A 72,089-nucleotide genomic window follows, 5' to 3' on the forward strand; every position below is an offset into this window, starting at 1 on the left:
AAAATTTTGAAATCCAACACATATGAATTCCTTGAAAAGTCCCAACACATATGATTATTATCCATCATAATAACACTTTAATGCATTAAGAGCAAGTTTAAAAAAAATTTCTTGAAAAGTCCAACACATATGATTATTATCCCTCATAATAACACTTTAATGTATTAAGAGCAAGTATAAAAAAAATTTATCAAAATATTAAACTTTAATATAATATAATAAAAAAAAAGACATTTAATTCCTTAAAAAGTCCAACACATATGATTATTGTCAAAATATTAAACTTTAATATAATTTAAAAAAGGAAAAAAAGAAGACATTTAAAAAAAATATTTAAAAATCATAATTCACATATATAGATAATTGTAAATACAATCCGTGCATAGCACGGGTGATATGCTGGTATCTATACTATATATTAAGCAAAAGAGGGTTTTTAATCCTAAGCCTTGTGGGAGCTTCAATCTCTCAATCTAAATTTTCTGATTTTTTGATTTTAAAAAAAAAAATCTTAGCATTTATTAACTTCTCCCAACTCCCAAGTCTTACCATCATAATAACACTTTAATGCATTAAGAACAAATATAAAAAAAATTCTTTGAAACCCAACACATATAAATTCCTTGAAAAGTCTCAAAACATATGATTATTATCCCTCATAATAACACTTTAATATATTAAGAACAAGTATAAAAAAAATTTCTTGAAAAGTCCAATACATATGATTATTATCCCTCATAATAACACTTTAATGTATTAAGAGCAAGTATAAAAAAAAAATTTATCAAAATATTAAACTTTAATATAATATAATAAAAAAAAGACATTTAATTCCTTGGAAAGTCCAACACATATGATTATTGTCAAAATATTAAACTTTAATATAATTTAAAAAAGGAAAAAAGAAGACATTTAAAAAAATATATTTAAAAATCACAATTCACATATATAAATAATTGTAAATACAATCCGTGCATAGCACGGGTGATATGCTAGTATCTATACTATATATTAAGCAAAAGGGGGTTTTGAACCCCAAGCCTTGTGGGAGCTCCAATCTCTCAATCTAAATTTCCTGATTTTTTGATTTAAAAAAAAAAATCTTAGCATTTATTAACTTCTCTATAGCGATCCCGGGTTTACCCTTGTTGTACAGTGATCCGGACATGTGTCCGTGGATGTTGGTAGTTGGTTATTATCGTGTTTACATTCCTTTTTCTTCATATTTGAGTTATAAGATGTGTTAGGCAAGTTTGTTACAGGTTGGTTGTGTTCGGGAGCCTAGTGTTGCTGCCCAGAATTTTGGACCTTCGCTCGAGCGAGGAGTTGGTCGCTCGAGCGAGAGTGGGGTTCGTGTTTGGTGGGTCGAGCCAGAGTGGCTCGCTCGAGCGAGCGGTTGCACCTGGTTCTGGACCTGAGAGTTGCCTTTCTTGGCTCGAGCGAGCTTCCTTCGCTCGAGCGGTCTGGGTTTTTCTTCGCTCGATCGAGAACTTCTTGGCTCGAGCGAGAGTTTTTTGTGTCTGGTCGCTCGAGCGACCAAGTCTTCGCTCGAGCGAGCGTGTTTTATATCAGCGGACAGTAGCGATTTTAAACATCACTTTTTCACTTTCTTTTTGATCCAAAACCTAAATCCGAGACTCTCTCTCTCTACACTTATATTCTCTCTAAGATTTGATCTCCCTAGAGTGTGAATCTAGCCTAGGGCCTTTGTTAAAAAGATAGAGGGCGTTGAGAGCTTTGATTTAATCTGAAAAAGTTTGGATTTGGAGCACGTTGATCTTCGAGTCTTCATCTCCTTTTTGGCTAAAACTTCGAGGTAGGGATATCCTACTCCTCTCTATGGATTTTGTCTTTAAATTTTAGTATTTTGAGATGTTGGGGTTGATTTGGTAATTTGGTAAAAGTTTGGGGCTTTTGTGTAATTTTACAAAAGTTGGGGTTTTATTCATAATAAACCTAGATGCATGTTTGGCGTAGAGAAATGGAATAAATGTTGAATCATTGATGAAAATGGGACCTAAGGGTTGAAATGTTAATTATGGGAATTGACCTAATTACATTGTTTAATTAATTGGGATAATTTAATTGAGAAGAATGAAGAAATGAAATGTTGATTGAATATCCATTGTGCATTTATTTTCTGTTTAGAAATAACTGCTTTGGGCTATCGGTGGAGGATAGTCGTGATTGTTGTAGACAATGCATGATGATTAGGCAAACTGAAACTAATCAATGAAGTGTGTCATGGAACTTGACGGTTGATAGAATACGTTAATTGTACGTATTGGGTGATTGTATATAGAACCAATGTGTTTGTATACGTTATGTGTAGAGGAGGAGATGAGGGATGTACTCCGCGGTTTAGGGGAAGATAGGGGATGTACCTCTAAACCGGATAGTGTTGGGAGAAGATAGGGGATGAACTCCGTAGATACAGCTCATATGCTTGTCTAAAGAAGTGAAGATAGAGCTTATATGTTTATCTTTGTGATGTGTGGATATAGCTTATATGCTTATCTGTAGATATTGTAGTATACATATCTGTTGTAGAATGTGGATATAGCTTATTTGCTTATCTGAGAATGTGGATATTGTTGTTATACATATCTGTTGAGAATGTGGTTAGTGCTTATATGCCTATCCGTTGAAAAAGGGAAAATGAAAGGAAACTTGGACTCGTAAGTCGTATAACATAAATATGTGATTTATGTGAATATATCAGTGTTGGCCATCTATCAATTGCTAATATTTTAGTCATTGTTCATGGTTGGTTTAGTGTATTTCTACTGGGCTGTGGCTCACCCTATATGGGAATATCATTTTCAGGTACAGGTAGCATGCTACCTCCAAGGACATAGCTGGGAGGCTAGAGGCGGACATACTTTTGTCGCTTAACTTTTGATGTATTACATGTAACTTCTAGCCAAGGGCTTAATGTGTAAACGAGTTAGTACTCTTTTGTTGTAACCAAGTGTTAACTTGGAAAGCTGTAAGCCCGTAGGGCATTTTGTTTTGATGTTAACATGTATACTTATGTAATGGAACTCTAATGAATAAAAGAATGTGGTTAGTTTATATATAAATGCATGTCTTATCCGATGGGTTTAATGTTGTTATTTTGAGGGCGTTACATTCTCCTAACTCCCAAGTCTTATCATCATAATCATAATAACACTTTAATGCATTAAGAACAAGTATAAAAAAAATTCTTTGAAACCCAACACATATGAATTCCTTGAAAAGTCTCAAAACATATGATTATTATCCCTCATAATAACACTTTAATGTATTAAGAACAAGTATAAAAAAAATTTCTTGAAAAGTCCAACACATATGATTATTATCAAAATATTAAATTTTAATATAACATATAATAAAAAAAATATTTAATTCCTTGAAAATTTCAACACATATGATTATTATCAAAATATTAAACTTTAATATAATATAAAAAAGGAAAAAAAGAAGTCATTTAAAAAAAAAAAACATTTAAAAATCACAATTTACAAGCCGGGTGAAGGCTCCAATATGATAATATATCTATACTATATATTAAACAAAATGGGGTTTTTAACCCCCAAGACCTATGGGAACTTCAATATCCTAATCTGAATTTTCTAAATTTTTTATTTTTTATTTTTTAAAAAAATTCAGTATTTATTGATTTGGTCAAAATCTCCTGATCAGCATTTGTTAACTTTTTTCAATTCACATGTTTTTCCACATGCCTACATTTATTGATTTGGTCAAAATTTCCTGATCAGCATTTAAAATCCCATCATACAAATAATTATAGATACAATCCGTGTGTAGTTACTGCAGTACCCTTTTCAACTTCTCTCATACACTATAGTTAGTGATAAGATTGTTAAATTATTTTTATAAAAAATCTTAAAAAACATAATTTATATATTAAAAAAAATCTAAAATAAATATAAATATCTATAATTATCTCGTGCATAACACGGGTGATAGGCTAGTCTATACTATATATTAAGCAAAAGGGGGTTTTTAACCCCAAGTCTTGTGGGAGCTCCAATCTCCCAATCTAAATTTTCTGATTTTTTAATTTAAAAAAAAAATCTTAACATTTATTGACATCTCCGAACTTTCAAGTCTTACCCTCATAATGACACTTTAATGCATTAAGAACAAGCATAAAAAAAATTCTTTAAAATCCAACACATATGAATTCCTTGAAAAGTCCCAACACATATGATTAATATCCCTCATAATAACACTTTAATGCTTTTATAACAAACATAAAAAAAAAAATTGAAAAGTCTTACACAGATGATTATTATCAAAATATTAAACTTTAATATAATATAATAAAAAAAACACGTTTAATTTCTTGAAAAGTCCAGCACATATGATTATTATCAAAATATTAAACTTTAATATAATATAAAAAAAGAAAAAAAAGAAGACATTTAAAAAAAAATTAAAAATCACAATTCACATATATAGATAATTGTAAACACAATAAAATAGGAGAGCATTCATGTCTATACGTTTTTTTTATAAGATCTCCTCCATTATAATAAGATGACACTTTATTTCTCTCATCTTATAATTTATATATATATTATATATTATCTATACTATATATTAAGCAAAAAGGGATTTTTAACCCCAAGTCTTGTTGGAGTTCCAATCTCCCAATCTAAATTTCTTGATTTTTTTGATTTAAAAAAAAAAATTCTTAGCATTTGTTAACTTCTCCTAACTATCTTACCCTCATAATAATACTTTAATGTATTAAGAACAAGCATAAAAAAAATTCTTTGGCATCCAACACATATGAATTCCTTGACAAGTCCCAACACATATGATTATTATCCCTCATAATAACACTTTAATGCATTAAGAACAAGTATAGAAAAAATGTCTTGAAAATTCCAACACATATGATTATTATCAAAATATTAAACTTTAATATAATATAAAAAAAAGAAGACATTTAAAAAAAAATTAAAAATCACAATTCACTGCTCCAATCTCCCAATCTAAATTTATTTATTTAAAAAAAAATATCATTTATTAACTTCTCCCAACTCCCATGTCTTACCCTCATAATAACATTTCAATGCATTAAGAACAAGTATAAAAAAAAAAATTTGAAATCCAACACGTGAATTCCTTAAAAAGTCCCAACACATATGATTATTATCTCTCATAATAACACTTTAATGTATTAAGAATAAGCATAAAAAAATTTCTTGAAAAGTCCAACACGTATGATTGTTATCAAAATATTAAACTTTAATATAATATAATAAAAAAAAGACATTTAATTCATTGAAAAGTTCAACACATACGATTATTATCAAAATATTAAACTTTAATATAATATAAAAAATGAAAAAAAGAAGACATTTAAAAAAAAAAAAAGAAAACATTTAAAAATCACAATTCACATATATAGATAATTGTAAACACAATCCGTGCATGGCACATGTGATATGCTAGTATTATCTAAGGAAAAGAAGGTTTCTAATATACAAATTTTGTCGGAGCTCCAATATCCTAATTCTAATTTTTTAATTTTTTGATTTAAAAAAAAAAAAACCTTAGCATTTATTAACTTCTCCCAATCCACCAACCTTTTTGACTTCTTTCATAATTACTGCAGCACCCTTTTCAATTTCTCCCATACAGCATGGTTACACACAAAAATAAAGAAGATAAGAATTTACTTATGGATCTCAAAAAGATATAACAACATCAAAATTTGAATTATGATTTAGTAATATAATTATCTATTTTTTGATGTATATCTATCAAAATTTTAAATCACTTAATGGGACAAATTAATCAATTTTTTAAAATTATTGATTTTTTAATTTATAAAATAGATTAAAAAAAACTATTGACTGAATTTTTTGTTTAATAACAAAAATATTTCATAATCTCTCCATCCTAATCTCTCTTACCGATTTTCAAAAAAAAAATATTAAAACTTGTCTTCCTTCTCTCTTCCCCAAAAAATCAAATAATATTTTTCATGAAAGTTTTAGATATAACACACAAAAAAAAAAAAAAAATTAAAAATCAGATATACAAACAGATAAAATTAATAAATTTAATTTTTATTTATTCAGTTAAAATCTTTCTTTAGCATCTCAATATCCATTTTTAAATTTTAAAACTCTTTAAAGTTTATCTAAACAAATCTAATTTGAAAATATTTCCCATCATTATACTTTAAGTCAATAAAACTCACATGTCTATCATATATCTAACTCACATCATAGCTTACCTAAATAATAATAATAATTAAAAATAAATAAAAACCACAGATAAATTAAATTTTTTAAAAAATAGATACCCACAAGTCCATCGTAAATAAATTGAAAAAAAAAAAACTTGAATTAAAACCCCACAAAAATAGAAATAAAAACAGATAAGAATTTAGATATGGATCTACAAAAAAATGACAATATCTAAATTTAAATTATGATTTAGTAATATAATTATTTTTCTGATATACATATATCAAAAATTTAAATCAGCTAATGAGACAAATTAATAAATTTTCAAGTTTTATTTAAAGAATAATCTGATTAGTCATCTCAACTCCTAAACTTCAGGAGCATTGAGAGAGGAGCTAACGGATTGGATTAGGTGAGGTTTAAATTGTTGGAGGTAACATTCTTCCACTCTATAAATTTATTTACTTTTTCCCTATGTGATTCTCTTTCTCTACTGTTGGTTTGATTTTAGTTTCGATTTTAGTGAGGTTTATATGTTTGTTTACATGTTTGCATGGTAGAGAAGAATTATTGGTGATTATGGTTGCAATCGAAGTATTTATGTGAGTTCCATGTCAAGGATTTTTGATCGGATTTTATTTTCTTCAGTGAAGACCATAAAATTGAAGTAAAAAAATGGGTATCCAATTTTTTATTTTTTATTGTCATTTTATTTTATAAAAAATGTGAAAATTTATTGAAAATTCAAAATTTTACTATAACATTAGATTTTTGTATAACTAGGTAAATTTAAAACTTTAAAATATCATTGTGTTTTTTATTTTTATTCTCTTTCTATCCCATTATACTATTACTGCTATTTGTTAGTTTGTTGATTATAATTTAATTAATTGAAAATGAAAGGTTAATGTAACTTTTCATATATATTATAGTTAATTTGTTACAACTATAGTTGTACATAATAGCATAATAAATAGGGACAATCTCTAAATATAATTTCTATTTTTTTATGTGATTAAAATAGTCCATCTTTATAGTATATAAAATAGTTAGATGGTTTCTTTTATCTCTAAAAAATCCAATCTATTTTTTTTTTACTTTTTAATTTTTTAAATTGAAACATCAATTGTTTATGTTCATAAAACAAAACTGATAAACACATATCAAAAAGCTACACAATTTTTTTTCTTTTTCATTTTTTTCATTTTTTAATATATTGGATATTTACAAATGAAAAATGTTTGACACCCCAAAATATTTTTCATAATCCAACTTATAATGATATAGTCATATGTGTTAATTTATATACAAATATGAAAAGAGAATTGATTAAATTATGCATTTCAACCAACCACATAATCAAACTTTGACTATTTCAAGATGCATTTCAGTATAATTCCAATTAAGAGAATCTTCAACCCTTAATATATTTTTTTTATCAAATTATAATTTGATAAAAATTTAAAAAGATAAAACGTTGAAAATTATTCACTGTGTTTGGTTTGAGTTTTCTGTATTAAGTTTTTTGAAAATTGAGTTTTTTGATTTTCGTGTTTTTTTATTTTTAGTGAATATTTTTAAAATTTTTAAAATTTTGTTTACTTTTTTAGATGCACCTTACTTAGATGTGTCTAAAAAGTAAAAAAATTGTGAAAAAATATTTTAAAAAATTAAGAAATACATAAAAATATAAAAAAATGTACTAAATTCTTGTATTTTTTTATATTTTTGATATTTAGTGAATTTTTAAAAGATTTTTTTTTATAATTTTTTTACTTTTTAGGTGTATTTATGTTAAGTGTGTCTAAAAAGTAAAAAATTTGCATAAAATATTTTAAAAATTCAGTAAAAACAAAAAAACACGGAAAATAAGAGTGTAGAATTTTCTGAAAACTATTTTTTCTTCAAAATTGGTGAAAAGAAAAAAAAATTGGAATAAGAATGAAAGTTCTTTTAAAAATTGATAAAAATTTAATGAAAAAGTTAAAGTAATTCGTATTAAATCAAAATTTTTATTCAAATTTAAAATCAAATTAGATAAAAAAAAATTAAAAGAAAATGATGAAAGTTTGAAAATATTTTGAAACCTTCTTATTCAGAAAGACTAGAAATCCGTGTGTTATATTCATATTGTATTTTTAGTTATAAAATTAAAATCAAAAGAAATGTAACTTAAATTATTGGATTAATAATACAAGCATCATATTAATTATTGTTAAATATCACTTCACTTCTATTTAATATTAAAATTATATATTTTCTTTAAATTTGTATATTTTCATAACAAGAAGAGGTATGTCATAACTCAGTTAATCTCATTTAATCAGGTTTAATTTTTTTTTAATACAAATTATCAAAATTGCACTAAATATATTTATATATATATTTTTTAATTTTTTTAAACTAATAATTTAAAAAGTTATAAACATAAAAGTTAAGTTATAAATTTCATGTATACCGCAAGATAAAATATTAAATTATTTCAAGATAATTATAATGATTTTTTTTTTTAAATTTATAAAGTCCCATGCATAGCATGGGTTACCACTAGTATATTTTAATCCAAATAAGGCTTAAATTTTCGGCTGCAGATAGGGCTATAAACGAACCGAGTCGAGCCGAGTTTTGCTGAGCTCGAATTCGGCTCATTTACTTATCGAGCTTGTTTATTGAGCTCGAGCTCGGCTCAATAAGAAATTGGACTCGGGCTTGGCTCGGCTCGGCTCGATAAATTTTGTTAATATTATTTATACCATTTAATATATAAATAATATATTTATTATATAATTTAAATAAAGATAAATGAGTCGAGCTTGACGAGCCGAGCTTATGCGAGCTCGAGCTCGACTCATTTACTAAACGAACTGAGCTGAGTCAAACCGAGCTTAGCTTATTTATCAGTAGCTCGGTTCATTTACACCCCTATCTGTAGAGTAAGATAAATGTTTTGGAACACGAAAAGAAGAGTTCTAAAAAAAATTTAATTTGTCTTTTTCTTTATTATTATTATTATTATTATTATTATTATTATTATAATATTTTTTGCACTGTCAACTGTATAGAGTCTCATTTAGAACTATTTATTTAGAGCTATTTACCACTGCCGACAAGATAATTAGAGGGTGTAAATTTGGCCTAGTCCCTGACTCGGTTTATCCAAGTTCTGGATCCAGTCGGCTCATGTCGAGTTATGTGGATTCCTATCAAATTCAGGTTGGCTGAGGTTACGAGCCAGAAAATTAAACTAGGCCCTAGTCTAGAGGGTATTCAGGTTTTGGATGGATCGAAGGAATGGGCTCAAACCGGACCGATGGGCTTGGACCTGGGTTCAGGCTTGGGCAAGGCCTAGGTGAGCCTGAATATTTTATTTTATTTTATTTTATTTTATTTTTTTCTACAAAAAATGACACTGAGTCTCAGACGGGTCAGGCTTGCCCGGGCCGCACTTTGAGTGGGCCTCGAGCCAGACCAGGGGAGTCAGGCTTACAGAGTGGGCTGGGCCTCAAAATCCTTTCATGTTTTTCAATCACTCAATGTAAAATTACGCGTTTCACCTATTTCACCAATCACAATGTATGTAGAGCATCACATAACGTTGTCTCTAAACCAACAAATAACTTTCTAATTATTATTGATTGTGCGACACGTACTCATTAGGATAAATTCATTGAGACACATTAATCTCATGTATAAGAAGGATAAAAAGTAAGATTGTTAAAGAGAACTGCTATTTACCTTTATCTTTTTACTTTCGTCCCTTTACTTCTTTGAACTCCTATCTAGTTAAATGAGTTCCTTTTATTTTCTTTTTAAAATCCCACCTTAATTTTAACTATACCCTCTCTTTTACCCATTCTTCCAACCCAATCACTCCGAGCTCCGACCACACCCTCCTCCACCATTCCCATTTCAAGTGACCAATAACATTATCATCATCATCATCATCATTCTTTCACTGCTATCATGTGAAAACCAACACCAATTTAGACTCTATCCAATTCGAACCAGTGGCTGCCTCGATCGATCCACGGCAACAATGACGACCTGTTGGAGATTGCGACAATGATGAATCAGGAAAAGGCAAGTTAAAGGAGCAAGAGTGATGGCAACAACCCTCATGACCGGTGGGTTGTGTCGTCGTCTTCATCTTCAAACCCTATATCATCTTCATCTTCAAACCCCATGGTGACACCTGTTTTCACTCCTCCATCATCATCTTTATCTTCAATCCTCACAACTCCTCATTTCAATACTGTAAAGGCAAGTAGATGGTGGACTGTGTCGTTGTGAACTCGATTTGCACAAGCCCTAGTTGGATCAGAGGGTCACAAACCCAAATCGCAACCCGAAAGTCATGAACCAAAATCACAACCCAGAAGCTTTGTCGCGATCTGAAACGACGACAAACTACCTCTCTCTCTTCTTCTTCTTCGTGACCCTCTTTCTCTCTCTTACTTTCAGCTGGTGATAGTGGGCTAAAGGATTATGGTTTGAGGGGAAGAGGTGGAGAGGCGACATCATAAAAGAAACGGGACTGGCCGAAGGTGGTAGTGAAAGGGGATGGTGACGGCCAGAAGTGGCGGTGACTGCTGGAGGTGATGGGGATAAGATTAGGGTTAGGGTTTGAAGATTAGGGATAAGGGTAAAAATAGAATTTTATGTTTGGACAAAATTGGAATAAAAATAAAATGAAAGATGGGAGGTTCTATTTGCACACACCACATCCACTTTTCACACACACTTAATGAAGAAATATGTTGGAGGGTTGTGTGTGGAAGATGTGCATAGAGAGAGGTGTGTGTGTGAATAGATGCTCCCATGTAGGGGTTCTAAGAAAAAAAGTAGGAATAAATAGCAACCTCTTGTTAAAATCGAAATCCTAAATAGAATGGTTGGAAGAAATTTACGGATTGGATTGTATAATCCAATCTCATAAGATTTTATTCTTTATGTAAAATTAAATAAGAAATTATCGAAATCCTAAATAGAATGGTTGGAAGAAATTTACGGATTGGATTGTATAATCCAATCTCATAAGATTTTATTCTTTATGTAAAATTAAATAAGAAATTATCAATAATGATAATGTATCTTAAATATTTTAAAATTATCTAAAAAAATAATAAATTTGATATAATATATCTTTTATGTTAATATAAATTAGAAGAGATGTTTGGAGAAATAGTTTGTAGTCAAATTATATATATATATATATATATATATATATATATATAAATATACGCATTCATAAGAAATAAATAATAATAAAATTTTTAGTAGAATCATGATCATAATGTGATTTTTCATGATTTTATAATTAGAATCCCAATCACTTTAAAATCTTGCTAAATTTAAGGTTATAATGTGATTCAAGTCGTTAAACCCAACTAGAGCTTTAAGATCTTAAAGATTTTACAACCCCAATCAGAATTTTGCTGCCCATGGATACGAACCTTGCAATAAATATGAAAAACAACACTTCTACTACCAAAAAAAAAATCTACTACGCCAAAAAAAAAAAAAAAACTAGAATTTTGCTTAAAATTTGTAACTAGAATTTAATAAATATATACTATTAGTCAACAATTATAGATAATTTTTTAAACACTTTTATGGTTGCTACTAATATTTAGTGTTGGTGGAACAAATTTAGCTGGTAATTCAATTTGATAATTATTAATTGGATAAATTAAACCCACATCCTTGATATTTGACTTTATAAAGATATTTCTATTACATTTTGGAAGTCAGCAAGATCTTAATGCCCTTGCTTTTCATTTTATTGAGATGGACTAGTCAATGTCATAGACTTTCTTCTTCACCCTAACCTCCCTTCACGATCTATCTCTTCGCTTAATCACTGACGATTTTAATCGATATTTTTTGAAAGCATTTCATCAAACATGAGAAAGATAAAAGAAAATTCCAACCCCACCAATACTTCTACCAAAAAATAAGCAAAATAAATTAAAAAAAGGAGGAAAAAAAAAAATGCCGCTCATGACAAGCTAATTAGAGAAAGAAATAGATGCAAGCCCAGGTTATTGATGCCATCATCGCAATCCATCAAACAAATTAATTGATAATATCAACAACAAATGGTATTAGCTAATTTGATAGTTAATAATGGAGGGACGAATTAAATGAGATTATAAATTTTAGGAAAATAAATGTAATTTAAAAAACGTTATAAAAGTATATATGTCAAATTTAAATCTCAAGAGGTGTAGCGTAACTCACCATTAACCTCATTCATCCCTTCAACCACCCCTCCATGTAGATCCACATTCACATCAATAGTCCACTGGTTGCCACCCCTTACATGGCCGCTTACTAGCCCATGGTAAGACAATTATCATCATGGACGAAAATCAATTACAAAAGCTAGCCCCAAGAGTTTGTGACCAATTAAGGACAACCGATCAAAGAATGAAGATCGACAAAGGTCGTTGACATGCGGTGGCAACAACACTACAACCAATAATAACCTTTATCCCCATTGTTATAGATTCTTCACCAATTCGAAAAGCTTTATTTGTCGGGAAGAATGGAGGTCCTGGTCGATGATGGACACTTGAGGTGTTTGATTTGGAGATGATAAAGGTACGCTGGTGGTTGTTAATTCAGGCGTTTGCTTGCGATTTTGGGTGTTTGATTTGGTTTGATTATTTAATAGTCCGGAAGGACGGTTATCTAATATTTTATGATAGTATGATTGGTAAAAGATGTGGAGTATTAATTATAATTAAATGATTGACAAAACATGAAAAATATAATAAATGATAATTAATAAAAGAATATGATAATGTGATACTCCGAAACTATTGTATAATATTTTGTTTGATGGGGGAGACTTTGGAAGTGGGGAAACGAAATGGATTTTGTAGGAAACGAGGTCGTCTAGCGACTGAGATAGGGGAGGGGTGAGGAAAAATTATTTCGTGATTTACCGTCATTATGTGGTTGTCTATAATTATAAATTATTACATCTCCTTTTATTTTTTAATTATTCTATACAAAGTTATGGATCTTATTTTTTCTATCAAACACAACACACATGAAGTATCATGTATCGTATGCCATGTTTCAAAATCACCAAATAATTTGTCGGATGAAGGTGACTAGTTGGAGTTCGGATCCTCTCCTTGCAATCCTCCTTGCAATGGCTGACATCCAACAGCCATAAAAAAAAAAAAAAAAAAAAAAAAAAAAAAAAAAAAATTCACTTTCCCACCCAAAACAAAACACAGCCTATACACAGATTTTCGTTTGGAATCAAAAGCACAAAAACACACACTCATTCCTTCTTCTCTGTCGAACCCACCCTAGCCGGCGACCCAGTCTCGATGCCGTTGCAAGGACCGACGATGGTGAAACCAGAGGTTAGTTCCCCTCTGTCTCTGTAAATCAAAGGTTTGCCAAAATCGTGAAACCAGAGCTGTATATATCATCTATTTGAATCAGTTTGTCATTCATTTTTGACGCGTAGTGGAGATTGAATTATGCCAGTGATTTCTTATCTTAGATTTTTCTACAAAAAATGAAACCACGCTCTGTCTCTGTAAGTCAAAGGTTTGCCAAAAACGTGAAACTAGAGCAATGGATGCACAATGATTTTTAATCCAAATGATTTCAGAAATTGAAAAGATAATTTTTATTATGGATGCACAATGAGTATACATACTATTAAAGATATTCTGCATACTATGGGTGCACAATGAGTATACATACTATGCATACTATTAAAGATAATTTTTATTATGGATGCACAATGAGTATACATAGCTAAGATATTCGGCATATTAAAGATATTCTGCATTAATGTATTATGTGCACTAAAGATATTATGCAAAATGAGTATACATTAATGTGTATTATTACATTAACACACATAATACATTAATGCAAAATGAGTATACATTCAATTATGCAGAATAATGCAGAATGAGTATACATTAATTATGCTAACACACACTGTCATGTGCATCCATAATTGAATTATGCCAATGCATTATTCTGCATATTAAAGATATTTAATGCAAATGATTTCAAAAATTAAAAAGATAGTTTTTAGACTTGCCAAACCCTGTGTATTTATTATTAAAGATATTTAGTTCTCATTTCTTGTTTCTTTATCCAAGTCTGACAGTGATTTCTTTGATGATAGAGCAGATATTGTGTTTTTTTATGTAGCTAAGACTTTATTTATGTAACTAAGATTTTATTTATATGGGTTTTCAGTTGCATTTTCATATGGATATGGAACCTGAGAATGATTGTGCTTGGAAGCCAAAACAGGGAATGACATTCGATTCGGAACAGTGTGTGTATGATTTTTATAATATATATGGAGGAAGAATGGGTTTAGCATAAGAAAGGATTTTTGTAGGAAGAACAAGTTCATTAACCAACTTATTTATAGACTTTTGGTTTGCAACAAGGAGGGATTTCAGAAGGTTGACAAACGAGACCCATTGGCAAAAAAACCCTAGAGCTGAAACTAGGACTGGTTGTGAGGCTCGACTTTATGTTAAATTAGATGAGAGCACTGGAAAATTTGTTGTGACTGATTTCAAAGAAAAATATAACCATGATCTTGTATCACCCGAGTGTGCCCACATGTTGCCGTCACAAAGAAAGATATCGACTACCCAAGCAATTGAGTTAGATTTGGCAGCACAATCTGATCTTCGTTTAGGCCAGTCTTTTGAACTCATGGGTAGAGAAGCTGGTGGGAGGCAATGTCTTGGGTTTACAAAATTAGATCAAAAAAATTATTTGAGAACCAAAAGACAACAAAGTTTAGCATATAGGGAAGTAGGCAATGTGTTGCAATACTTTAAAGAAAAATCTTTGCAGAATCCTTCCTTCTTTTCTGCTTTCCAGTTAGACAATGAGGAGCAAATAACGAATATGTTTTGGGCCGATGCTTAAATGATCATGGATTATGCCCAATTTGGTGATGTTGTCACATTTGATACTACTTACAAGTTATGTAACGCCCTCAAAATAATAACATTAAACCCATCAAATAAGACATGCATTGATATATAAAAGTCCCGCATTCTTCCATTTATCAGAATTCCATTACATAAGTATTACATGTTAACAACAAAAGCAAATGCCCTATGGGCTTACAGCTTTCCAAGTTAACACTTGGTTACAACAAAAGAGTGCTAACTCAATTACACATTAAGCCCTTGGCTTGAATTTACATGTAATACATCAAAAATAAAGCGACAAAAGTATGTCCGCCTCTAGCCTCCCAAGCTATGTCCTTGGAGGTGGCATGCTACCTGTACCTGAAAATGATATTCCCATATAGGGTGAGCCACAGCCCAGTAGAAATACACTAAACCAACCATGAACAATGACTAAAAGATTAGCAATTGATAGATGGCCAACACTGATACATTCACATAAATCACATATTTATGTCATACGACTTATGAGTCCAAGCTTTCTTTTCATTTTCCCTTTTTCAACAGATAAGCATATAAGCTCTATCATCATCTCAACAGATATGTATAACAACAATATCCACATTCACAGATAAGCATATAAGCTGTATCCACATTCTCAACAGATATGTATAACAACAATACCCACATTCACAGATAAGCATATAAGCTCTATCCACACTTCACAAAAATAAGCATATGAGCTCTATCTTCACTTCTCTAGACAAGCATATGAGCTGTATCTACGGAGTTCATCCCCTATCTTCTCTCAACACTATCCGGTTTAGAGGTACATCCCCCATCTTTCCCTAAACCGCGGAGTACATCCCCCATCCCCTCCTCTACACATAACGTATATAAACACATTGGTTCTATATACAATCACTCAATACATACAGTTAATGTATTCTATCAACCGTCAAATTCCATGACACATCCCATTGATTAGTTTCCGTTTGCCTAATCATCATGCATTGTCTACAACAATCACGACTATCCTCCACCGATAGCCCAAAGCAGTTATTTCTAAACAGAAAATAAATGCACAATGGATATTCAATCAACATTTCATTTCCTCATTTCTGTCACGACCCAAACCCGGCCCTATGGGTTTAGCACCGTAACCGGCCAGTAATCCGAGATTACCGAAGGCCTGCTGAACAGTAATACAGTGAAACAGAGTACAGGGCCTGGCGGAAGCCAATACAGTAAATAAATAGTGTCCATTGAGCTGTGACAGTCTGTATGCAAAAAGGCTTTTCATACATTATACAAAAACAGTACAGAACAGTATACACAATATTCACATCCACTTAACTAGGGACTCAACCCCACATAACAGTACAGAAAACATTCCGTCTGTACAACACAGTATACAAAATTAACAGTCACACAGTACAGGGACCTAATCCCTGTATAACAGTACAGTAAACAGTCAGTCTATACAAAACAGTGAAACAGTACAAAAAGGGGGAAATTCTAAAACACCCCTAAGCCTTAACAGTAGGCTCGGAACCTCGCAGTGAGGCACAAAGGCTGGCTTGACAAAACTGGAGTAACCCTGACGCCTCTAGCTGCGGTCTGGTGCCTGTACACCTACATATATATATGAGCAGTGAGCTAAAGCCCAGTGAATAACATAAAGCGTAAAGGGGTTTAGAATGAATGTCCTTACAGTAATGAAAACAGTTCATTTCAATCAGTAATTCAGTTGCTCAGTACAGTAAACAGTTATATGTGGTACATCCATTAGCATAACAGTAACAGTAGGTCTTAAAAGACCGAACAGTAATGATGGCCATCAGTCAGTAAACAGTAGTGGTTCCACAAGGAAACCGACAGAGATCTCTGTGACAGTAACAGTAACAGTAAACCGTAGATACTAAGGATGCCACAGTACAGTTCAGAAATAAAGGACATACATTCATTCAGTAAATAATACCAGTTCAGTAAACAGTTCAGTTCAGTATTCAGAAGATAATCAGTTGAACATATCTTTACACAATTGTTACTCACAGAGTTCTGGGCTACAGTATGCTAGAGCGTGTCTCCCCAGTTGCCAACCCTACACAGTTCACAGGTTGAACACACTAAGCTACACAGTTGGGAAATCTCATAACTTAATCCCTAATTTGCCTTGGTGTGTTCTACAATGATATCCTCATCAAGGTGCCTTAAACTAGGCCTAAGAATGCCTAGGATGGGATGAGGATGCAAAAATACACTTAGAAAACATTTCGCAAAGTTTGCTGAAAATAGGAGCCTCGCTCGAGCGAGACTTTCTACGCTCGAGCGTAAGTCCAAAATCAAAGGCTTCGCTCGAGCGAGGAATCCTTCGCTCGAGCGGTCTGCAAAACAGTAAAAGTACTGGATGCTGAAATTTTACGCGCGATGGTCGCTCGATGGTCGCTCGAGCGGAGCCCTGGACAAAGGTGCTCGCTCGAGCGGGGAATCCTTCGCTCGAGCGAGGAAGCCAAATCTGGAATTTCCAGATTTGCCTCCCAAGCTCAAACCAAGCATTCAACCACTCCAAACTCGACCTCTTGGGCCCAAATTCTGGAAAACATCATTAAATTCAATGTATAACAAGTTTCAAAGCTCAATTTATGAATTCAAGCCCCAAAGGTGAGTCAATTAGAACCATATTCAAACCCATTTTCAAGAATATGAAGAACATGCAAACATGCAAGGATTTAAACCAAATCAAAGCTTCAAAGCTTGTTCAAATGAGCTCATTCTTTTCAAAACAAGATGAAAACATGGTCTACTCTTACAACATGGACATGCATGTAACCATTTACCATGAATTCAACTCAAAACTCATTAATTCAACCATGCATGCAAGAAATGAGCTTCAATTCACCATTAATGACCCAAATCATGACTTAGTTCTACAATGAAGCATGAACCATGCAAGAACTAGTTCAATAGCATCAATAAGAAGATAAAATCCTTACCTAGAGCTTGAATTAGAAGACTAGGAGCTCAAATATGCAATCTATACTTCAATTCCTTCAATTCTCCAAGCAAAACCCAAGGTAGAATTCAATTCCTCTCACTCTCTCTCCTCTCTTCCCTCTTGGTCGGCAATGAGAAGGAAAATGGCTGAGGAAATGTTGTTCTTGGCTCAAGTATGTGTGTGAGATAGTGGCCCACTCAATGGCAAAACGGTAATTAAGTCCAACTCTTCAATTGGCTTATTTTAATCTAATTTAATCATACCTAATCAATTTTCAGATACTTATACCATAAAATCACATTAAATATGAGGGTCACGTAACATCAATCGGTTTCTAGTTCGGCCGCCGATAAGGCCTTCAAATAGCAGTTTAAACATATAAACATGAACAGATAATCAGACAATCAAACAGATAGAATGCAATTAACTAACATATACTCAGTCAATTCAGTTTCAACTTCAGTCAGTCGGTTCAGTATTTCATTCAGTTCGATTATCAGTTAGTTATCAGTCATTATCAGCTTCGTTTAACAGTAATCGGTGATTAACGGTAATCAATCGGTCATAAATCAGTAAACAGTACGAGGGTTGTTACAGTCTCCCCTCCTTATAAAGAGTTTAGTCCTCTAAACTCGAATTACCTTCATTCTGGAAGAAAACAGGATTCAGTGGAAACAGTTCAGGATATCGTTTAGCCATGTCATCTTCCCTTTCCCAAGTGGCATACACGCCACCATGGTTCTGCCAGTCAACTTTCACTAACGGGATCTCTTTGTTCCTCAGTTTCTTGATCCGTCGGTTTACAATCTGTATAGGCCGTTCCTCGTAAGTGTAGTCATCACTCAACACTACGTGGGTAGGCTCTATTACATGGAAGGGATCCCGGAGATAGTCTCTCAACATAGAAATGTGGAAGACGTTATGCATGTGTTCCATTTCAGGAGGAAGCGCAACTTGATACGCCACCGGATTGATTTTCTCAATGATCTCATATGGTCCGACGTATCTCGGTGCTAACTTGCCTTTGACTCCAAAACGAGTCTGGCCTTTCATTGGTGTCACTTTCACAAAAACGTGATCACCCACTTCATACTCTCTGTCCCGTCTTCTGACATCTGCATAACTTTTCTGTCTACTCTGTGCAGTTTTCAATCTTTGCTGTATCAGTTTCACTTTTTCAGTTGTTTCATATACAATCTCGGGCCCAAGCAAAGGCCCATCTCCAACTTCTGCCCAGCAAATTGGAGATCTACATTTTCTGCCATACAATGCCTCAAAAGGCGCCATACCAATACTCGAATGGTAGCTGTTGTTGTAGGCGAATTCAGCTAAGGGCAAATGGCTTTCCCAGTCTCCCTGAAAATCAAGGACACACATTCTCAGTAGATCCTCCAGAGTTTGGATGGTCCTTTCAGATTGGCCATCTGTCTGAGGATGATAGGCACTACTCAGCCTCAATTCAGTACCCAATGCAGTCTGTAGGCTTTGCCAAAACCTCGATGTAAACTTCGAATCCCTGTCAGAAACAATAGACACAGGCACTCCATGCAGTCTAACGATTTCATCAATATAGATAACAGCCAATTTGTCCGCATTATAAATCGTCTTGACAGGTAAGAAGTGAGCAGATTTGGTTAGTCTATCAACAATAACCCAAATTGAATCCATACCTTTTCTGGAGCGAGGTAACCCAACGATAAAATCCATCGTGATGTGCTCCCATTTCCATTCCGGTATGGGTAAGGGTTGCAGTAATCCGACAGGTCGTTGATGTTCAGCTTTGACCTGTTGGCAATGAAGACATTTGGATACAAAATCAGCAATTTCTTTCTTCATTCCCGGCCACCAGAAATTCTGTTTCAGATCTTGGTACATTTTCGTATTCCCCGGATGGATAGACAATTTCGAATTGTGGCCTTCTTGCAGAACTCTTCTTTTCAGTTCAGTATCATTCGGTACACACAGTCTTTCTTGAAATTTCAGTACATTATTCTCAAATTTGAATCCCGGTCTCGGTTTAGATTCTCTTTCCTCGATGATCTTCTTCAAGAAATCGTCCAGTTGCTGTTTCTCTTTAATTTCCTCAATCAGTGCCGGTTGAGCAGAAATAGCAGCTAAGGTTCCACCTTGTTCCCGTAAAACAATTTCAATTTCAGATTTTTCAAGGTCACAAAGCAACTCTTTCTGTCCTGTAAGCAAACATGCTAAGTTTCCAATCGATTTCCGGCTCAATGCATCGGCAACGGTATTGGCTTTTCCTGGGTGGTACAAGATCTGTAGGTCGTAATCCTTTATCAGTTCTAGCCATCTCCGCTGTCTCATATTCAGTTCTTTCTGTGTGAAGAAATACTTCAAGCTCTTGTGGTCGGTATATACTTCACATGTTACCCCGTACAGGTAGTGACGCCAAATTTTCAGTGCAAATACTACTGCAGCAAGTTCCAGATCATGGGTTGGGTAATTCTTTTCATGTGGTCTCAGTTGTCGGGAAGCATAAGCTATAACCTTCCCATTCTGCATTAAAACACATCCCAAACCCTTATGAGAAGCATCACTAAATACAGTATAACCATCCGTACCTGAGGGTAAAGTCAAAACTGGTGCAGTCACAAGTCGAGTTTTCAACTCCTGGAAAGCAGATTCTCTTTGGTCGGTCCAGTCAAATGATGTCCCCTTTTGAGTTAACTGAGTCAATGGTAGGGCAATTTTGGAGAAATCTTTGACAAATCTTCTGTAATATCCAGCCAATCCCAAAAAGCTTCGGACTTCAGTCACATTTGTTGGTCTAGGCCAGTTCACCACAGCTTCAATTTTCTGCGGATCAACAGAAATTCCATCTTTGCTAACAACATGCCCCAAAAACATAACATGGTCAAGCCAAAATTCACATTTAGACAGTTTAGCATACAGTTTCTGTTCCCTTAAGGTTTGTAGGGCAAGTCTCAGATGATGTTCATGCTGTTCTATACTTTTGGAGTAAATCAATATGTCATCGATAAATACAACAATAAAGTCATCAAGGTACGGTTTAAAAACTCTGTTCATGAGGTCCATAAAAGCAGCTGGTGCGTTCGTGACTCCAAAAGGCATAACTAGAAATTCATAATGTCCATACCTTGTTCTAAAAGCAGTTTTATCAATGTCTTCCGGTTTAACCTTCAGTTGATGATACCCCGATCTGAGATCAATCTTAGAAAACACTTGTGCACCCTGTAACTGATCAAATAAATCATCAATGCGTGGCAAAGGGTATTTGTTCTTTACAGTTACCTTATTCAGTTCACGGTAGTCAATGCACAGTCTCAGTGAGCCATCTTTCTTCTTGACAAACAAAACAGGAGCACCCCATGGCGAAGTGCTAGGTCTGATGAACTTTTTATCTAACAGTTCTTGCAATTGCACTTTCAGTTCCTTCAGTTCAGTTGGAGCCATTCTGTAAGGAGCTTTAGAAACTGGTTGTGTTCCGGGAATCACATCAACGGTAAATTCAATCTCCCTATCAGTCAAATCTCCTGGAAGATTATCTGGAAAAACATCTGGAAATTCCCTGACTATAGGAATACAATTCACATCAGTTTTAACACTATCATCAGTAGACACAGTCAGTACAGAACACAGATATCCTTTACACCCCTTTCTAATTAATTTAACAGCTTTCACTGACGAAATCAAATACGGAGGAGGTACTACTCCACTCCCATTAAACACAAATTCAGGCAAACCAGGTGGACGGAAAACAACTTGCTTGGTCACACAGTCAATAGTGGCATGATATTTTTGTAACCAATCCATCCCCAATATTACGTCAAAATGATCAATGTTCAATGGCAGTAAATCAATAAACAGATGCATATCCCCAACAATAATTTCACATGCGGGGTACATATAAGCACATGTCATGGATCCCCCTACGGGTGATGATACGGCTAGCAGATAGTTCATGGGTTCTAAGGGTCTATCCAATTTCCGTGAAAAAGCATATGATACATAAGAATGCGTAGACCCCGAATCAATCAGTACATATGCATTTTGAGTACAGATAGAGAGAATACCTGACACAACGGTCTCGGTATTCTGCACATCTCCCGGTACTAGTGCGAACACTCGGCCTTGCCTCATAGGCTCTTTCCCGGTAGCTTTAGGGTTAGGCTTTGGTGGAGCATTTGATACTGCTGCGCTTGGTGCAGCTTTACCACTGGCTTGTGGAGCAGAGGGGCAGTCTTTAACCATGTGGCCCACCTTGCCACACCTGTAACAGGCTCCAGATATTCTGTAGCAAACCCCTTTGTGCTTCTTGCCACATTCAGAACAGGGTGGTATGAAACCACTCCCTTGGCTGGGGCTAGTTGTCAACCCCGTATTCTGTTTCTTGTTGGCTGGGTTGTGCTTACCTTTCTTAAATTTGAAACTCTGCCTTTTTCCATGCCATTCAGTCGTTGGTGTTTCAGATTGTTTCACTGCTGCAATGTTCGACTCGGCCATCAATGCCCGGTCGAGAACACCCACAAAAGTCGGTAATTTCAAAACATTTATCCGGTCAAGTATTGCCACATTAAGGCCACCTTCAAATTTTCTGGCCTTCTTATATTCAGTATCCACCATGTGCGGTGCATAACGGGCAAGTTCAGTAAATTTGGTTTCATATTCTGCAACGGACATTGTGCCCTGCTTCAGCTGTTCAAATTCAGTCACTTTTCTATCCCTGACACACTGAGGGAAGTACTTTTCAAAGAAGGACTCCTTGAACTGAGCCCAAGTCATAACAGTGTTTGTTTCACGGATTAACATCCACCACCTTCTAGCTTCTTCTTGTAAGGTGAAGGTAGCTAACAGTACTTTATTCGCTTCAGAGCACGGGAACACCTCAAATAATTTCTTTGTCTCAAGCACCCACGCTTCAGCTTTTAACGGTTCAAGGCCTCCCTGGAAGGATGACGGTTTCATCTTACTGAATTTATGGGTGAGAGCAATAATATCCCCATCATCCGCATTCGCATTAGGTTCCGGCTGTACCGGAGGAGGAGGAGGAGGAGGGGGCTGTTGGTTCTGTTGTTGTTCCAGTCTAGCAGTTATCAGTTCTATCATTCTTTCCATTCTTTCCATTCTTGCCTCAGTAGATGAGGACTCAGGTTCATTTGCATTGTCCATTTCACTATAAGCAGTTATAACAGTTTTAAACATAAGCAATCATTTGTTTCATAGTTTAACACATTAACAGATATTCAGTCATAACATAGCCACACACTTTTCAAGTTCATGAGATGTCCTAATTACTTTTTCTAGGACCCCCTATAGCTCATTTGGACACGTGTGTGCGGTATAACTCGTGGTAAGTATCGCTCTGATACCACTCTGTCACGACCCAAACCCGGCCCTATGGGTTTAGCACCGTAACCGGCCAGTAATCCGAGATTACCGAAGGCCTGCTGAACAGTAATACAGTGAAACAGAGTACAGGGCCTGGCGGAAGCCAATACAGTAAATAAATAGTGTCCATTGAGCTGTGACAGTCTGTATGCAAAAAGGCTTTTCATACATTATACAAAAACAGTACAGAACAGTATACACAATATTCACATCCACTTAACTAGGGACTCAACCCCACATAACAGTACAGAAAACATTCCGTCTGTACAACACAGTATACAAAATTAACAGTCACACAGTACAGGGACCTAATCCCTGTATAACAGTACAGTAAACAGTCAGTCTATACAAAACAGTGAAACAGTACAAAAAGGGGGAAATTCTAAAACACCCCTAAGCCTTAACAGTAGGCTCGGAACCTCGCAGTGAGGCACAAAGGCTGGCTTGACAAAACTGGAGTAACCCTGACGCCTCTAGCTGCGGTCTGGTGCCTGTACACCTACATATATATATGAGCAGTGAGCTAAAGCCCAGTGAATAACATAAAGCGTAAAGGGGTTTAGAATGAATGTCCTTACAGTAATGAAAACAGTTCATTTCAATCAGTAATTCAGTTGCTCAGTACAGTAAACAGTCATATGTGGTACATCCATTAGCATAACAGTAACAGTAGGTCTTAAAAGACCGAACAGTAATGATGGCCATCAGTCAGTAAACAGTAGTGGTTCCACAAGGAAACCGACAGAGATCTCTGTGACAGTAACAGTAACAGTAAACCGTAGATACTAAGGATGCCACAGTACAGTTCAGAAATAAAGGACATACATTCATTCAGTAAATAATACCAGTTCAGTAAACAGTTCAGTTCAGTATTCAGAAGATAATCAGTTGAACATATCTTTACACAATTGTTACTCACAGAGTTCTGGGCTACAGTATGCTAGAGCGTGTCTCCCCAGTTGCCAACCCTACACAGTTCACAGGTTGAACACACTAAGCTACACAGTTGGGAAATCTCATAACTTAATCCCTAATTTGCCTTGGTGTGTTCTACAATGATATCCTCATCAAGGTGCCTTAAACTAGGCCTAAGAATGCCTAGGATGGGATGAGGATGCAAAAATACACTTAGAAAACATTTCGCAAAGTTTGCTGAAAATAGGAGCCTCGCTCGAGCGAGACTTTCTACGCTCGAGCGTAAGTCCAAAATCAAAGACTTCGCTCGAGCGAGGAATCCTTCGCTCGAGCGGTCTGCAAAACAGTAAAAGTACTGGATGCTGAAATTTTACGCGCGATGGTCGCTCGATGGTCGCTCGAGCGGAGCCCTGGACAAAGGTGCTCGCTCGAGCGGGGAATCCTTCGCTCGAGCGAGGAAGCCAAATCTGGAATTTCCAGATTTGCCTCCCAAGCTCAAACCAAGCATTCAACCACTCCAAACTCGACCTCTTGGGCCCAAATTCTGGAAAACATCATTAAATTCAATGTATAACAAGTTTCAAAGCTCAATTTATGAATTCAAGCCCCAAAGGTGAGTCAATTAGAACCATATTCAAACCCATTTTCAAGAATATGAAGAACATGCAAACATGCAAGGATTTAAACCAAATCAAAGCTTCAAAGCTTGTTCAAATGAGCTCATTCTTTTCAAAACAAGATGAAAACATGGTCTACTCTTACAACATGGACATGCATGTAACCATTTACCATGAATTCAACTCAAAACTCATTAATTCAACCATGCATGCAAGAAATGAGCTTCAATTCACCATTAATGACCCAAATCATGACTTAGTTCTACAATGAAGCATGAACCATGCAAGAACTAGTTCAATAGCATCAATAAGAAGATAAAATCCTTACCTAGAGCTTGAATTAGAAGACTAGGAGCTCAAATATGCAATCTATACTTCAATTCCTTCAATTCTCCAAGCAAAACCCAAGGTAGAATTCAATTCCTCTCACTCTCTCTCCTCTCTTCCCTCTTGGTCGGCAATGAGAAGGAAAATGGCTGAGGAAATGTTGTTCTTGGCTCAAGTATGTGTGTGAGATAGTGGCCCACTCAATGGCAAAACGGTAATTAAGTCCAACTCTTCAATTGGCTTATTTTAATCTAATTTAATCATACCTAATCAATTTTCAGATACTTATACCATAAAATCACATTAAATATGAGGGTCACGTAACATCAATCGGTTTCTAGTTCGGCCGCCGATAAGGCCTTCAAATAGCAGTTTAAACATATAAACATGAACAGATAATCAGACAATCAAACAGATAGAATGCAATTAACTAACATATACTCAGTCAATTCAGTTTCAACTTCAGTCAGTCGGTTCAGTATTTCATTCAGTTCGATTATCAGTTAGTTATCAGTCATTATCAGCTTCGTTTAACAGTAATCGGTGATTAACGGTAATCAATCGGTCATAAATCAGTAAACAGTACGAGGGTTGTTACAATTTCTCACAATTAATTATCCCAATTAATCAACCAATGTAATTAGGTCTTTTTCCATAATTAACATTACAACCCTTAGGTCCCATTTTCATCAATGATTCAACATTTATTCCATTTCTCTATGCCAAACATGCATCTAGGTTTATTATGAATAAAACCCTAACTTTTGTAAAATAACACAAAAGCCCCGAATTTTTACCAAATTACCAAACCAACCCCAACATCTCAAAATACTAAAATTTAAAGACAAAATCCATAGAGAGGAGTAGGATATCCCTACCTCGAAGTTTGAGCCAAAAAGGAGATGAAGACTCGAAGATCAACGTGTTCCAAATCTAAACTTTTTCAGATTAAATCAAAGCTCTCAACACCCTCTATCTTTTTAACAAAAGCCCTAGGCTAGATTCATACTCTAGGGAGATCAAATCTTAGAGAGAGTGTAAGTTTAGAGTGAGAGAGTCTCGGATCTAGGGTTTGAAAGAAAAAGAAAGTGAAAAACTGATGTTCAAAAACGCTATTGTCCGCTGATATAAAACACGCTCGCTCGAGCGAAGCCTTTGTCGCTCGAGCGACCAGACACAGAAAACCCTCGCTCGAGCTAAGAAGTTCTCGCTCGAGCCAAAAACTCAGAAGTGCGCTTGAGCGAAAGAATGCTCGCTCGAGCTAACAACTCAAACCCTCAGGTCTGCAACCAGAAGCACGCTCGAGCGACAGACTTCTCGCTCGAGCGAAGAACAAACCAGACCGCTCGAGCGAAGAAAGCTCGCTCGAGCGACCAACTCCTCGCTCGAGCGAAGGTCCAAAAATCTGGGCAGCAGCACTAGGCTCCCAAACATAACCAACCTGTAACAAACCTGCCCAACACATCTTATAACTCAATATACAAAGTAAAGAGGATGCAAACAAGATAATAAACAACTACCAACATCCACGGACACTTGTCCGGATCACTGTACAACAAGGGTAAAACCGGGATCGCTATAAGTTAAACAAAGAACATAGACCCTTTGCATCTTTTGTGGAATTCAACCATCATAGGGAAACAGTTATATTTGGTACAACCTTGTTGTATAATGAGACCGCCGAATCATTTGTATGATTGTTTCAAAATTTTGTAGAGGCTATGTCAAGAAAGGCACCAAAAACGTTGTTCACGGATCAAGATGCTGCAACGGCTAAAGCCATACCCATCGTGATGCCTGACACAAGTCACCGACTATATACTTGGCATTTGATGCAAAATGCATTAAAACATGTTAATTGTTTGTTCCAAGATAAGGGGGTAAAGGTGTACTAAATAAATTCTTCTTTGACATTGAAGATGCAAATCAATGAAAGTTAGAGTGGGCAAAAATGCTTGATAAATATGATGTGCATGAAAACCATTGGTTGAAATTGACTTTTACGGTGAAAGAAAAATGGGGCTAGCCATATGTTAGATCAACATGGGCTGTGGGAATGAGTACCACACATCTTAGCGAATCTTTTAATGCTTTTTTGAAGGATTACATTCGTTTTGATTTTTACTTAAATGAATTCTTCATGCATTTCGAAAGGGTACTTTACGAGAAGCGATACAAGGAGTTAAAAGCAGGATATGCTTTGTGCCAAAGGTTGCCAAAGGTGAAAGCAACAATAAGAATGTTAATTCAAATGGGTAATGTCTACACAAAAAAGATATTTGAAGAGATTCAAAATGAGTACTTTCGATCCATTGAATAGAACATAGAAGCAATTGCATATGGCAAGGCTAGTGCCATTTACACAGTTGTTGATGTTGGTAAAAAACATGCAAGGAAAGTGAAGATGGAGAGGGATGGCTCTTTGGGTTGTAATTGTACAAAGTTTGAAAGGGAATGAATCTTGTGTTGTGACTCATTGAAGGTTATTAGAGACATATTGAAGATAAAAGAGGTTCCTCCACAATACATTCTACAGAGGTGGACCAAACAAGCAAGAGCCGAAACTGTGAAAGACATTAAGAGGAATGACATTCAAGTGGATGTGAAATTCCAACAAGCCTCGCGATATAAGACATTGATGACCGCATTTAGAGCACTAGCAAGTAGAGCTGCTGAAACTGAAGAAACTTATGATTTTTGTATTGCATGCCTTGCTACATTAGGTGCAAATGTTAAAGGCAAGTTAAGTGCTCATTTTGGTGTTGGCAATAAAGTAAGTAATGATGATGACACCCAAAGCGTTGAAGTGAATTGCGAAGATGTGAATCATGTTGTGCAACCAAAAGGATTGAAGAAAAAGGTGGCAACTACTAAGGGCAAAAGAAGGGTACAATGTGGATTCGAAGCGGCGTTGGTAGCGAACTCCAAAAAAAAATCCTGTGCTAACAGCTTGGCTTCGTCACAATCTATTGCAAGTCCAACAGTTGCACCTTCTCCATTATCTGTTGGAGGAGATACCTATGTTCGTCAACATGTTCCTTCTCTTTAACCTCTTCCTCCCCTTCATTCTCTTGCTCCATCTTTGCCCATGGGTGGTAATTCTATTCCTCTGCCATTGATGTATCCCACATATCATGTAAGTGTTAGTACAATCTATGTATTTTTTGTGTGGATATAATATATGACTCAAACCATGATTGCGAAGCCTAATATATGACATTGTTGTAGGCGAACAATTTGCGTGAGATGTATGTAGTGCAAAATTTTTTGGCAAATTCAATGCCTCAACGGCATTCTGCTTAACCAACATTCCAATCACTACTTCAAGGTTCATGTGGATATGACATTGGGTTTCGATATTCTCAAGAATCAAACAGCCCAATGTGTAGCCAGGTTCATCCTTGCTGTCTTTTTAATTTGTAGTTGCTGAAAATTCTGAATTTTTAGTTGTTGAAAATTCTATTTAAAGTATGTATTTAGTTGCTGAAAATTGTGGAAAATTCTGTCTTTTTCCATTTTAAGCTATGGACAAGCACAAAGACAAGCAAACTGAAGCTGAAATTGGCCTGGTAAGTGAAGTCATAGCAGCTCAAATTGTGAAGCAAACTGCTGTTGGAAAGTGATGTTGTTGCACAAATTGTGATGTTGTTGGAAAGTAAAGTAATGGCTTGTATGTCTATTCAAATGCCTTGCTGGCTGGAAAGTGATGTTCAAATTGCTGTTCAAACGGCTGCTGTATGTGTGTTCAAATTGTGTTAAAAATGTGTGTTCAAACTGTTGCTGTATGTGTGTTCAAATTATGTGTAAAATGTGTGTTCAAACTGCTGCTATATGTGTGTTCAAATTATGATGTTGCTGGAAAGTGAAGTAATGTAATGGCTTGTATGTGTGTTCAAATAGCTTGTGAAGTAATGGCTTGCTGGAAAATTTTGTGTACCTGTATGTATGTTAATGGCTTGTATGTGTGGACCAATGTGTTAATGGCTTGTATGTGTGGACCAATATGTTAGTTTAGATGGACCAATGTGAGCATAACATGTTGAATCTTTTAATGCTGGATCTGCTGCTAAAACCATAACATGTTGGTTCTGGTATGCTGGATCCGGTATGTTAATGATAGAACCATACATGTTGGTTCCGGTATGCTAATGATAATGATAGAACCATACATGTTAAACCAAAATGCGCTGCCGGTTCTGGTCTGGATCTGCTGTTAAACCAAAATGTGCCATACTGATAAATGGTTCTTCTACAGCTTCATGCTGCTGCTATACTCAGAACCATAACATGTTAACAGAACCAACATATATACTAGATCCAGAACCAACATGCTGTTATCTGTTCTGCTGGTTCTGCTGTCATCTGGTTCTGGTATGCTGGATCTACTGCTAGAACCATAACATGTTGGTGCCAATGTTGGATCTGGTATGTTGCTGCTGTTAAACCATAACATGTTGGTGTTGCTGTCATGTGGTTCTGCTAGAGCTTCATGCTGCTACCGTACTTAGAACCATAACATGCCAACAGAACCAACATGTATACCAGATCCAGAACCAACATGCTGTTATCTGTTCTGCCGGTTTCGCTGTCATCTGGTTCTGGTATGCTGGATTTGCTGCAAGAACCATAACATGTTGGTGCCAATGTTGAATCTGGTATGCTACTGCTGTTAAACCATATCGTGTTTGTTCTGCTGTCATCTAGTTCTACAAGAGCTTCATGCTGCTGCCATACTCAGAACCATAACACGCTTGCTAACAGGTAGAACCATAACATGTTTACTAATAGATAGAACCATAACATGCTTGCTAACAGATAAAACCATAACAGATAAACTTAATAGATAAACTTAAGTAAGTAATGATGATCATCATGCTGCTGGCATACTCAGAACCAGTTGAGGGCATATGTTTCCCAAAATGAACTTGCTAACAAGTTGAGGCCACATGTTTCCCAAAATTCATTCCATAACAGATAGCAAGTTAAATGTTTCCCCAAATTCATTCCATCATTCATTTCATAACAGATAACAAGTTGAGGGAAATCAACAAATGTTAATTCATTCCATAGTTCATTCCATAACAGATAACAGATAACAAGTTGAGGGCAAAATGGTACAAACTTCCATTCAGTTTCCCAAAGTATATAAACATAAGTTACATCATGAAGTACATAAAATCCAAAATGATACAAACTTCCATTCAGTTTCCCAAAATACAATAAAGTACAAAAGTTATATCATAAAGTACAAAATGATAGAAAATACAATGAAATACGCCATCTCTTTGATATTATTTTCCATCATTTGAAGCCTTCGACCATAGTCATTTTCCATGTAATCAAGCCTCGTCCTTACACCGTTAGTCTTTTATTGTTATACCATCACAAGCTGTACTGTTGGAACGGATTCTAGACGTAACGTCTTCATCATCTTCATTCACGAACTTGAAATAATTGCAATGGGGAGTGGGAATGTTACTTTGCAATGCATGAGAATCAGTTAGTTGAATAAGACAAATATTAATGTGACTACTAAAGGAAGAAATTTTCCAATACAAACTTACATATTTTGATGGGCAAACAAAGAACAAATGCCCTTGATTTCCATTCTCATTGGTTCTTACAATATGTATGGTAGCGGTTCTTCCACAATTGCACAGCCTCGGTTGTAATCTTATGTTGCTAATGTTAGAAAAAGAAGCCATTTTTTAAATCTGCATACATGAGAACTTTTTTAAATGGCAGCTCCATAGAAGAGAGGGACAGAGTGTAAAGGCTATTTGAATTTGAGCCAAACTGAAAAACATCTTCACTGAAAATGGAACAATGTGGAACAATTAGTGTAACAGCTCGAGTAACAATCTTCAACTACAATGTGGAACAACTACAATGTGGAACAATGTCAGCACTTGCTATGTTGTCAGGACCTGCTTCTATTTGAGAGTGACTGGATTTTTTCTTTTTCTTATTCTTGGAGAATTGTAACATCTGTCAAGAATTGATTTAACTCACTTTCATTGAAGCCAATGAAACACCTAGTTCTTAACTCACTTTCATTTGATTTGTAACTTACTAGGATTTTATCATTTATTCTACCCAAAGTAGATAATTACTTTTTCAAACACAGAACATAGCATTAATGGATATAATTTCAAACACAGAACAAACTAGTGTCATGGATAATTAGTTCAACTATAAGTTTAACAGAAATTTATTTTTGGTGGTACTTATTCAATGTTCAATTTGCACATAGTTTGCTATTTGGGGTCCTGTTTATATTTCAGTATTGGTTTCTATGCTTGAATTCTGTACTGGATTAGTACAGATGTTAGCAGTGCTAAAATAGCATATAACAACATAAAACACTCACTCCAGTTGTTTATATATGGAGCAACTATAATTTCAACTATTGTCATGGATAATTAGTTCAACTATAATTTCAAACACAGAACAAACTAATTTCAATCACAAAACTTAAGTGCAACTATAATTAGTTTTTCAACTATAATTTGAAAACTTAAGTTTAAACTAGTGTCATGGATATAATTTCACAGGAACTCTACAACAATTCTTTACAAAATCAAGTACAAAATTAATCAATTTGACAAACTAATTCATCCAAAACCCACAAAATCTCAGTCGAAAACTGTGATAGCCCTAATTTTTGTCATTGTGAAAGCCCAAATTTTTTTCACTGTGAAAGCCCTAATTTTTCACTGTTCCAATCCCAAATCAAAGCCCTAATATTGAAATTTCAAATCTATTTTGTCAATCTCAATCACACAACCCTAACTTCTTAATTTCAGAGTTTCGAATACAAACCTAGTTCCTCTATGGCTTCAGCACCCACGTTCTCATCAACAAATTTCTTCGCTCAGTCGATGGTGGTCGCGGTGGAGCTATGGTTCATGAAGCAAAGAATATTAGGGCTGGAGTGGGTCGTCGATGCCATCTAGGGGACCAGTCGCCAGTGAGGGTGGGTTCGATGGAGGAGGACGGGTGAGTGCGAGGCTGAGTGAAAGTGAAAGTGAAAGTGAAAGTGAGAGTGAGAGTGATTCGAACTCAAGTGATTCTGCTTGAATGTATAACTATAGCAACGGGCGAGAATAAAGTGAAATTTCAATTTTTTTTTTAATTTTTTTATTATGGCCGTTGGATGTGCAACGGCTGATCTCAGCCATTGCAAGGAGGATTGGAAAGAGGCATTGTAAGGAAAGGATCTGAACTCAAGTAGTTGAGGTGGGGAAAGGGCCCAATTGATTGAGAGTGTTAACTGACAAATTTATCATAGTTTTTATTAATATATACAACTCTCTAATTGAATGAAACTCTTTCAAATTTTAATTAAATTTTTCTTCAATTACTAATCTAGCAATTAATTATTATTTTTTCCCTATTAGAAAAGAAAAAAAAAAAAATTGTTCGTAAGGTTATGAGAATGAATTTGTGTAATATATCTTATTTTATTTTTAAGAGAAATGAAATTGTAATTTGTAAATGTAACTAATCTTTCTTGTTGAAAAAGGTTCTAAAAAAAAAAGTTTCTTGATAATAGATAGCACCCAAAAATTGAAAACAATGGTAGCAGTCGTAGAAGAAGCCGGCAAATGAATAGACCACATTTGTCCTCCAGCAAATCAGACCGTGAAATCAACCTCACAAAAAAAGCACAATGAAAAAAATCTTAATTTAAAAATTAAAAATTAAATTAGTCAATTTGATGCTCCTTAGGAGTGTTTTGGCTTTTTAGTTTTTTAACTTTTTTTTTTTTGAATCATATCATTTTTTTTTTAATTTTTTTATATTAAAGTCTCGTTTGGAAACATATTATTTTAGTATTTTTTGACTAAAATATTTACGAAAAGATATATAAAAAGTAAAGATAAAATCGAATATTTGATTTTCTGATATAAGTTACAGATTTTTTGATTTTTTAAATAATTTTTTAACTTTTAAACTAAAACAGATACATGCCAAATGAGGCCTTAAAGTGAAAAGGCTTAAAAAAAAAAAAAAAAGTCAGCTTCTTTTGGAAAAATAATAAAAAGCTAACATTTTTGACTTTTTTTTTTTTATAAATTTTTGACTTTTTTAATATAAAAAAATAAAGAAATGACCATAACCCAAAAAATGCCAAAACACTCCTAAGAATTAGTTAGTTTGTTTTTTATTTATTTCTTATTTTTTATTGAATTAAAAAAAATCAAAATATGTCACACTTCATAATTATTTTTTATTTTTTATTTTTTTAACCTTATTAGATCTTTATGAATAGATCTCAAAGTAAAAAAGAAAATACCACCAGGGGTGGTGTAGTGGACTCGTGAACAGCGTATTGTGTTTTTACAAGGGGAAGTCAGGTTTAAATTATGAGGATGTAGGTTTTTTACGAGGGTGAGTCAGGTTCAAATTCTATGGATATGCTCTCTCAATACACAGATTCTCTGCGTTATATTTCGATCGAAATTTAAATTATTCTGTGGTGCGTGTTAAGAACTAAATGTCTCGGTAGTAGATCCCTTTTTATAAATTGTATTAAATCTAACTGACAACCAAATACGCCAGAGGGTCCACAGATAGTATAATACCTCACAGAAGGTCTTTTTTTTTTCAATTCAAAAATAAAAAATAAAAAATAAATTGAAAACAAATCAATAAAAATAATTTATTTATTTATTTTTTAAGTTGATCCCAAACTCATCAACTTAGTGAACATTGTTCAATTTATAAAAATTTATATTACGTCAACATGTACATAATAATTATTTTAAAAAATAATATACAGAATTTTTTATAATTAAAAACAAAAAAATAAATATTTGAAAATAATAATAAAAATAAAAACAAAATTAAACATAACATAAAACACAAATTAAAAATTTCAATAGTTTAATTCTTAATACAATTTAACAAATCTAAATCCCAAGTTGAACAAAATTTGGTTTGGTCCTTCTTAGAGGAAAATATTTTTATAAAGTTTTGATAATGGATAATTAAAAAAAAAAAAAACTTTTCCTCCAAGAAATAAAATTGAGAAGCATAAAAAAGGTAACCCTCCTCAACCCAATTCCACTCAACGCAACACAGATAGAACTCAACAACAACAACAATCATGTCTCTGAAAACATCCCTAATTTGCTTCTTCTTCTTCTTCTTCTTCTTCTTCGCCTTTGTGAGCCCAACTTTCGCCAGAAAACCCCACGTCATCAATTTCCGATCCCCCAACCTCTACCCGGAGTCCCTCTCCTGGGACCCAACGGCCCAGCACTTCGTCGTCGGTTCCCACCGCCACCGCACTCTCCTCTCCGTCTCCGACGCCGCCGTCGTCGACACCCTCATCTTCGACCCCTCCCTTCCCCCCAACACCACCGTCCTCGGCGTCTCCGTCGACATGCTCCGCCGCCGCCTCCTCGCCGTCCTCCACTCCTTCCCTCCTCTCCCCTCCTTCAACGCCCTCGCTGCCTACGACCTCCGATCCCCCGATCGCCGACGCCTCTTCCTCACCCTCCTCCACGACCCCACCACATCCGACGACCGTCCGATCGCCAACGACGTCGCCGTCGACTTCTCTGGCAACGCTTACGTCACCAACGCTGCCGGAAACTTCATCTGGAAGGTCACCGTCGACGGCGAGCCCTCCGTGTTTTCCAGATCTCAAGCATTCACTTCCCATCCGGTTGAGGTCGGCAAAATGTACAGTTTCTGCGGACTAAACGGCGTCGTTTACATTAACAAAGGATACCTTCTCGTGGTCCAGACGAACACAGGCAAGATGTTCAAAGTCAACGCAGAAGACGGAACCGCACGAACTGTACTGTTGAACAAGGATTTAACGGCGGCGGACGGAATCGCCGTCAGAAGTGACGGCGTGGTGGTGGTGGTTTCTCAGCACAAGGCGTATTTTATTAAGAGCGATAGTAGTTGGTCGGAGGGAGCGGTATTTGACGAAACTGCCCTCGAGGCTGGGAGGTTCGCGACTTCGGTGACTGTAGGAGGGAATGAGAGGGTATATGTGTTATATGGGCATGTGGACGAGGGTATTCATGGAAATGGAGAAAGAGAGGAGTTTAGTATAGTGGAGATAGAATCAGAGGAGGAAAATAAAGAAGACAATGTTTGGATCTATATTTTGATTGGGTTGGGAATGGTTTATTTCTTCTTTTGGAGATTTCAGATGCGCCAGCTTGTTACCAACATGAACAAAAAGACTGCTTAACTGTGTTTTTCGGTTTTTTTTTTTATTTTTTATTTTTTTCCCACAAAAAAAATAAAAATAAAAGAAGAGAAAATGATTAAGCCATTTCCCGTTTTGCATTTTTTAGAGGATGCCCAAGGGCTTTTGTAATAGTTGACTTTATACTTTATTTTTATGCACTTATAAAAGTTCTCTTGCCTGCATTAATGGATGGTTATGATATGTATGTGCCTTTGTGTTTGTTTTGATGTTGCACTTATATTTGAGTTTTTTAATCTAAGGAAACTAGAGTTGTTTGGTTGAGTTTATGAAAGAAAACCCATTTTTAGGGCTTTTCTCATTTCACCACACAAAAAAATTTACTTCCTATAAGCGCAACCAAAAAACAAAGGGTACAAAAAATAAATCAATATTGCGCTAAAAACACCACAAAAATTATTGTGTTACAAAAACATTTCATTATTATTATTATTTTTTAATTTTTTAATCTAAGAAAAAGCAAACTAGACAAACAAGCTGGAATAATTCAGTTTGGCTAAAAATTTTACACTTCACTAAAATTAAAAAAAATTAAAAATAAAAGTAAAAATCTAGATGACTGCTTTGCGTGGATGCTTGATTTGGAAGCTTGAGATTCTGGCAAATAAACATCCTGCTACTCACTACAACAAATTACCAACATGGATCGTTACCATCATTGGAGAGTTGTTCAGACTGAACGCTCAGCTGGGTTTCTTTCAGAACCTGGAAATGGCGACGGCATTGGTGGCAGGGGTATTGGAGGCCTTTTCTGCTTCGTTAACGGTTGTCGCTTTTCTTCAGCCTTTTCCCTGAGCTTCTCGAGCTTTTTCATTGCCTTCCTCTTGTTCTCAATCTTCCCAACACGTGCTTCAACCGGTCTTGTTGACATAAGAGTTACCCCACTCAGGGACACAGCAGCTAAATACAGCAACGTATCTCTTCGTGAAACAGTAAATAAGGCTTTAGGCGCTTCTCGTTCTTGCTCTTCCTTGCTTCTTACCTGAAACAAAGCGGAAGGGATGGCATCATTAATGCAACTCGAACACAAATCACGACATTCTGTTTGTCATCACTTCCATTGAATGACATACCTATCCAGCATTATCAACGATTTTAGTTTCAACAGTTGAAACAAAACAATCTTCAGCGGTTAATCTGATTCAAGAAAACAAAATAAATCTGATTTTTGGCAGGACCAAAACCAATTTTTGGCCTTTACAAAGAAGACTGACACATCCAATAATGCAATTTCACAATAACCCAATAATCGTATTGGTATTGGCGATACAGTCATATACATGGTGAAGGAAAATCTAAGTTCATGCCAAAAATGTTGGTGAAGGAAAATCTAAGTTGATGCAGGATTGTAGGAAGAGAAACAAGCCCCTGTAGAATAATAACAGAGCCACAAAAAAAGAAATAGATTGGAAAGTGTGCCATGCCTCTCTATACAGTCATAGACGGAGGATCAATTCAGAGAATTGGGTGCAGAGTAGCCGACTCTGACTGTAAATCAACATGGATTAGAGGCACAACCATGGTTTTTAAAGGTCACGATACAACCGGAATGTCATCAATAAAATTTGGATTATTACTACATGAAATAAAGAAATTGGTGCATGAACCTATCTAGAAAATTAACAAATATGGAAGTCACTCAACAGTAATGAAACAACACCCTCATTCAAAAAAGGGTCCACCATGCCTATTACAATCCCATTAATCTGTAAAAAATGCAACGAACTAACTTCAATGCACAGTTCTGATACCCAAGCCATTCGGCTGTGATATGTCAATGGATGAAATAAGTCCATCAACAAGTAAATTAAAATCCAGGAAAAGAAAATGACACAAGAATAAATGACAATTGGTGGAATGAGAAGTGAGTTTTTCTTCTTTTAAAGTGAAGAAAAAGGAACTTATATTGCCAGTTCCTGTTTCCGCCTTATGCATTGGTATTTTGAGGTGCTAAACTTGCAAAAGCTCCTAAATGCAGCCCAACTTATATATTACTTGTATGGGTTTTTTCAAAACTTTAGTCACCAATATGCATCATCTTCAATGTGTATTGCATTTTAGTATAGCTTGTACATTTCTATTGTTAAGCAAGTATGATATTTAATTTAATTTTTTTATATATATAATTATGTATTCAATTTTGCAACATTGTTATGACCATTCCATAGTCCTCTCTATTGCTTTCTACTGAATATTAGATTTCCTTTTGGTCCATGAGAAGATTGAGAAGAGAATAACATAAATGTTAAAAATGCCATAATGAAGAAGAGATTTCTAATCAATTCAAATGATTTCTCTCAATCCACACATAAAGAAATATGAAAAGAAAATTACAAAAAAAAAGAAAAAAAAAAAGGTCACTATTAAATGTCTATAACACTAGTTCTATATAGGCCAAAAGTTGCAAACCCTACAAAGTTTCTAAGGTTTGTTTGGGAGAACAAGTAGAAATATTTCTCAGAATTATACAATGCATAGAAAGATCAAAATTTTGCTTTTCGTTTGTTGTCTTCAGAATTTGGTTTCAAGAATTTGAGTTAACAAGGCCAGATTTTTTAAAAGACCATAATGTTGTGTTATTGCCTCTGTTTCTTTCTTCTTTTTCCTTTTGAGGCTCCATTTGTTTCATCGTAAAATATTTCTTACCCCAAAAAATATATTTTAGGTAAAAATATTTTGCACAAAAATATTAATGTCCTTTTCATTTGACTATGTTTGGTTGCATTTGAAAATTCTTTTTCAAGCCAAATATTTTCAGCTGTTTGGTACAAGCAAAATATTTTCCCAAATAACATTTTACTTCAAGTGCAGTCCGAAGATGACGATTTCTACAAGACATAAGTGGTCCGTTTGTTTCAATGTATAACGCTTTCCTATAAAATATTTTACACATTTTCCAGTGTTTGGTTAAATAGAATCCAATTTAAATGTTTTTCAAAAAATAAATTCGCTACATGACTTAGGGTCTAAAAATCAATAAGTTGATTTTAGCTATTAAACCTTTTTAGCCACTCAACATTTTTAACATCCCAAAAGGAGAGATATGGGAAGGAGAGAGATTGTGATAGGGTTAATCTCTTCAGTTGGTAAAATCTGATCGGAGATTGTTTCTATTGCTAGCTGCACCTTCTAAACCAGCGAGATCATCAATTACATTATATATTCTCCTTTGCAGCAAAACAGAGTTAACATTTCTCTAAAATTTCTATGTGCAAGCCTCAATTGAACAAGACATCCTTCTTTAGACTTTACATGAACCTGGTACACCCAGTCAGTCCCCCTTCTTTTCATCCTGATGTGTAAGTGGCAAAATCAAAGGTGGAAGTGTGAGAGCTCAAATAAAGTGCACTTTCTAAAACTTTAATTGAGTTTATTATGTGTTAAAATCCACCTACTCTCCACCTACTTCACCCACTTAAACCTACTCCACTAAACCTAACCCACTACACCACTACCACCTCACCTACTCCACTAAACCTAACCCACTACACCACTACCACCTCCACTTCACCTACTTCTTACCTACTACACACTCACCCTCTTCTATATATAGGAATCATGAATCATTGTAATAGATATAACATTATATCAATCAATAATACAATCATTTTTCTTTATACATTAAATTTCTACATGGTATCAGAGCAAGGTTAAGCTCTTGGTGCTCTTCGCCTTCTGGCGGGCGGCAACTTTGCCTTAACCGCCCGCCAGACCTCAACCAATTAAAACCTACCAAAACCTCCAACCACTGCAGCAACTCAAACCACTGCTAGCTCGAATTGACGCCAACTCTTCTCGCAACCAGTGTTTCATTTCGGCCTACTGCAGATACAGATTGCCTTGCTGCAATTCCGGGCACCGTCGCCGACCATCCCAACTCGCATGGTTTGCATGCTTCGTGTCCAGCACCTGCAATATTGCTGCGTCTGACTGCTGACCACGACGCCTACCCAATACGTCGTTGGTCCGTCCATCATCCTTCTCATTCACTGCTCATGCGAGCTACATGTGCTGCCGCCGACCTGTTCTAACTGTCTCGGTGCCGTGTATGTGTTCAGATGTAAGAACACAAGACATGTCCTCTCGTCCCAAAGTCTCCACTCCTCTCACCTCCCTCCGCCGCCTGGCTGAAGGTTACTGGTTGAAACAGTCCTCGATGTCTCCCTATGCAGATTTTGTCACTGCAATGCTTATTCGTTCAACTGGCCTGAATCTTCAAAAAGCATATTCTCAAAGATTGAAATCACTAGGCCTTGTTGGACTGTTGGAAAATTCAGAGATTCTTTCATCTGGGGATATGGCTGCTCTGGTGTACTTATGGAATCCTTTTACCATAGTCAGTTGTGTGGGTTTGTCTACTTCTCCAATTGAAAATTTGGTCATCATACTGTCACTTTATGGAGCTTGTACACGACAAATTCCATTGGCAGCTTTTGGATGGGTCATAGCAACACATTTGTCCCTTTATCCTGCTATTCTGATTGTACTGGTGATTCTTTTATTAGGTTATGGTCCAGATGCTCCCCCAAGGAAATTGTTACTGCAAAGGAATTCCTGTGAACTGACAGGTCAACAGAAGGAACTGAAAAATCAACCAGTGCAACTAATTTGTTTCTCTTGGAAACCAGTTGTGTGTTTCTTCTTGTGGGCATCCATGTGGGCATTCTACGTGTTAGTTCTATGTGGCATTTCTGTTAAACAATATGGTGGTCTTCGGGAGATGTTTAAGAGAACTTATGGGTTTATTCTCACAGTGGAAGACTTGTGCCCAAGTTTGTCATCTTGTTAAAGCAAACAAATTCACTCTCTCTCTCTCTCTCTTCTTTCCACTTTCAAACCCACAATCCTTTTTTTTAATCAACCCACTACCTCACTTTCTTTAAACCCCACTTTCACTCACACTCACATGGGCTTGTCCCATTCTCCTCTCATCTTTTCAACTTTTCTTTCAACTTTTTTTCCAAAGTATTTGATCTGCCCAAGACGTGGCACAACACTTTATTTTATATATTATTATTATTATTCTTATTATTTCAACCAAAAACAAAAAAAAAAACAAAAAAAAAAAACAAACAAACAAAGGCAGAATTGCACACCAAACCTTCCCTTATTTTATTCATGTCGGGCCTCACCCCGATCACCATTTTACATAAAAAAAAAAAAAAAAACAAAACAAAACCCAAACAACCACATACACAGGCGGGATTTTTCTTCTCTACTCTGCCGCCTGTCTTTTCTTCTTGCCTCCGTCCTGGACGGCCCTTGACGGTGTTGCCTCCGTGCTTCCTAGACCACCAAGCAAATTTCCTCCTCCCTGCTCCTCCACTACAGCATATGGTGGACCTCCAAATCGGAACATCACGGTGGCCTTCCGCTTCAGCTCCTTGTTTTCTGTCTTTAGTACACTTATCTCTGCTCGCGCATCCTTATACATGCGTTGGAGCAGAGCCAGCTGGGAGTTTAACTGTTGCACCTCATTTGTACTGCTCTGCAGCCGGTGCGACAAGTTTGTGACCGCAGTCATGGTTTCCACACATGACTTCAAAGTATACTGATTGGCCTCAATATCAGTTTGCACCGCCATTTTTTGCTCCACCGACCGCATCGGAAAGTTCAACGGAGCAAAACCAGAGGTGTTTGGTTGAGGTTCACTGGCCACCGCACCAGTTATTTCTCTTGTGGACTCGTTCAGTTCTGGAAAGAGCGTGAGCAGACCCCGGGAAGAGGAGGCCATGTTCTGGGTAGCTGGACGGGAAGAAGAGGCCATGGTACTGAGTGTTTCAGAGACGGGTTGGTTACAGAGTATTACAGAGTTTCTCTCAGCAAAGGAAGAGTTTTTTCAGAGGATTTTCAGAAGTCTCAGCTCCTGCCTCAGCCTCAGCCTCCGTCTTGGTTAAATAGCCGAGGCAGCCACGCGTATCGCGCGCCACTTGACGCCAGACGACAAACGGGCGCGCCAGCCAAGGCACTCACGTGCCTCGCCATCATATCTGGCACGCCTTTTTATGGATTGGGCACGCCTTTTGATGGCACGCCTTTTGATAGATTGGGCACACCTTTTGAGGGTGCGACTCTTCAGGGGTCCGACAAGACTCTGTAAACTGTCCCGACATTGATTCCGGTTAGTTTCTACAAGGGTCCAGCAAGACTCCGTAAACTGTCACAACAACTGTCACAACAGTGTCTGTTACAACGGTCCGACATGACCCCGTAAACTGTCTTCTACATCGGTCCGACATGACCCCATAAACTGTCTTCTACATCGGTCTGACACCGCCATCCAGTGTCCTCTACACCGTTATGACACCACCATACAGTGTCCTCTACATGGTTATGACACCCCCATACAGTGTCCTCTACAACGTTATGACACCACCATCCAGTGTCTTCACCAATGGTCTGACACGACCATACAGTGTCTCTTATCCTCTTTTATTTTTTATGTATTTTCTTGTTTTGTTACTCTCTCCAAACTCAAGTTGGTTAGTTCCTATCCCCCTTGAGTTTGCGGGGGGCTGTTAAAATCCACCTACTCTCCACCTACTTCACCCACTTAAACCTACTCCACTAAACCTAACCCACTACACCACTACCACCTCACCTACTCCACTAAACCTAACCCACTACACCACTACCACCTCCACTTCACCTACTTCTTACCTACTACACACTCACCCTCTTCTATATATAGGAATCATGAATCATTGTAATAGATATAACATTATATCAATCAATAATACAATCATTTTTCTTTATACATTAAATTTCTACATTATGCCAAGATATCAGGCCATTAGTGTAAGGCATGCACCCAAATCCAGGTTGATGCACCAGTGTACGTATAGAAAAAAGGTAGAGTTGACGGAAGTTTTTGTTGTTTGTGGCAACAAATGCTGATAGACGCTCATTTAGGAATGATCAAGAGAAACTGAAATCCAGGGAAACAAGACGGAAAGAGAACAAACTTGAGAATGAGGGGTTGGAGCAGCGATAAGCTTATGGCGAAGGGGAGAGTGTTGGGGAAGAGTAGTCCTAGATGATGTACAGAGTGCAATGCCGGTATAAAGAAAGAATGGTAGCCTGATCTTTAGCATGATGTTATCCTTTCAGACCCCAAAAAAATAAAAGTCCTCCGTCTAATTGCATTAGAAATTCAAAAAAAATTTTTTTTTTTTTGGCCGGCGCTTCCTAAATCTTCTACAAGAAAACATTTTACTTTGAAACAAGCAAAGCCTTGGTTAAAAAGAACCAAGATAACTAAAAAATCATGTTCTCAAAAGTTTCCAGTCATTAGCTACCATGTTTCATAAACTTTCTTTGAAAAAAAAAATGACCTAACAACAATTTAACCTTTTCTGTTTTCCAAAATTATATTTTTGTGCTGGTTATTAAACACTTAAGGGCAAAATGCCTACTACTTGTCAAAGTTGTGATCACAGTTACTTAACAAGAGTTTGGCACTTGGCATATGCTTACATTACAGAAATGCTAATCAAGCATTTCATTATTGCCTACAAAAATAGCTATCGGGGTTACCAAATTCCCAAAGCCTAGCACCACCATAATGTTGTTTTTGGATTTTAGATTTGAGGAGCAATTGTAGAGGAAAAAGAAATTGTAAAGGAAAAGTGAACGAAATAGAAACGAATTTTTTTAATTATTTTTCCATTCCTTTTTTAACAAATCTTTCTTCGAATCTAAGATACAAACACATCCTAAAGATTTTTGTAGAAGTGGACTGGGATTTAATGTTCAATTCCTACTATACACACAAAGAGGGAAGACACTAATACTAAGCTAAATGTGGGTAGGGATTTGGAAAGAAAGAAAAAAAAAATATGAAGGAAATGTTACCTACTCAAATTGATCCAAACACAGCCTAAGTAGCCCAACATTGAAAAATCAAATATACAGTCACTGCAAAACCTTACAGTGATAATCTAATTTGTGAGGATACAGATACATTAAAAGGTGATAACCTAATTATGAGGTAATAATACAAATAAGAGGAAGAGAAAGAGATAAAACTATCCAGATTAGTCACCACTATCCAATACCCACAAAACAAATCAGTGTATTAATGGAACCACTATGGATCACAAGTCACAAATTGATAAGAACACGAAAAGGGTCCTAGAAATTAGTAAGTAATTGAATTGAACCTGATGAGGAAGCAGAGATTTCTTGACAGTTGTCTCATTTGCTCCGACCGTCGGAGGGAGACAACATCTCACGAGCTTCAATGTCGCCAACGCCATTTCACTCACCGCCGGCGATGAACCGAGCTTTTCCGGCGAGACTCACTATTCTGTGATCCACTCGGTGGACTCATAGAAACGTGGCAGCAAATATATATATATATATATAGGGTCTATGTTGGATTGGGCTGGCTGGAATCTGGATCGATTGAAGGTAGCCCATTTCCGTACATTTACGGCTGGAATCTGGGTTGGGCTCTCTCAAAAAAAAAAAAAATTAAAAAAAATTAAGAAAGGAAAGAAAAAAAATAAAAAAAAAAGAAGATAATTACCAAATACTTCTATTTAAATGGACTTAAATTCTTATAAATTCTCATAACTTTTTAAATGCACCAATAAATTTTATAATACTTATATTGTCCTTAGATTTATTTATTTTTATATTATATTCACTCTTGTTCTCTCATTTTTCAAGAAAATTATTCATCTTTTTCTTCTTTCTTTCTGTCTTTCACTACTATTTTTCTAGTGATCTCACTCCCTATCATTTTCTAGAGAGTTTCACACCACTAGCCATAGTCGCCACACCACCACCATCTCCCGTCATCGTTGAATAACACCACCGTCATTATGTTGTTCACTCGCCATCACCGCCATCATCATTTGGCCATCACTATCGTTGTCATTGTTTGGTTGTCACCGCCATTCACCAATCACCTTCATTATTGTCCATCTATACTTTATTGTCGTTGATTTGCACACCACCACAATTCTCCATTTGTTTTCGCCTCACACTTCTCACGATCTTCTTCCTTTGTTTTCATACCATTAATTACTGGTAACTTTCAGATTTAGTCATTTTCAACTCAAACCTTCATTGGTGACTTCAAATCAAGCCATTTTTTAGTGCCGATTTGAACATGAAATCACGGGGATCAAAATGTAGAGTCTACTAACTTTATTTTTTTCAAAATATTTTTATAAGTGGATGCATATATAAATTGTTATACTTCAAAACTGGTTGAGGTACAAATTCATTTTTTAATTCCTAATCGATTGTAAAAAAATATATAAAACTTTATTTACAAACGTTTTTTTAAAAAATAAAATAAAATTAATGTGTATGAATATTTTAGATAAATATATTAACTTTATATTCAAAGGAAGAGTTTGGTTCATGAAAGACTACTACATAACTCTACCTTCATTTTCATTGTTGTTGCATAATTTAGCTGTTCGTGAAACTAAAATAGTCAAATTTTCCCTAAGCTCTAATAATAAAACTAATATTTATATTTTAAAAAAAGTTTTCATAAATTGTTTAGGTCTAAAAATGTTAGTCTATATTGGTCCTTCGACATAATATTATAAAAACAGTTATGCGCAACTATAAAACGAAAAAAAAAAGTACATACGCCTAGAGTCAATCAACTAGTATATTTTTTAATTTATTATTATGAATTATAAATCCATCTTAACATTTATAATAATTATTTTTATGTTTTTGAGAATTTCTATATTGGTCTTCAGTTGAGTATTGTCAACGGATTTTTAAAAGAGACCAATTAGCTATTGTTGTTGGACACGACTTATTTTACTCTCTTCAACAAACTAATAACTACAATAGTTATTTAACATTTTTTCTCTAGACTAACAACATTTGAAGAGTTATGTGAAACTCTTTAAATAATTTTACAATGAACAAATAAAATAAAAAGTAATGTTGAAGCATATAAATTAAAAAAAATAAATGATCGGACAAAATAAAGAATGTGATTGGAGCGCTGATGTATTTAGTAAGTGATGACATATCCATGAATTAATGTATATAATGCTTATAATCATTAAAAATATTTTGTATAAAATAATTTTATTTTAATTTTAGATTAAAGTTTTTTTTTTTTTTTTTGATCAGCAAAAGTTAAACTTTATTGATGGAAGAAGATTTACAAACGAAAAAACTTAGATCAATAAAGAAGGGAGGTGCAACAAGCATCATAATTATACTTCACAATCCCAACTAGGTTTGCACCAAGAAAGTAGCACAATCATTTTTTTTGATCGGCAAAAGAGAAGCTTTATTGATGGAAAACATAACGAGTATGATAAGTTACATCAATAAAGAAGAGGGTGCAAAAAGCATCACAGTGAAACATTTGGATCTCAACTAGGTTGGCACTTAAATGCACACCAAATCATCTGCTAGCACACACTCGAGGCTCCAAGATGGTGAGAAACCAACTAACAGAGCGAAACAAAACAAAACAAAAACAAAAAGGCAACAAAAACACTCCACAGCTGGGTCATACGACAGATCACCAAAGAACCACACCACAATCAGCCCAAATCACCAGACAGAGTCATCCACAAAGCAGTAGCTGAGCATAACATACAATAGCAGCCCAGAATCCTATTGCGGTTGCACCAGTAGCTGAGCATAACATAGTAGGACCTAAAACTCTGTCATTCAATCACCAATCACCATTGAATCACCAATCAACATCCATAAACTCAGCCAAATCTGAAGATGGAGAACCAGTTGAAGCTGGTATGGTTGTGTTAGGCTGCAGATATGATATTCATAGTGTCATCTGATATGTTTAGGTGAGCAGGGAACTCTGCTGTGTGTGAGTGGGCTGGTGCCTTGCCTTTGTTGGTCTGTCAAGGTGCAACCACAATAGGAGCTTGCTGTTAGGCTGCTAATCAAATCCAATCTGATGGAGTCCTGGATCTGGGTTGCTGAGATGGTGCCAACACTACACCCACGATTGGTGAGGATCCAATCAACAGACTAAAAAAAACAACAAACATTGAAAAACATTGAACAATTAGCTAATGCTTTTCAGCAGCGGCTAATGAACAACCAGAGTGCACCCAAATTAACATAACCCCCCACCATGCAGGTAATCAGCAACCTCATATCGCAAAATCTTCCAACTGATGGTGCTTTAATGGACACCAAACTAAGACCATAGCATTCAACCTCCAATACTGATAGAGCATTCACACAGAACTAAAAAGAGCAACTGTTACTGGACACCAGGCTTAATCCATAGCATTCATCCTCCATTTCTGATAATACTTCACCTAGTATACGCCTTCTTCCCTTCATAAGATGTATACATCATCAAGCCACACAGTAGTATAAAGCAACAAGTTTCAGAATAGCAAATAGCTAAATTCATGGAATAAAAAATGACGGTCTTAAATATTCATCTTATTAGTGATATGACAATGCATTAGAGTTAGTTGAATGCGTAGCATAACACATGAAAAATTTACACTGTCAATACATTTATAAACGAAAATGCATTATACCCCCACTGGGGGTCGACCCCTAGTGAGGTGGCGGCCCGTGATTGAGGCGAAAAAAACTGTTTTTTTTTTTTTTTTGGACTGTCAGCCAGTGGGGGTGCGCCACCTCACTGGGGGTGCGACCCCCACTGGGGGTATAAGGCACTGCTCCTTTTATAAAATTATAGTGCTCCATTTGATTCTAAATCTCTTTTTTTTGAATTATTAAAATAACTGAGTATACTAAAATCTAAAATATCTAAATTCCACAAGATGCTTCTATTTAAGAAATAAATATAGATCTAATATATCGTCAATTATTATTGGGTCAATTTTTAATAAATTCTCGTGTTTTATTTCATCTAATTTATATATTTTTTTTGATTATTTCACACAGTCCTGTTTAATGTAATATAACTAAATTATCATTTTTAATTTTTTGCACATGTTTCTATTTTGAAACTAATACATAACAATAGTCTCTCATTTTATGGAGAAAATCTCTCCCTCATTTTAAAGAGAAAATCTCTCTCGTATTCTATGGAGAGAATGTCAAATTATGAACTTTGAACCTTTTTATAATTTGAAAATTTTAAAAATAACGCAACAAAAAATCTGAATGAAAATCAAAATGCAATGTAAATGTTCACAGTAAACAACAAATATACAACTAACTTTTAAAAAAATAAAACACATAATAAAGTAGAATGTGAGTGTTCACAACAAATAACAAACATACAACTAACCTACGAAAAAATAAAATTCATGCTAAAATACAATGTGAATGTTCACAATTTATAATTACCATATAACTAACCTTAAAAAAAAAAAAAAAAAAAAAAAAACTCATACCAATATAAACATTTACATTATAGTGTGAAAACATAAAACAAAATTAAAAAAAGTGAAAATTGACTATTTCAATTGTTCAATGATAACAAAAATGATTGTTCAACTAACAAGTATAGTAACAAAAACAACAAACATACAATTAACTTTTTAAAAAATAAAACTTATACCAAAATACAATGTAATGTTCACAATTTACAATTAATATACAACTAGTTTTAAAAAAAATAAAAATAAACTCATACTAAAGTGAACATTCACACTGCAACGTGAAAATATAAAATAAAATTTTAAAAAATTAAAATTGATTATTTCAATTATTTAATGGTAACAAAAATGATTGTTCAATTAACAAATATAGTAAAAAAATACAACTAACTTTTGAAAAAACTTTAAAAAAATAATAAATAAATAAAATAACTCATAACAAAATACAATATGAACATTCACAATTTACAATTAACATACAACTAACCTTAGAAAAACTAAATTCATACCAATGTGAATATTCACACTGCAATATGAAACAAAATTGAAAGGGACAAAAAAAAAAAAAAAAGACTATTTCAATTATTTAATGGTAACAAAATATAATTGTTCAAACAAGCACAATAACAAATAACTAATGATATGTGAACATTTATATCTTGCAAAATATATAATTATGTCTACATCTATATTCCAACACTTATTTCTTAAATTTTCAAACAATGTGAAATGTGAACATGTACACTGATTGACAAAAAAATAAAAATAATGGCAGCAATTGAATTAGAAATATAAAAAAAAAAAAAAAACTCAATCACTTTAAAAACAAAAAAAAAATATCACCCAAATCCTCATCTTTATTATTATCACTATCATTGACAATCTATGCAATTACACCATTCTACCAATCCAAATCAAACCAAACCTACCTTTGAAAAATATGTTTGTAATAAAATTGATTAGATATAACAGAGTTTTGACTTACAAGAATAGAGAAATATAGAGTTTTGAACACAGAGTAACAATGGACGAACACAAAATTTCGAACATAAAGTGATAATAAAGGAACACAAAGCTTCACTGCAACAATAGAGGAACATATATTATTTTACCACCGTGTATAAACTAGAGTTTTTAAATCCTACCAAATAGAGAGTTTTGAAACCCTAACACAATAAAACAATACCACAAATGTGAATGAAATTGAACAAAAAGAAAAATGTGAATAATAGTAACTACCAAAATAGAGATAAAAATAAAAAGGAAATGCATATATCCCTTTTTTATGTTATACAAATCAACAATAGACATAAGGGTATAATAGTCCAAGAAATAATATGAATCAGGAAAAAAAGATCTCATGAAATAAAAATATAAATACATTGAATTAATTAGGTTATAATTTTTCTTGGTAGACTTATTGGGTTAGAACACCTCCAAATGAGATTTATCAATAAAAAAACTCAGTATTTATAAGTTGCCATTCTTCAAAGTTTTCATTACAATAATTATTTTTTTACACAAGAATTCTAAAATTTTATTTTAATATAATGTTAAAATAATTATTTGAAATAAATGCATAATTTTCTATGTCTGTATTATCTACCTCTTCTTTTCTTTTCTTATTTTGTTTTTATTTTTAATTTTGTTAATATTTTATAGAGTTAAAAGGAAATTTAAAATGCTTACTGCATTAAAAATTTACATGAACCCTACCTATGAATTTCTATTTCTTCCCAATTCAGTTTTATTTTATAAGTTTAATTTGACATTTTATGATATTGATTATAATAATTAATCAACTCTACCATTAAAAAATTCACATGGATCTGATTTTAAATCCTACCCATTACAGTATTTGAAAAAAAAATTAAAATAGTCAAAAAAAACCCATAAACTAAACGGAGGCGTAATGGATGATATTTTTTCCTTTTTCTGGAGGGAGAGGAAATAGCCTATTAATTTTATGATACCATTATTTAAATAAATAAATAAAAAACAATATAAAAGTTACTATTTGACACGTAAAGTATGGGTATGAGTATTTAAAAATAAAGATTGTTTAATTTTGAAAATACACAATTTTTTAAAGATTATTCAATTTAAAATGTGTAACTCACTTTTTATATAAAAGTTTTGGAAGGACCAATATTCAAGAGAATTTAATAAATTTTCCATATATACCAAAATTTTGGAAAATAATTTTGAATTGTAAAAAAAACTATATTTGCTTTTCTTATATACCTGTTTACTAACCATGGTTTTTGTATATTTTAAAATATTGCTTTTTTTTATCAGTAAAAAATCTTTATTGATAAAAAGCTAGTTTGCTTTTTTTGAGATTGTTTAGTTTTATTTTAATACTTTGTGCGCTTGCATTTCTTTTATTGATATTTATATTAATATTTTCTTTTTTCAGTGATAGAAAAATATCAAATATGTGTATTATTACACTTTATAAATTCAAAATTTTTAAAAAAAATTAATGGTATCTTTCAAATCCAAATCTGAAGACCTATTTTGCTATATAAAATAGTAACTATAGAGAGAGATAAATAAGAAAGAGATTTGCAATAAAATTCTTTTGCTGATAAAAAAAAGAAAAAAAGAAAGAGCTTTGCAGATATATGATATGAGTAATAACATAAACAAAATGGTATACATAATCGGTATACGAAATTACATTGGGACTTACATTTTAAAACAAATAATTCATTGAGAATATATTATTTTAGTAATTTTTTAACTAAAATATGAGGTAAAAAAAATTTATATGTTTGGAATGACTTTTTAATTTTTTATGAAAAGATATACAAAATACTGAATTTTTTGATATAAGTTATAGACTTTTTAATTTTTTTAATAACTTTTAAACTAAAACTATTAATTCCCAAACGAGACCTAAATTACCGAAATAACTTCACACAATTCTGATAGAAAAATTCTATAAAAATAATACTTCCATCAGATATAAGAAGTGCAACCGCAAAACATTTGAGCCGGTTCCTCTCTGGGGATCGTTCTTTTTTCTTTCTCCGGAGTTCATATCTGAAATGGTGAAAGAAAGCCTTGAATTCCACGCACATGCAAACATTCGCATTGCTCTTTCCGTCGAAAACAGTAATCCAAAGGTGTTGATTTCCATGCAAAGCCTTGTCAAATAACCAGTCCTTGCTTATGATACCTCACATTCGTCGTTTATTCGACCTTAAAATAGATCAAAAATGTTTCGTGTGTGCGTGTATATAGTATAAATAGTTGAACGCAGAACTCTTCCAATATACTGAAAAATAAAATAAATAGTTAGCTGCGAAGGTTAGGCTTGACCCAAGAGATAAGTATCCAAGCAACCACTACATCAATGACATTTATGTAAAGCTATTACCATGTCATTTACTTTCTAGTTTTTTAACCAAATCCAATTAGAAGTACTATGTGTTTAGAAAAGAAATTGAATGTATTTTTGTGCAGCAAAGAAAAAATTTATTGAATTACTTAATGGAATTAAATGAGTACAAAAGCAGCCCACTCCAATAACATCAATAAACAAAGTGGCCAACTAACAGAAAAACCTCTAAAAACATAAAAATAAAAGCCTCTCAACTAAATCCTAAATAGCTGTGTCAGAATACGTAACGGTATCAATTAAATTTAACGTGTGAATCATGTTTTGTATTAGTATTGGTTATCATCTTGGGAGTGGGGCAGTCAATTTTGAGGCCTCTCAGGTACATTAATCTTCACTTTCAATTCATTCCCAGCCCTAACCTTGAAACACAACCACCACATGAGAGACAGACCTAAAATTTATATAACCAAATTGGGTGGTTCAAAATAGTACCAAGTTGCTTCTTATTTTCTTAGAGCAATCTATATTAACATTTTTTACTGTATCAACTATTTCATTTAGTATATATTACCATGTTATGAAGTGCAGATACTTCAAAATAGGCATTGTAGCAGTGTCGGACACGAGAAGACGTCACGGACATATACGGCTTTTTTGGTATGGAACACAACGGGACATAGAAGGGGACACAGAAAGCCCTAAATCGAATCCCTAATTCGAACAAATCCAAAATCAGGAGAAAAAAAAGAGAGAAGAGAAATGTAGAACATGTTCAAGAAAGGCATTCCATCGATCTCGCCATCAAGTTCCATCTCCATCAAGCGCCATCTACAGTCCGGTACATCTCTCTCACCTCTTGTCTTGTCCCGCCTCTCATCTCTCTCATCCTGTCTCACTAATCATCTTTCTCTTGCTTCGTCTTCTATCGTCGTCTCTCTCTCTCTCTTTGGTCATCTCTCTATCTCATTTCTATCATCTGTCTATCTATAATAAATACGGGAAATACTATCATATACTATTTATAAAAAAAAATATATTATATGTATATTTTATATTTCTCTTTAAATCAGTTTCTTTTCTATTTATTTATTTATTTAAATGTAGTGATTTATATATATATATTGAATCAATATTAGTTTTATTAATTTTGATTATTTAGTAATATAATATTAATTTACATTGCAAATACATATACATATATATATACATATATATTTTTAAAAAAATTATCATGTTCCTCGCCGCATGCGTGTCTCTATTTTTTTTTTTAAATTACCGTATTCGTATCCATATCCGTATTTCATAGTTACCATGTCTAGAGTGTCGAAGCAAAGACAAAAAATTTATATATATGGATATTTAAAACATTAAACTACATGCATTTTGACAGTGGAAAAAAATTTATGTAATTGAAGGCATAGTTTTAAATATCGGCCGGTATTCGTACCGGAAAATTATAGCACTGATTCGGATATAGATCGGTATATCGGTGAGAATGAAATTCATAGTTGTAGCGTCCGAGTCTCGGTACGTAGCGGCCTGAATTCGATACATGGGCCGATACAGTCTGATACTTTCTCTGCTTCTGTTGTTGTGTCATTGCGTGAATTAGTCTCTGTTTTTCTTCTTGTTATGCTCTGTTTCTATTTTTTTTTTTTTTTTTTTTTCATTGATCTGAAGCTGAATTTGTCTGGGTTTGGCAGGATTCTGCAACTTCCGGTCAACATTTTGAGAGAGAGAGAGAGGATAGGATTGTTTGTGGTTGTATTATGGTATGGGAGTCTGAGATTGAAATGGAAATACATGGATGTGCATTGGGAGTCTGAGATTGAAATGGGTAAGAAGAGAGAGGTACTTGGGTACATGGAGGAGCATGGGTTTATGGTGGATTTGTAGATTGCAAATGCTTAACGTTTTTTTATTTTATTTTATTTTATTTTTATTTTTTAATTTTTTTTACACCTACATCTCTATTTATATTAATATATATATTTATTTTTTTCTCAGTACAAGAAAAAATAAATATTCAAATCAATTTTTTTATTAAAAGTTTAACATATGCCAAAAATAAATACATATCATTTAGTTAAAAATGACTCAAAAATACTTACATAACAAAATTTTGATTAAAATATAACAAATTAAGGTTAGAAGAGTCAAAAAAATGTATAAAATTCAGTTTTAGAGAGATTGCTAATGATTTTTAAAATTTCACAATCGTGGCACCGGATTCCCAGTACGTACTGGCCGACACTACTGATACCAATACTCTGCGATCGATACCGTTACATTAGCCGATACCGCGATTTAGAACTATGATCGAAGGTTTGTAAACATATGAATCGAGACCCAGAAAAGGAAAGTGTCAGAAGGTTGCATATTGTCCCCTACAGGTCTTTTGTTTTCTTGAACGAATGGTTCCCTAAAGGTCACATCTACAAAAACAAATACAATCCTGTACGTTTACCCAATATGGAAATGGCGAAAATCTCTCTATCGAGGTACATTTAACCATGAACTTACCTACCCTCTCTGTTTAATTTACCATGAACTTACCTACCCTCTCTATTATTAGCAGTATGGAAAGTGGACTTTCAGCTTCAGGTACCTTATGTGCCCAAAAAGCAGTAAAGCTTTAAGTTAATAGTTTAAGGGTCATGTTAATAGTAGTCGATTTTTTTAATAACTTCGTATTTGGTTTATTGGGTTGACTAGTTTAGAAAATTAATTCCATCGTTCACTTGTGACATTTCAATTAAAATCATGGCAAAAAATCCGTATGAACTATTCTTAAGAAATTATTTGCACATCAGAGATTTTGAACCTAAAATTTGGAAAGAATATACTCTCAAGTCCCAAATCTTGACCACTGGGTTAACCCTAAGATTGTTAATAATAGTTAATTATTCTCATGCATGGTAATACAAGTCATTAGTTACAAAGTGGTTATAAATTAAGGGAAAAGTTAGGGATCATGAAAATTTTGTCATGAAAATGATCATGAAAAATTTATGATCCTTAGATTACCTTGATTAGTGTGTGGTGTTTTATTCTAAGTGTAATCCAAGGGTCACCAAGCTTTCATGATTATTTTCATAACAAAATTTTCATGATACCTAACATTGCTGATTAATTAAATCATTACTAAAATTAGTTAAACAATTAATGCATGTAATTTAATAAACAATCAATGCATACAATTTAATCAGTGTGATAAAAGTAGGAATGTAGTAAAATCAACACTAGTTAATATGGCATTAAATGCGCTTTAACAGTTGTCTCAGGATTTCTAGGCACTGGTTAACATTAGATATAATTAACTATATACATAACTAGGCATCTAAACCTTAAAATTAACGACTAGACAATCTTTCAATGATCTTTTGGAATGACTTCAATTTGAAATCTTAAATCTTACCGTTAAATTGTTACTCGACGAACTAATTAGGGGTAGTCATAGGTTAATTTAGAATATTACTCACTCAAATTCTTGCCTTCCAATACTCAAATTCTTGCATCCCTATAGTAATTGTACTTTCCATTTGCAAGTTTTTTACTTCTCTTAATGATGTATTTCGTTTTCTCCCTACTAATGTAATTCTTCCGTCTTACATATATCGGATAATCAAGCATAAGTACTATAGTTGGGGAATTGCCCCAAAGGGTCAAGCCCTTTATAAGATTCAAACTAATGAACACCACTTCTTGAAGCACTTATCCTGGCTACTCAGCTATCCCTTAGATTATGTATCTTCTATATACGCGTTGGAAGGTCGCCAAGGATGCCCCACTTTCATCTTCTGCCTGACATTCCACTACTCACTCATCATTCATGGAAGAAACATTTTACAGACAGACGCACATACAATGTCCATTCAATGCATCAACCAACTTTCTACCTATACATCAAACCTTCACCTAAAGCATGCATTTGTGAAAAAGTTTTCAGAGATTAACCAAACCTATTAAACTACTTGGGCTTTGTGAAAAAGTCTTGTTCTCTCCTCCAAGAAGATACCCGGATGATAATTTCCTAACACTGCATAGTACAAACGACAGTTATTCACATAATTTGAAGCATCTTGTCATGAGATTAGAGAAGTGTGTGTACTTAACCCATGCATGAACTCCTGCAGCAGTTTAAGCTTTTTAGAGATCTCAGACTAAACTTCAAAATAAGGCTTTATCTAATTAAGCCTTTGAAAAATTGAGACCTTAAGCAACAGTCTTAGTGGTCTAATGTGGGGACTAATGATCTCTTAAAGCCACACCGTACGGTGTTGTTCAATGCTAATTTATAGATGTTCACCCTCTATTTCTTGCACCGGTGTTGATAATCTCATTCGATGGCTATATCAAAACCAAGAGCTTTCCGAGCCATGGAAGTATCGTCATATTAATACGGCCATGCTGGTTTTCCTTACATGCAATAAACCTCTAAGCGATCTGTTTACAACAAATACATCTTTTATTTCAATTGAACATGTTTACTGTAGACAAAATAACATTTTATTAACAGATCTATACACAAACTAAGGCTTTGGTTGAAATAATTATACAGAGATCTATATCTAATTCTATTTCTCGGGTTAATAACAAATTTTTTTTCCGATTAAAAAAAAAAACTTTCGGTGTGTTTGGTTTGGGTTTTGAAATAAATTTTTAAAAAAAAAAATAGGAGAGAGAGTTTCGAAATTTTTTTGGTTTGTTTGGTTGTATATTTTGAAAATAGTTTAGAGTTTGAGATGATTTAATATTTTGTTATACTTGAATAGATGTATATGAGAGAAAAAGTGATTGAGAAAGAGAAAGAAGAAAAAAAAAGTAACTGATTGATGTGTAGAAGAGAGAAAGTGATTTTGAAAAAAGATTTCAAAAAATTTGAACTACACAAAATTTTAAAAAAATTTCTCAAAAATTATATCTTGACATACAAATAAAACAAGCCTTTTATATCCAACCTGTGCTCGATGACCTTCCTTTTCATTGCACTAGCAAGTGATATCCACAGTTGTAACTAAAACCATAAAGTTTTCTATGAGATTACTCCTTATACCTAATACCTAACTATATATATCATATATGAACAAATATTAAGTGTAACGATGACTCAATCTTATGCACATAGGCATAAAATTTACCGCTGCACCTCCCAACGACACGAGGAGTCTTCTATGATGAAAACAGGCATGATCAGAGTTCAACAGAGAGAGAAAGAGACACTAATCAATGTTGAGTTATGTTAGATCATAGTATTTATATCAATTATAAGTAGGTTTTTTTTTTTCTTCTTATCGACCATGAGTTCAAGGTCGAACAGACAACGAAACAAAGGCTAACCGCAAAAGACTGCTCACTTGACAAGCCTAGCAAGGAAACCACTCACCCTTTTGCTGATCAAACACATATATCCCACCGTCGAATAATTCTATGTCAGTGAATTATCAACTTATTATAAGTTATAACCCATCTGCAAAACAATCAAAGCAAGTCTGATAATCAATCTAAAAAGTCTTGAATATAGTAACCTAAATTTGATGAACAGAAGACGAAGAAAAAGAAGAAGAAGAAAGCAAAGAAAACATACCTCGTCCTTCTTAGTGGGAGACTGAGTTAAATCAATGGGGTCTGTCTTTTGGAAATGTGTAAGGTGATTATATAGATGATAAGATAAAAAATCAAGGGATTGAAGCGTGTGAGTTGTGTAGTTTTTTTCGTATCCGCTACCTCTGGCACGTGAGAGGAGGTTTGACTCATAGGTGACATAATGAGGAAAACAATCGTGCATGTGCATATCCCCTCTCTCCGGAACAGCTCCTACCAAGAACGAGAGAGAGAGAGAGAGTGCGGAGAATTTATTCCATGTCCTAAGGGCATGGCCATGTTTTTTTTTTTGATAACTCAGGTATCTCCAACCCTCCGATTTTTAAGGAAGTCAGGACTAATCCTGAGAGGTATTTAGCCGGTGGGAAGCCGGACACCCTTACACAAACTGCTGCAGGCACACACCCAGTGGGGAATCGAACCTGGGACGTGCGCCTTACCCACACAACCCAGGCAACTCCCTAACCACTGGGGCAACCTGCCCCACCTAAGGGCATGGCCATGTTGTGGTTGAAGTCGACTGTGAGTGGAAAAATTTGTGGAATTCATAAATTTGTGTTGGTAATTAGGATGACAATAAGGTGCTAAGATTTGATGATTAGTTAATGATATGATCACGTGATGTCCCTTTGATAGGTAATAATTTTTTCTTTTAAAAAAAAGATATTTTTGATATAATGATTACATAATCCATATATTGTTTAGAGAACTTATTTGGGGATAAGGGGATAATATTGTTGTGTCTTCAAGGGATAGTAACCTGTTGTGTCCCTTGCAGGAGTTGATATGTTTTGAAAAAAAATAAAAATAAATGGTAAACTTAATTTTAATAATAAATTATATATTTTTAAGGCCTTTATCATGTAGTTATGAACGTTTGATTAACTTAATTTTTGTCATAATTACTTTACTCAACACATCATACAATATGAATGATTTAAATCATCAAAACAATCCCAATATCGACCTGGGAAAGGGGCATAGTAGTACTCCTGAGGGACTCTGGGAGAGGGGCACAAAAAGATGATGTGTCTATTTCAACTAATGAAAATCAAGTCAGGCACCACCTAGGCTTGTCCCAAAAGCAAAAAACAATTTCCCCACTAATCAACACAAACATATAGAGAGTGACCACCAAAAGATCCTCTAGAGTGACAGTCTCATATCCACAAAATTGTAACACAAAAAAATACATAAAGAGTAGTTTTATAATTTAGATTAATTTTAAAAAGAATTCACATAACATTCAAGATAGATCTTAATCATATATTACGCTTTTTGTATATTTTTTATGTTTTAATTATATACAATTTATCTTCTTTTTTTTCTTACAAAGAGAGAGTAGATGAATGAGGTGGTATGTGTGAAGAGTAGGGTTGAGAGAGAGAGAGACAGAGAGAGAGTAGATGAAAAGAGGTGGTGTGTGTGTGTGTGTGTGAAGAGTAGGGTGGAAATAGAAGGCAAGGAAAGGGGTGAGATGTGTGAGGTTAGCTATGCTCGTGGGGTTGTGAAAGTCTGATAGATAGTAAAATGGATGGATAGTTTCTGTTCAACCCTCACATGATATCCAATTTCCCCCATCTAACTTCTTTCCATCACTACTTTTCCTGTCAACGTTCTCTCTTCCCACTACACAATCACCAACAACCATATTTTCCCCCCACTTACAGTTCAGAATTAATTGCAAAATAAAAGTTACGGACCAAAAAAAAATAGTCAAAATATAAAGTGTGTCGTATAGATTTAAACTTTACTATCTCGTTTGTAGGGGCCAGGAAGGAGGAACTAGGGTGGGCTCCATCTTCAACAACATCTTGGTGTATCTCACTTTTATAGATGCAATTTTTCATCCCATAAAATGGAACCCCAAACTTAATTCGGAAGAGGCAGGTTCACTTTGATGCAATTCTGCACACGGTTTTCCTTTGCCGATGTCATTCTTTTTGGTTTCATTAATAAAGATTATTATTATTATTATTATTATTTTTTTTTTTTTGCTGATAGAAAATAAGAAGAAAAAAATTGCCTGTAAATCTAAGTTGAGGAGTGCATTAGGCATCATGTCTAAGAATTAATGCGTTAGGCATAAGGTCACACAAGATCTCAAATCTTTGAATATATAGGTGTCTTTGAACAGATAAGTAACATCTGAACTGATAAATAGATAAACTTTGAACCAAAAGGTGTCTTTTTCACCCAAAAAGATTTAAATTTGGACCATCGACCCTAGGGTTTTAGAAATAGACCTCTAACCTGAGTCTCTTTACAAAAACCTTAATTTGGCACCCCAAAATTTTTAGAAATCTCATTATCTATAAGGATTGTCTTTTAAAATGTCTCATGACTCTAAAAGTTTAATATGAGAAAATAGTGTATTTAATTGGTGTGAAGTAATATTTAAAAAATTACTTCAAATTTGCTAGAAAAAGAAATTGATTGCTTATGTGGATTCATATGGTTTTTTAATTAGACCAAATATGAAACTTTATGGACCTAAGTAAATTGAATAGGACCACTTTTGGGTAACTTCATATAAGTTGAAGTTGTGTGTAGGGATGGAACCAGAATTTCATTACCGGAGAGGTTAAAAGAAAAATAATTTTTTTTTTTACCATATACATAAAACACACATGTATATATGATATATAAATTATATATACATAAAAAAAATTAAATACCGAAGTAATTTCTAATAAGACAAATAAGTTTTTTTGATGTAAAATAGAAAAAAAATTCAAGATAAAAGAAAAATGACATATATATTTTTTATACTGGGGTGTCATTTTATATATAAAATGATATATATATATATATATATATTTAAAATTTTATGACAAACAATAATATTCACAGAAACAAGGAGTCATGACCCCCCATAATCTTCTCCTAATTCCGTCCCTGATTATATGGTACACAACCCAAAATGGGTGTGTATTATAGATTTTTTCTAAAAATAAACCGGTGTGTATTATAGATTTTTTCTAAAAATGAACGATGTAATTGTATGCGAAATTGCCGTCTATAACAAAAGTTTAAAAATATGACAAATTATCCATCAATCAAATCTTACAGTGTGTATAATTGGTCTTAAATCAATATTATAAGATGGTCAAATTAAATATTGTTACATGTTAAAATGATATAGTTTTAACAAACAAGTATTTGGTTAATCAAATAATTCACTTCTCACATTCAAGCAAATTTTGACAATGATATTTTAATATTTATCTCCATACAAATAAAGCCATAAATATTAACAAAGTGATATTTTGATAATTATCACTAAATAAATAAATAATAATAATTATCAAAGAAATATGAAACTTCATAGAAACTATGAATTTTCACTCTTTCGAAACTTCAAAATTTGTCATATTTTAATATTTTGAAATTTCACTCTTTTTTTTTTTGTTACATTATAAAAGTGATATTTCACAATTTCGAAAATATTTTTTGAAAGTGTAAAATTTTATAATTTTGGACTCAAATGTGTGAATTTTTTATTTTTTTATATAATTTCATATTCAAAAAAATGAGGTTGTACACAAGCTATAGGTCATCTATGAGGGCCCAAAGCTCAACCCCTAGGCTCAATGAATTGTCTATGTTTCTTGGAAAATCACGAATTAGGCACCTTGCACTAGCTAAGCTTGAATTATCTTTAATTGTCCCATACGTAATGAGTTTGAAGGCAGGGCACGTAATGTTTTTGAAAGCAGGGCCGGCCTGAATTCTATAAGGCACTAGACTATGTTTATACATATTTATCAAATAAAAATTTTGAATAATACAAAAATTTTGAGTGGAAGAAAAATATTATGATAAGAAAGAAAAAAAGTGAAGCAGGTTGCAAAACAGCTACTTGATTTGAAAAAAAGTTTTTTTTGTTTTGCCCTTTCAATTAGGTTAACTTTTTTTATTGAGCAATGTTAAGTATCATGAAAAAAATTTCATGAAAATGATCATGAAAGATTTATGATCCTTGGATTACACTTAAAATAAAGCACCACACACTAATCAAGGTAATCCAAGAGTCATAAATCTTTCATGATCATTTTCATGAAAATTTTTTCATGATCCCTACCTTTTCTCTTTTTTATTTGTTTTTAATGTTGGCCTATAACATATTTGTGTTTGGACCTTTTTTTAGTGGGTTTTTTTATTTTGGAGGGCCTCTAACAATAATTGAGCATTTTTTAAAATTTAATGATATAAAGAATTTTTAAAATTTAAAAACCTATTTTGGGCCAAAATTTGGAGGCTCTAGGCGCAAGCCTCACTTGGGATTCTATTTACATCCAAAAAATCATTAAGTATTTCCAATTTCAAAGTACAACCTATTTAATTATTTAAAACTTTATTTTACTCTCATTACGCCCTATTATTTTTTCCAAATTACCCTCAAGGTAAACTCAAATAATAAATAATAAACAAACTAAAAAAACTAAATTATTTCAAAAACTTTTCAATACAGAAAATAATTCTCAAATACAGGAAAAAAAAAACCAAACTTATAAGCACATAAACATTATAAATATAGAAAAAAAAATCAAACTTTTACATAAGCATTATAAAACTTTTCACTATAGAAAAAAAAAACTTTTACATTATAAATTATTCGCAAAAATGCTCGTGAAAAAATAAAAACCAAACTTATAAGCACATAAGCATCATGCACTAATAAGAAAGAGTAGTTATAAAAAAAATGTACTATTTAAATGACAAAATAAGAATAACTCCAATAACATGTTATTGTTACTCTAACTACTGGGCTTTTTAATTTTTGTCAAAAAACGATATAGAAAATAATTGATGGTGCTCTACAAAAATTATGAAACCTCTTTATATGAATACTTACCCCATTTTTGATAGATTGCTTTAAAAAAATATTTTGATTATTACTCTCATCCATTATTTGATTTTATTCAAACTTTCTTCTAGTATTTAGGGTTTTAAAATAATAAAAAGCAATAATATTGATGATGATGATGAGTTTTGGTAGGGTGGTTGGAGTTTTGGAAAGAGGAAAAGAAGAAAATAATAAATAATTTTGATCTCTTGAGGAAGAAAATATAGAGATTTGAATAGAAATAACTGATTAGAGTATACCATGAGAGAAAAAAAATTATTTTAAAATTTAATATGTATTATCCTTATTAATAAAATCATATTAAGATATAATAAGAATTAAGAATTTATAAATTTATATTAAACGTACTAGACATATTTTAGGTTTAAATAGAATGCCCCGGCCTCACTGAGCATAGACCAGGCCAGCCCCGTTTGAAAGAACCAATATTTGGAGCCTAAGGCTAAAGTGCTAGTAAATGGAGTGGTTAGTAACCCAAGTGGTTTATCATGATGAAGTGCTTGGGGGAGATGAATGAAATGGGTTGATAACACTACTAAAAAAAAACACTTTTTGCGACCGTCACAAGCTGTCGTAAATAATAAAAATACAGTCGCAAAAAATTTTTTGCGACGGCTTATGCGACCGCAGATGGGGGACGCAAATGTGGGGGTGGCAAATACTTTTTGCGACGGCAAGGCAACGGTCGCAAATTATTTGCGACCGCCTAAACTACTTTTTGCGACAACTATTTTGCCGTCGCGAAAAAAAGTAAAAAAAAAAAAAAAAAACACTCTTAATAACCATTGTTTTACTGTCGCAAATAATTATTTATTAAAAAAAATCATATATGAGTTTGCTACAACAAAAAAATCAATTACAAGCACCAAACAATTTTTTGTTAATGAAAAATAACAAAATTAACAAATTAATTAAATTTATAATAGACATTATCCATTAACCATCCTTAAATACACTCTACTAAAAAATTCAAGTCTTCAAAAAAAAGAAAAAAGGAAAAAAAGAAAGAAAGAGCAACATAATCTTTGCTCCCAACATCACCCGCTCAATTGTATCAACCATTCCCTCAACAAAATCTGCAAAAACATAAGCCAAACCATGAACGAGTAACAATTCAAATATTATATTATACTACTATTATCAAATCTTAATACTGAACCTGAACCCAGCAAAATCTGTAGATGAATAAGTCTGGAGAAAGTTCAACTCCATCAAAGCCAACCTCTTTGAATGCTTCATTGTATAAAATAGGTGACTTGCTGTGGCCAACAGGCTTCTTGATAATGCCAAAAACTTTTGTATCAGGTCCTATCTGTCTGAGATTGTACAAGTTCACCAAATCATCAATTGTTGGTTGCCCAGGTGCTGATACTACCTCAATTAAGGGTACCAAAAGTAAGATATCACCCAAATTTGGGACAAAGCATCCTTGCCATCAAACCCCTTTCACCCATAACCATTGCTATTATTGGGACCTGAAAATTTTATAAATGTTGCCTTTAAATCATAACAAATGGAATGAACCCAAAAAATATTTATATCAAATAAAGACCCTTGAAAGAATTTCTCATACATGACATTTTGAAAAGAGGGTATCGCATACTTGCAACTCTTAGAAAAATAAGAAAATAATAAGAAGAATACTAATGCTTTCAGAAAAATAACTAATTGTCACTACTAGAAATATGACTTTCTGCGTCTATCTTTTTGCGACCGTTTGTTTTGTGGTCGCAAAAAATCTCTTTTTAATTGACCCAACTGTGTTCTTAAAAATAAAAAAATAAAAAACCCCCAAATCACTAAAAAAACTTGACCCGTCCTCCTTTTTTCCCCTTATTTCCCAAATCTGAACTCTCTCTCTCAAAATATGTCTGTCGCTCGACTCTCTTGCTCAAATCTCACTGTCTCTCTCACTAGACTCTCACTTTGAAGAAGATTTGAAAATTTTGATCGATTGTTGATGAAGAGTTGAAGATTTCAATCTGCTGTTGATGAAGATTTCGATCGATCCATAATCGAGATTTGGCACATCTTCATCGATTCATCTTTGTAAGCCTAAACACTTCTCTTTGTCCCTCTCTGTAATGTTTGGCACATCTTCATCGATTCATCTTCATCGCTCGAATCTTACTCTTTGTAATGTTTGACGTATCTTCATCGATTAATTTGTAATGTGTAAATTGAAACATTAATCGATTCAACTGTCTGTCTCTCTCTCTGTAATCTTGCTCTCCTCTCTGCTCTTCGTACTCTCTCTCTCTATATATATATATATATCCATGTAATGTATCACCGATATGTGTTGTTCAATTACAACAGTGTGTAAATTACAACAGTATCACTTGAATTGTTCAAATTACTGGAAACACTTCATCGCTTGAATTGTTCAAATTACTTCTCTCTGCAAAATTGTTGAATATGCTGTTCATTTCATGGCTGCTACATGTGCTTTGAATATCAATTAGACATGTTCTATTTAGGAAAGAAAAAATTCTAGATCTAATATTTTTTTAACTCTCGTTTCTGTCATTACAGGTCAAGCCCAAACCTAACTCAGCTAGCGTATAAGGACTTCTGAGAGACTTAATGTTGACAGTTATTTCATTGATTTAAGGTTAGACAACGACCTCAATGCCTTCATTTCAAACTAATCGATGCGTGTTTTCTCACTATCTATAACTGAGTTGTAGGATTTTAAATTAGTTTTAGCATGATTTTAATACTACTCTTTAACTGCTTGTGGGAGAAAATGGACTTAAATAGGTTGTGTGTTGAAGCAATAGATAGACTTATTTCATTCTCATAGGATGTCCAGTCCCAACCTCTCTTGTTATTGTTTTGGACTCAAATTGGTTGCTTTATGTTGAATCCCTTATTTCATTCTCATGGGATGTCCAGTCACCATCTCTTTCTTCATTGTTCTTATTGTTAATTTTGTCATTATGATTTTTATTCTAATCATTGTTTTTATGCGTAAACAGCATGAATCAGCCACAAGGGCTGTTGACAATAATGTGTGGGATGAAATTTGCAACTTCAAGAAATGTGTACCTTCATCTGTGTTACACTGTTCTTGGACTCAGCCATCATCTGCATGTATTTTCTGGCCATTTTCTTCTTCTAATATGTGTTTGGAGTTTTATTTGTTTCATTGATGATGTATGTTTTTTATCTGTTGCAATGTTTAGGCAGTCCTGTTCTTGGATATTTGACTGCTGTCATATTGATTGGACCTTATGGTCTCTCTCTATTATTCATCATGTACATGAAACAAAGGCGATAGCTGAATTTGAAGTTGTTTTCTTGATGTTTAATATTGGCCTGGAGGTAGAATCCATCAAACCTTGAAGTTAATTTCTCTAGACAGCTATTTGCCATGACATTTGACCTGCTAATAACACAAAGAAAAGCTAAGCATTTTGTCTTCATTTTGCAGCTTTCTGTTGAAAGACTGAGTACTATGAAGAAATATGTTTTTGGTTTGGGCTCTGCTCAGGTGGTTGGAAAACTTGTTTTTCAAATATTATCACTTGTGTTTTACCACAAGCCAGCAGTTTTATGTGCATTGATGCATTTGTATCTTAGTTTTGTTTTTTGTAACGTGCACAACAAATGCAGGTCTTGGTGACCGCAGTGGTGGTTGGCTTAGTTTCTCGCTTTATTGCTGGTCAGCCCAGTCCTGCTGCAATTATCATTGGGGATGGCCTGGCATTATCTTCCACTGCTGTTGTCCTTCAAGTAACAGTTAATGAGCAGCTTTGTAAGTTCTCATGCTATCCTATTTTTAGTTCTTATGTCACTTTGTTCCATTAGGACCAAGTAGTCAGGACTCAAAATTTGTTGGTTGATATGCTTTTATTAGGCAGTTGAATAATTTTATAATATTTTATTTTATTTTTATTGTATTTTTTCTGCAGGTATTGCAGGAATGAGGTGAGAGCATGTCACGCCATGGACGAGCTATAACTACAGTTCTTACAGGTGGTTTTTTGTTCAGAGATGTTCCATCTAGTGCTGCTCTTCCAATTATTCGACCAGCTCTTGGAAGGCAGCACTCCATATCAGACAGAGCAAAGGTTGCAATGCAAGGATACTTGAATCACTTCCTCAGCAAAATCGATATTGTGAACTCTCGCAAGGTATGCCAGGGGTCTTCTATTTCAGAGATGGTTGATGCTTCTTTACTGTAGTTATAGCTTCTAGTAGAAATTCAGATATATGTGAATGATTCTTGGTGTTTTCTTTTTCTATGAAGTTGCAACTGTGTATTTGGTGGTGCTTGTATTAGAGCTGAAGTTTATTTTGCACTGCTGGATGTTGCTTTGTAATGTGTTTTTCAATGTGGGAAGTCTTGTTAACAACTAATGCTATTGTTAGCCAAAGACCATGTTGCTTTAGCTTAATTCAGTCCAGTATGATCCCCCTTGCATTTACTTTATGTTAGTGGGCTGAAGGGTTTTCCTTGTGAAACTTCCACTTATCAGGCTAAAACACTGACTGCAGATGTTATGCTGCAATTTACACTCGTATGCAATAATTAACATGAATGCAGCTGGAAGACAAACTAAACAAGGCAAGATGTATCTTGGTTGATGGCCTTCTTTCCATCCCAGCACATCTGACGATGCAGTGATTGTATGGGTTTTATTTTGGAAACCTTTCAATTGGAATGTGTTCTGAATAAACCAAACTTAATTTGCCAGTCTTAGTTTAGTTTGCATTGGTTAGTGTCCTCAGTGTTGTGGTGGTTTATCAATGTTATCATGTACTTCCTGTGGCAGCTATTGGTGGGAGTTTTGTGATGATAAATGAGTGATGAGAGAGTGGTTCTGCAACTAGGGTGGATGGCCGTAGAGCTTTTTGATGAGACAATGGATAGTGATGAGGATTTCACCCCCCTCCACAGAGAAGTAAGAGTTTAAGTTGTTGGATTTGGTTGCATCATGAGGAATCCGGGGTAGTTTATATTTTGTTGAGGGAAGTGATGGAAAATAATACATGTGTATTAGAATTTTTGCAAATATCACTTTATATTTATTGTATATACTATATATATATATATATATGAGAATATAGGTTGCTAAAACATTGTAGGTATTTTATTTATTTATATTTTTTTTGCGACGGTAACAAGATGGTCGCTAATACATTGTAGGTATTTTTTTAATTTTTTTGCGACGGCAAAATATTAGTCGCGATAAGTAGATTAGGCGGTCGCAAATAGTTTGCGACTGCTATTTTGCGGTCGCAAAAAGTATTTGCCACCCCCACATTCGCGACCCCCATTTGCCGTCGCATGAGCCGTCGCAAAAAGTCTTTTGCGACTGTTTTTTATTATTTGCGACGGTTTATAGCGGTCGCAAAAAGTGGTTTTTTTAGTAATGTGTTCATAACTAATATTAAAAAAATAATACTAATGCTTTCAAATCAGGACAGAGAAGACCAAAGTTAAAATACTACCATGCTAAAAACTACACATAAATGAAAGCAATGTAGATATGCAACTACAAGCATACCGGCTACCCTGGAGCATCGCATTTTCAGTGCTGATATTAGTATACATATCACCATTTATGGGAGAAGCTATAGGACTTGCCAGCACAACTGAACCATCAGAAACTGCATCAGGAATCGTTTGCCTGGTTCTTTCATCAGCAAACACATATCTTCCAGGTAACCTTCCCGCCTGTACATTGGATGCAACAGCTGCAGTTGCAGCATGTGAAGCAGCACTGGTTGTCTCAGCAGCAGCCAGATCTTCAGCAACTAGTAGGTCATCAAGTAAAACCCCTGTAGGACAAACATATCAAACGCAAAGTACTGCTTTAGAATCAACTGAAAAATTGGTCAACATAACATGCTAATCATATATAGGAAATTAACTTCAAAATATTTGGTTTCTAGGATGAAATAGGAGTTGCTTGGGTAGGACATGAACGCACGGGCATTAGAAGTATGACAATGAAAACTCCTTAGAATTTTCAGAACAACAAAAAGGAAGAGCAGGAACAAGAACACACACTTTTGTGAAGGGAAGAAAGGAGGGTAAAAAACTGACATAAAAGATGATATTTGTTGGATCAAATTTTTAACATGACGAGTTAAAAAGTACTGGACAATTACACCACCACTACAAATAGATTTGCCTTATGAAAAGGCATAAATCAAAATAGGCATAGCCATTAGATGTCATCAAATCTTCCAATACCTTGTTTAAACTGGGAACATAACAATTCAATAACTCCTTATACAGTCAATTTCAGCAACAGAATTCCCACCATATGTTCTATACAGGACCATATTTTTAGTTAAACCAATAAACCATAAAATAGCATGCCTATCATCATTGTACGAAGTTATGGATGCACTATTAATGAGTCCTAATTAAAAAATTTATTCAAGGTATTCTAATGAAGTGAGGAATGCTCACCCTTAGATCTTAATGTAAGTTTTTAGTAACTAAAACTACATGCCTCTCTCCTCAAACTATTATTATGCCACTTGATCACACATCCGTGACCAATTATCAATGTGTCCTTTTCCTTTTCTTTTCTTTTTTCCCAAATTTAAATGAGTAGAAAATCTTTCCTCTCTCAGATAAACTATCATATAATTTACTTAACCAAAGAAGATAAGCAGGTCCTTCCACTTCTTGTACAACTTATTCAACAATCCCATTACAAAGTAACTTCCATGAGAAACATCTAGAGCGAAGCTAAAATTATTTTGGGATACTCTTCTTCAATGCTAGTTTTTTAAGCTAAAATAGTGCTGCTAACATTAGTACACATTAACATTAATCCTGTAATAGGAGCCATCATTGATCTTTTAGCATGCCTCCAGATTACATACGTAAACCATTCTATCAAAAACTATTACTCAGTAAACCATTCTATCAAAAACTCAATGCAATGATAAATAACATGCAACAATGCAAATTTTATATTGAAATTTGTGCCATGACAATAAGACTAAAGATTTGAGGGAATCAGATATAACATTTTCACAAAAAGGATGAACCATCAATTGAGCATCATAGACATCAACTTCACAGAAGAAGAGTCTTCATTTTCCTCTAAATGAATCTACTTTATCCGTAGTTTCAAGTTATGCAAGCACTTTGAAAGGCTCAACCAATTTAGTACAAGCAACTCAGAGTAGACGAATATTGTGTTATGACAATGCAAATCAGGACAGACCCATATTACGCTGGGCATCAGGCCCAATGCTAAGAGAATGTTTGTAAAGCCCTCATGAATGTATCAACTAAAATAAGATACAAGCCAATAAGGATCCCGCTAAAAAACTAATGAACAAATTAAAAAAATTTAAAATATTCGTGTATTTCCTCAGCATACTAATATTCAACAAATCACAAACATTCTCTTAGCATTATGCCTGTATTGAATGACAAAGGATAGAAAAACTAATACTAATTATTGGAACACCAGCATAAAGAAAATATCCTAGAAATTTAATAGTAGGAAAGCATTTAAATATTTTCCCTTTCCTCTGGCAAAGGTCTAAGTTAATTTGGTGTTGCTTTCTAGTACAATTGTTAATACAACTTCCCAGAATTAGGTCACTCACTCTAAAGATAATCTGCATGGATATTAGCTTTCAAATAATAGCATCCACATTCATTTCTTAAACCTACTAGCTAATTAACAAAACAATGAACATTAAAAAAATAAAAAATAAAATTTAAAAATTAATCTAAATTGGAAGGATTTGAAACAACTAACATATTTCATAATTGGCCACTTGTCTCTTTCCTCATGACATTAAAAAAACAACTCCAAGTTACCTTCCCCTTTTAAAAATTTGCATAAATAAGAGTTTAAATGCATCACTTTGACTAGAAATCTGCATGGATATTAGCTCCCGAATAGGTTAAAAATGGACAAACGATTAAAAGATCTTTTTATACATCATTTCCCCTTCTATATGACACAGTTCAATTTCTATTTGAATTATAAATATAAAAATGTGTGTCAGAGCATGTTCTTTAAAAAAATAAAGAGGCACAAACACATTTTGCACCTCATTTGCATAACTACGGAGGTATGATTAAATCCATCAAATAAAACTATCAAACATGTGAACAAAGGAGAGCTTTGAAGCACCCTGTTTTCTGGTACCTTCATCAACAACAGCATGTCTAGGAGTCCTTTTTTTTTAAAAAAAAAAAGGTCTTTATTTAGTAATGCTCAGAACTGGTAAACATTTCAGAAATAGGCATTCACAGTACCAACACTAAGCAATATATTAGCAACATTCCATCTGGAGAAATTAGCAACGACCGAGGATGCTAACAGTTTTCTGGTATCCTTGTGTTTAATAAAATTAGATTGGCCATATCATGAACTTACCTCAAAAGCAAATGTACATATTATTGAAGCAGGGCTAGCAAACACTCCAAATGAAAAAACTGTGACCCTGAAAGAGGACAGGAAGTGTGCTAAGGTAAACAAGACTGCAACAATTTAATTAAGATTTACCAGACATTAAAATACATAACTTCATCATTTCACAGTAGCATTGAAAATTACATAGTTAAAAAAATTATATATCGAAAATTACATAAATTATGTCCCAACAACTATTCAACATTTTTGCAGTCTTCATTACCTTGTAAACAACATACTAGAACAATTCCAACTAGATCATCTGACATTCCCATTGTAGTAGTTTTAACAATACAGCAGAAAGAATGAAAGACGAAAATACTACCACAAGGATGTCTACTAATATTGCCGATCAAAAAAAAAAATGTCTACTCATATTGTATGGCTCTCTATCCATTTCAACTTTAGTAACAGGACACTAGGAAATAATATATACTACAATTGCTGGTCAGAAATTGTAGCAATACATACTGTTCTGATGATTGCTAGAAGCTTGAACTGACTTTTTTGATAATGAAGATCAAATAAGAATGCTAATAATAATGGTCTTACACTGGTTGATCAGATGCCTTTGCTCTAGCCCTTGTAAGGCAGTAGCTGATTCCACCGGTTATTGATAAAAATAAACCAACCAATACAGCATAAATATGATAGCTTCCATGAACATATGAATCACTTGTTTATGCAGCTTTAGCTAGCCATCCTGCAGGAAGTCTCAATCACAAGGGATGTAGAATTTCAGAAATAGATCATGCAAAAAATAATAAATAAATAAAATGGACTGCTATTTTCATTGAAGCACATGAAAAGGCTTTCTAGTTGTCGATCGTGTTCTCTCAAGTCTTAACACCTATCATGTTCTATATTTCCTGTAATAATATCAGGTTCTGTATTAAGGTTCATATTGCATACCACTTGGAATACATTTTAGTGATAAGTAGGACTTAACATTAAACTGCTTAGTAAATTATGTGACACTGATGACTACGCATTAATCTATACATGTATGCATTAAACTACCTATCACCAATATTTGTAAGTTCCTACAAAAACTTAAACATGTATAGGTGTTTGAGCTGTTTTTCTTAATACTTGAGTTTTGCACATAAAGATTTGATATTAGTATACAAAAACTCCTCCATCTCTGTTTTTCATCACAACTAGAGAGAGAGAGAGAGAGAGAGAGAGAGAGAGAAGGGGGGGAGCTGTTTTTCTTGATACTTGAGCTTTAGAACAGTGACTAATTTTCTAATTTAGCAAAGCTCTTACACCAGAAGAAGAATATGAACATATGCTGGTATTATGTCAAAATATTTTGCATTTGTTACACTACTAAATATCAAATTAAGCATCTAATTGATTGGGTGCAACATTCTTGACACATATCTAGCAAAGCTGTTTGTCTGTTGTGTTTTTGTCATTAGATATGCTTGCAATGGTCCATCTGCAGTACTAGCCAGATAGCTCAATCCCTGTTCAGTTCAGTTCCCTATAGCAATGTCTAATAGTTTTATCTTTATGATCCAATTAAAAAACTGATGAACAAATTAAATTTTTTTAAAAGATTTGTGTATTTGTTAGTAAAAGTGAGCATATATTTTTTAATTTATTCTTCTCATATCTGTCTTATTTTATTTCAACACTAGGACATTTTATCTTCCAATTTCAAATTTACCAGTTCTTGCCTCAACAAATTCAAACTTGCTGATAATCAATGAAACAGCAAATTCGAAACAAATCTAAGAATCAAAACTTCTCATTCAATCACAAATGCCATCTATTGAACTCACAAAACAACAAAATTCACCAAATGCAGAAATAATTCACACTCAAACAAAAAAAAACTACAAACAAATGCATGAATCTTGCACATATATATATATATATAAAGAGAGAGAGAGAGAGAGAGGGGGGGAAATACGAAGAAGTGATTGA

At 34.0% G+C, this 72,089-nt stretch overlaps 4 protein-coding genes and 1 long non-coding RNA gene across 5 annotated transcripts; 3 read left to right on the forward strand and 2 right to left on the reverse strand.

The window, feature by feature from the left end:
• The first annotated feature begins 34,241 nt into the window (after positions 1 to 34,241).
• Positions 34,242 to 35,778, forward strand: LOC114313719 (uncharacterized). The gene has a single exon (XM_028260125.2). It carries the CDS (start codon positions 34,473 to 34,475, stop codon positions 35,574 to 35,576), a length of 1,104 nt encoding a protein of 367 aa, XP_028115926.2. The 5' UTR covers positions 34,242 to 34,472; the 3' UTR covers positions 35,577 to 35,778.
• A 212-nt stretch (positions 35,779 to 35,990) lies between these two features.
• LOC114313720 (uncharacterized) lies at positions 35,991 to 44,052 on the reverse strand. Its single transcript, XM_028260126.2, has 2 exons — positions 43,757 to 44,052; positions 35,991 to 36,576 (listed from the first exon to the last, which is right to left on the reverse strand). Exons 1-2 carry the CDS (start codon positions 43,850 to 43,852, stop codon positions 36,265 to 36,267), a joined length of 408 nt encoding a protein of 135 aa, XP_028115927.2. The 5' UTR covers positions 43,853 to 44,052; the 3' UTR covers positions 35,991 to 36,264.
• LOC145791051 (uncharacterized) lies at positions 38,979 to 40,737 on the forward strand. The gene has a single exon (XM_082870784.1). It carries the CDS (start codon positions 39,601 to 39,603, stop codon positions 40,381 to 40,383), a length of 783 nt encoding a protein of 260 aa, XP_082726910.1. The 5' UTR covers positions 38,979 to 39,600; the 3' UTR covers positions 40,384 to 40,737.
• A 10,446-nt stretch (positions 44,053 to 54,498) lies between the features above and the next one.
• On the reverse strand, positions 54,499 to 57,003 carry LOC114313718 (uncharacterized). Its single transcript, XR_014330704.1, has 2 exons — positions 56,860 to 57,003; positions 54,499 to 56,742 (listed from the first exon to the last, which is right to left on the reverse strand). It is a non-coding gene; the product is annotated as an uncharacterized LOC114313718 (long non-coding RNA).
• Positions 57,004 to 64,892: 7,889 nt separating this feature from the next.
• LOC145791052 (K(+) efflux antiporter 2, chloroplastic-like) lies at positions 64,893 to 66,111 on the forward strand. The gene is made up of 4 exons (XM_082870785.1): positions 64,893 to 65,073; positions 65,183 to 65,242; positions 65,365 to 65,506; positions 65,664 to 66,111. The coding sequence occupies exons 1-4, from the start codon at positions 64,927 to 64,929 to the stop codon at positions 65,681 to 65,683; spliced, it is 369 nt and encodes a 122-aa protein (XP_082726911.1). The 5' UTR covers positions 64,893 to 64,926; the 3' UTR covers positions 65,684 to 66,111.
• The last annotated feature ends 5,978 nt before the right edge of the window (positions 66,112 to 72,089 follow it).

Source organism: Camellia sinensis, chromosome 5, assembly GCF_055761805.1.
Source record: "Camellia sinensis isolate YWXY chromosome 5, ASM5576180v1, whole genome shotgun sequence".
Lineage (NCBI taxonomy): Eukaryota > Viridiplantae > Streptophyta > Magnoliopsida > Ericales > Theaceae > Camellia > Camellia sinensis.

Excerpts from the sequence above, each read along its gene's own strand:
- LOC114313719 (XM_028260125.2), top strand. The coding sequence starts at position 34,473 with ATGTCTCTGAAAACATCCCTAATTTGCTTCTTCTTCTTCTTCTTCTTC.
- LOC114313720 (XM_028260126.2), bottom strand. The coding sequence starts at position 43,852 with ATGGCGTTGGCGACATTGAAGCTCGTGAGATGTTGTCTCCCTCCGACG. Across the intron at positions 36,577-43,756 it reads AATCTCTGCTTCCTCATCAG|GTAAGAAGCAAGGAAGAGCA; the intron begins GTTCAATTCAAT and ends GCTTTGTTTCAG.
- LOC145791051 (XM_082870784.1), top strand. The coding sequence starts at position 39,601 with ATGTGCTGCCGCCGACCTGTTCTAACTGTCTCGGTGCCGTGTATGTGT.
- LOC145791052 (XM_082870785.1), top strand. The coding sequence starts at position 64,927 with ATGTTTAGGCAGTCCTGTTCTTGGATATTTGACTGCTGTCATATTGAT. Across the intron at positions 65,074-65,182 it reads TGTTTAATATTGGCCTGGAG|CTTTCTGTTGAAAGACTGAG; the intron begins GTAGAATCCATC and ends TTCATTTTGCAG. Across the intron at positions 65,507-65,663 it reads AACAGTTAATGAGCAGCTTT|GTATTGCAGGAATGAGGTGA; the intron begins GTAAGTTCTCAT and ends TTTTTTCTGCAG.